This window comes from Moschus berezovskii, chromosome 7, assembly GCF_049115385.1.
Source record: "Moschus berezovskii isolate FMDL1 chromosome 7, NW_MosBer_1.0, whole genome shotgun sequence".
Lineage (NCBI taxonomy): Eukaryota > Metazoa > Chordata > Mammalia > Artiodactyla > Moschidae > Moschus > Moschus berezovskii.
Genome location: NC_142466.1, coordinates 108,559,465 through 108,631,553, shown reverse-complemented (window position 1 = coordinate 108,631,553; position 72,089 = coordinate 108,559,465). Strand labels below are relative to the sequence as shown.

At 41.6% G+C, this 72,089-nt stretch overlaps 1 protein-coding gene across 1 annotated transcript; it reads right to left on the bottom strand.

The window, feature by feature from the left end:
• Positions 1–31,334: 31,334 nt before the first annotated feature.
• Positions 31,335–69,636, bottom strand: UGCG (UDP-glucose ceramide glucosyltransferase). Its single transcript, XM_055427583.2, has 9 exons — positions 69,400–69,636; positions 50,541–50,682; positions 43,986–44,088; positions 43,171–43,272; positions 41,537–41,649; positions 38,012–38,190; positions 35,344–35,430; positions 34,670–34,859; positions 31,335–33,882 (listed from the first exon to the last, which is right to left on the bottom strand). Exons 1-9 carry the CDS (start codon positions 69,495–69,497, stop codon positions 33,712–33,714), a joined length of 1,185 nt encoding a protein of 394 aa, XP_055283558.1. The 5' UTR covers positions 69,498–69,636; the 3' UTR covers positions 31,335–33,711.
• Between the last annotated feature and the right edge of the window lie 2,453 nt (positions 69,637–72,089).

Sequence of the window (72,089 nt, the reverse complement as noted above, 5' to 3'; positions counted from 1 at the left end):
TACCTGATAAACTAGAAAGCATGATCTTTGAGTCACTCCTCCCTCACACAACTATCCGCACTGTGGACCTTGGGTGTGCACCATATGTCGCCACACGCCAGAGTCACGCCTCTCCTCTGTTGCTGGATTAGCTGGGCTGGCTGGCTCTTGAGGCCTTGGGAAGATGACTGTTGACTTAGAAGAATCAATTATCTAATGAGCCGTATCAAGACTGCCATTCCTACCTGCTAATAATTCTTCAGTGTGAGAATTTGGTTGTGGGCTGATGTTATGTTTTGTGCAATTCCTTTTAATTTCTCTAGAGCCACCCCTGTTGATATGTACTCACACCTAGGATTAAAGTTTATTATCAGAGGGAAAACACCTGTCCTCACAATGAGCACAGCTGAAGTGACACTCATCTCTCACTTCCTTTTAGACTCTCAAAGGCACAGTTTCTTTCTGGACTTGCTGTTTTTTCATCTGAATTATTTCCTTGCCATCCAGGCACTCTGTGAAAGTGAAGTTGCTCAGTCATGTCTGACTCTTTGTGACCACATGGACTATAGCCTACCAGGCTCCTCTGTCCATGGGACTTTCCAGGCAAGAGGACTGGAGTGGGTTGCCGTTGCCGTCTAGACCCCACCAATGTTTCTGTTCCATCCCTTACTCCCACCCAAATTCTTTCCGTGTAGGCAGATTTGCCACAGAACCTTAAAGATTGGCACTGCAGATAAGGGAATAAAGCAGAGGGAGGCTCATGCTACACAAAAGAGCAAGTGAAATGCTCTTGACACCCAATTATTCTGTACCCTTAAATGAAGAACTGTTGTGATGTGTGGCAGGAATGATGGGAAAGAAAAACGCCTCTTTTTAAAAAAGTATTTATTTTTATTAAAAAATATTCAAATTTTATTTATAATTGTTTATTTATTTATTTTTGGCTGCCCTGGCTCTTCACTGTTGCACGCAGGCTTTTTCTAGCTGCAGAGAGCAGGGGCTACCCTTAATTGGGAAGCATGGGCTTCTCATTGCAGTGGTTTCTCTTGTTGTGGAGAACAGGCTCTAGGTGCATGGGCTTCAGTAGTCATGGCATGTGGGCTCTAGAGTGTGCAACTGCAGTAGCTGTGGTACATGGGCTTAGTTGCCCCATAGCATGTAGAATCTTCCTGGACCAGGGATTGAACCCATGTCCCCTGCATTGGCAGGCAGACTCTTACACTGGACCACCAGGGAGGTGCCATTTAAATATCTTGATTGCTCATGCCCATGCTAGGACCTCAGGATGGACACTAGACACGGATGCAATGACTGGCCAAGAAATCCCTGCTTAGAGTGTCAGGGGAAAATGAAAAAAAAGGAACTGGCAAGCTATCTATTCACAGAGGCTTCTAAACTATGTCACTGATTATTCGGGATGAAAGAAATGACCACAGGGAATTCTGGGTTAATCAGAAGATCTCAGAGGGGATACCACTGTTGGATCAAAAATTCTAACACTAATGTATATGGTTTGTATATGTCATTGCCAGTAAAAAGGCTAGTGGATTAGACTTTTCAGGTTGTAAGGTACAAAGGGGCTTATTCAGATCATGCTGAGTGTTGATGGTTTATGAAGTTATATGTTTTAAGGAAGGGTGGTATCTTGACCTTATAGCCAGATTTCTGGTGATCCTATAAACAGCCAAATAGCTAGCCTCCCCAGAACAATGTTTGGTAATTGGGAGGTAATATAGGGTCCTACGTGAGTCTGGCAAATGAGTGTTCTCTACCCCTCCCTCTGCTGCAAGAGAACAAGCTTCTACCCTAGAGCTTCACCATCCTTCGAATCCAGCTTCTCCATCTTTTTGTCTCTTGTCCACGTCTCTACCTAAAAAATGCCCTTTACTCGACCTGACCTCACACTCTGCTCACTCACAGCTTCAGCTCAGGCCTCCTGCTGCCTGTTTCTCTGTGTCTTTTGCCCCTGCTGTCAACTGTTCAGTATCCAATGTCTCACATTCAAAAATCCTCAAAAGATAATATCTGATTGATTGGCCTACTGCCCAGTTTAGAGACCAGCTTATATAGCCTGGTTACCCGATTTTTTTCAAGAAAATTAGAGATCCCAAGGGACCATTTCATGCAAAGATGGGCTCAATAAAGGACAGAAAGGGTGTGGACCTAACAGAAGCAGAAGATATTAAGAAGAGGTGGCAAGAACACACAGAAGAACTGTACAAAAAAGATTTTCATGACCCAGATAATCATGATGGTGTAATCATTCACCTAGAGCCAGACATCTTGGAATGTGAAGTCAAGTGGGCCTTAGAAAGCATCACTACGAACAAAGCTAGTGGAGGTGATGGAATTCCAGTTGAGCTATTTCAAATCCTGAAAGATGATGCTGTGAAAGTGCTGCACCCAATATGTCAGCAAATTTGGAAAACTCAGCAGTGGCCACAGGACTGGAAAAGGTCAGTTTTCATTCCAATCCCAAAGAAAGGCAATGCCAAAGAATGCTCAAACTACCGCACAATTGCACTCATCTCACACGCTAGTAAAGTCATGCTCAAAATTCTCCAAGCCAGGCTTCAGCAATATGTGAACCGTGAACTTCCAGATGTTCAAGCTGGTTTTAGACAAGGCAGAGGAACCAGAAATCAAACTGCCAACATCTGCTGGATCATGGAAAAAGCAAGAGAGTTCCAGAAAATCATCTCTTTCTGCTTTATTGACTATGCCAAAGCTTTTGACTGTGTGGATCACAAGAAACTGTGGACAATTCTTCAAGAGATGGGAATACCAGACCACCTGACCTGCCTCTTGAGAAACCTGTATGCAGGTCAGGAAGCAACAGTTTAGAACTGGACATGGAACAACAGACTGATTCCAAATAGGAAAAGGAATACGTCAAGGCTGTATATTGTCACCTTGCTTATGTAACTTATATGCAGAGTACATCATGAGGAACGCTGGGCTGGAAGAAGCACAGGCTGGAATCAAGATTGCCAGGAGAAATATCAATAACCTCAGATATGCAGATGACACCACCCTTATGGCAGAAAGTGAAAAGGAACTTAAAGGCCTCTTGATGAAAGTGAGAGAGTGAAAAGGTTGGCTTGAAGCTCAACATTCAGAAAACAAAGATCATGGCATCTGGTCCCATCACTTTATGGGAAATAGATGGAAAAACAGTGGAAACAGTGTCAGACTTTATTTTTTGAGGCTCCAAAATCACTGCAGATGCTGAAGGCAGCCATGAAATTAAAAGATGTTTACTCCTTGGAAGGAAAGTTATGACCAACCTAGATAGCATATTGAAAAGCAGAGACATTACTTTGCCAACAAAGGTCCTTTTAGTCAAGGCTATGGTTTTTCCAGTGGTCATGTATGGATGTGAGAGTTGGACTGTGAAGAAAGCTGAGCGCTGAAGAATTGACGCTTTTGAACTGTGGTGTTGGAGAAGACTCTTGAGAGTCCCTTGGACTGCAAGGAGATCCAACCAGTCCATCCTAAAGGAGATCAGTCCTGGGTGTTCATTGGAAGGACTGATGCTGAAGCTGAAACTCCAATACGTTAGCCACTGCATGTGAAGAGCTGACTCATTGGAAAAAGACCCTGATGCTGGGAGGGATTGGGGGCAGGAGGAGAAGGGGACGACAGAAGATGAGATGGCTGGATGGCATCACCGACTCGATGGACATGAGTTTGGGTGAACTCCGGGAGTTGGTGATGGACAGGGAGGCCTGGCGTGCTGTGATTCATGGGGTTGCAAAGACTCGGACACGACTGAGTGACTGAACTGAACTGAACCCTTGCATCAAATACCCATTCAGTCAGAAGTGTCAGCATGGGACCTAAAAATGAGAAAGCCTTAGAAGGGGCTGAAGGGTATGGGGCTGAAATCATTAGACTTCTTTAGGACTACCTGCCTAAATGTCTGAGTTCACATTCCAGCTCCCATAGGACAGTAACTGCTTCCCTTATGAACTTGACAGACAGGCCTGTCAGGTGTGCAGGTATTTATTGCACATTATCTCTGAGGCTCTTTACCACCTTGACTGGTGATTCCATCAGTCCCCAAATAACAACACATTTACTCTTCCAGACGACTGGTCCTCCCTGCTATAGGACTGCCACACTTACTGACTGCTCTTGATAAGACAAAGATCACTGTCTTTCTGTCCTCACTAGAAAGTGTCGTGTTGTTGCCTCAGCGGATGGTCCATGACCAGGATGTTGCAATGTGGGAAGCACAGTGCGGAGAGGGAGGCACGTTTGCTCTCCTTTCCTTTCACTGTCTTGGAGGAGATGAGAAATTTGCGGTAATATGTTCAGTTCCTCTGTGCTCCCTGGGGGAAGGAGAGTGACTTATGGGACGAGTAAGAATGTGGAAATCCATCTTTGGAGTAGCCTTCTCTCAGCAAACTCAGGTTCTTTGCTCCTTCATGCAGCGAATTTACCAGTGTTCTAGAGAGGAAGGCTTGCAATTTTGGGAAAAATAAGAAGTCTGGGGATGTGAAACCATAGTCTCCTTTATCAGCCATAAAGCTCTTATTTTGGTTTTGGTCTGAGGAATGCCTATAACTGCATCTTTGGGAGCTGACTTAAGAGGGAGAAGTCTGAGTAATGAGTACCATCTCTTTCCCAATACGCTGCTGTCACTGGGCCCGGATGCTTGAGGAAGTGTGTCACAGCAGCTCTGAGTACAGGATACAGTGATTTGCCTTAAGAGTCCCAAAGCAAAACCTGAGAAAGGAAGGACATGCTCGCTGCAGGAATACTGGCCTCCTACCAGGGAGCCCCAGGTCCATGACTCTATCCAGAAAGATACTCCATCCATCCCCCTCACCTTCCTCTGTGGTCTAATGCATTGAAACATGCACTAGTTTTGGTGTCAGAAGATTTGAACTCAAACTTCAGCTCTGCTGATTATTAGCCGCATAACTTCGTATAGGTGAGTATACGTCTGAGTCTCAGTTTCTCCATCTTTAAAATGGGCCTTGTGATACCTACTGCAGAGATTCCTTGTGAAGATTTCACTCGATGAGAAAACAAGTGGGAACCATGTTTGTCAGCTCTACTGTTGGCAGTGGTTGCCATCAATTCTGAGGATGAGGGACTTCCCTGATGGTCAGGTGGTTAAAAATCTGCCTTCCCATGCAGGGGACACAGGTTCGATCCCTGGTTGGGGAAATAAGAGCCCGTGTGCCAGGGCACAACTAAGCCCCTGCACTCTGACTACCGAGCCCGCGTGCCACAACTAGACAGCCCGAGCACCACAGCAAGATCCCACGTGCCTCAGTTAAGACCAGATGCAGCCAAATAAACAAATGTTTAAAAAAACAAAGGAAACAAAACCACACAAAAAAGCTTGAGGATAAGCACACTCTCTTTACCCACCCACCTCCCTCTGCTTTCCTATTAGGTCCTTGTGGTCCCAGGAAGGAGACAAGAAAGACACAGTGGTTCTTTCTATGACTGTAGCATTGTTAAGTTTCCCATGAGTCCCTTGATATAGAGCAAAAGAAGAACTGGAGCCTCAGCCAGGCCAACTGCGGCTAAATTAGCCTTGCAAGTGGGAATTCTGAAAAGACTAGGGACTTTTGTGACTTTCATCATCTGTAAAGTGAATATAGTCACGCCACACTCATAAGGTTCTTGGAAGCAAGAAATAGGCTCATGGACCTGGCATGTGATTAGATCATCAAATGTTACTTTTCTTCTTTCCATTAAACACTGAGTAAGACACTCTGTCCATGAAATTCTTCTCCAGGCAAGAATACTGAAGTGGGTAGCCATTCCCTTCTCCAAGGGATCTTCCTGACTAGGGATTGAACCCAGGTCTCCTGCATTGCAGGCAGATTATTTACCATTTGAGCCACCAGGGAAGCCTGAGTAAGACACTGCTCCTCAGAAATGTTTCCTCCAGAACGAACTTGCTCTGCGTAAGTGCAACTTTTGAGGCCCTCACTACAAAGGAATTGAGGAAACGGCAAAGCCAACCTTGAATTCAGATCAAGAAGATATAGTCATGTGACATCTTAGACAGATTTGAGTTTGATCATTCTTTCAAAAGGAGACTTCCATGGTGTCGCTGTGTTTAAGACTCCACATTCCCAAAGCAGGGGTCCCAGGTTCAATCCCTGTTGAGGGAACTAGATAGCACATGTGACAACCAAAGATCCCACATGTTTTGACTAAGACTCAGCACAGCCAAATAAGTAAATATTGAGGGCTTCCCAGCAGGCACAAGTAGTAAAGAACCTGCCTGCCAATGCAGGAGATGTAAGAGATGAGGGTTCAATCCCTGGGTTGGGAAGATGCCCTGGAAAAGGAAATCGCAACCCATTCCAGTATTCTTGCCTGGAGGATTCCATGGACAGAGCAGCCTGGTGGGCTACAGTCCAGTAGGTCACACAGAATTGGACATGACTGAGCAACTTAGCACAAGCACATTCTTTCAAATACCAGAAAAAAAAATGATTAGCCGTGAATTTTCATAGATTAAAAGTAATTAGAAAGCCTTGTGAGTTCTTTGCCCACAGTCAAGCTGGGAATGAGATTGAGATCCACACCTGCTCCCCCGGATCTAGACCCCTGCTCCAGCCTAAGCCTCAGTGCCTCCACCTAAAATAGAGTGAAGGTCTCTTCACTGACCTGGTCTTAGCCTTAACAAAATTCATCTCAAGTCCTTCCTTCAAACAGCTTCCCTACTGTTGCCAGTTCAGTTCTCCCAGTGTAATTATATCCGTTCCCTGCTCAGAAACCTGAACCAGTTCCATAACCACACTTCCTAGATTTGCCTTCATTTCCTTCTTTTCGTGTGTCCTTCAGCCCTTTCAATGGAACTGGTACCTAGATGAATCAGGCAGAGTCATCAGTTGCAAGAGAAAGAAACGGAATCTGGATATTGGGCAGTTTGTAGACTAACTGACAAGACTAGAGAACAAGTCACTGCTCTGCATTTCCAGGGACCCAAAACCGTGCCTCAGCGCTCATTTTATGAGAAAATCACCCAAGTTGCTTCCCCTGAACACTAACCAAATACTGTGGTTTCTCTGCTGGCACTCCTATGTCAGAAATTCGATTTTATTGCAAACACAACAGCAGCTAGTATCTGTGGCATCTCTTCACCAAGAACTCAGTCTTGAGGGTTCTGCAAGTCAGATACTTGTTACTTTACTGAGAGAAAAAAAAAAAAAAACATGCACTACTACTTCCTTATATTGGGCACTTTGAAATCAATGTCTCCGTGAATAAGCCTACTTGGAGGAGTCTGAGTTATGCATGTCCGACTTTTTGTGACTATACAGTCCATGGAATTCTCTAGGCCAGAATACTAGAGTGAGTAGCCTTTCCCTTCTCCAGGGGATCTTCCCAGTCCAGGGATCGAACCCCGGTCTCCTGCATTGTAGGTGGATTCTTTACCAGCTGAGCTATCAAGGAAGCCCTGTTTATTCCACAGTTGCCAGAAAAGCTGTGACAGAGAGCCTTTGGGGTTTTCACCTTAGGTGTAGGGAGTGGGATTGATAAGGTGGTTTTTATTTTTGTTGATTAGTCACTCAGTCTTGTCTGACTCTTTGTGACCCCATGGACTGTAGCCCTCCAGACTCCTCTGTCCATGGGATTTTTCCAGTGGAGAACACTGGAGTGGGTTGCCATGCCTTCCTTCTGGGGATCTTCCTGACCCAAGGATCGAACCTGCATCTCCTGCATTGCAGGCGGATTCTTTTACCCCTGAGTCACCAGAGAAGCCCTGCTGCTGCTACTGCTGCTAAGTCACTTCAGTCGTGTCCAACTCTGTGTGATCCCATAGACGGCCTCCTACCAGGCTCCCCCGTCCCTGGGATTCTCCAGCAAGAACACTGGAGTGGGTTGCCATTTCCCTGTCCAATGCATGAAAGGGAAAAAGTGAAAGTGAAGTCACTCAGTCGTGTCCGACTCTTAGTGACCCCATGGACTGCAGCCTACAAGGCTCTGCCCTCCATGGGATTTTCCAAGCAGGAGTACTGGAGTGCTATAAGGTAGTAAATTTCCAAAATATACCAAGGCTGCTCAAAAATTTACTGGGCAGCTATAAAATTTGACAAAATATCTACAGCATAGTCAATCCTTTGTTTGCCCACCATCAGCATAGACAATATATTATTCTTAAACTTACCAATAACAACTTCCCTGCCAGAGATAATGCAACTACTCCTCAAATAAAAACAGGTGTATCCGCTGTCCAGAAAAGGAGACAAGTCAAGTTCTCGTTAGTTAGGGCATGCAGTTTCAAGCCCAGGATTTATGGGTGATGTGCATCCTTTTTCTAGCTCTGTGTTCTGTCTCATATCCTGTAACCTACAGACTACATTGTAAAGATAGCCACAGCACCATACCCCTCCATATAAGTTAGTTCAGTTCAGTCGCTCAGTCGTGTCTGACTCTCCGTGACCCCATGAATCACAGCACGCCAGGCCTCCCTGTCCATCACCAACTCCCGGAGTTCACTCAAACTCATGTCCACAGAGTCGGTGATGCCATCCAGCCATCTCATTCTCGGTCGTCCCCTTCTCCTTCCGCCCCCAACCTTTCCCAGCATCAGAGTCTTTTCCAGTGAGTCAACTCGTCGCATGAGGTGGCCAAAGTATTGCAGTTTCAGCTTTAGCATCAGTCCTTCCAATGAACACCCAGGATCGATCTCCTCTAGAATGGACTGGTTGGATCTCCTTGTGGTACAAGGGACTCTCAGGAGTCTTCTCCAACACCACAGTTCAAAAGCATCAATTCTTTGGCAATCAGCTTTCTTCACAGTCCAACTCTCACATCCATACATGACCACAGGAAAAACCATAGCCTTGACTAGATGGACCTTTTTGGCAAAGTAATGTCTCTGCTTTTTAATATATTATCAAGGTTGGTCATAACTTTCCTTCCAAGGAGTAAGCGTCTTTTAATTTCATGGCTGCAATCAGCATCCGCAGTGATTTTGGAGCCCAAAAAAATAAAGTCTGACACTGTTTCCACTGTTTTTCCATCTATTTCCCATGAAGTGATGGGACCAGATGCCATGATCTTTGTTTTCTGAATGTTGAGCTTCAAGCCAACCTCTTCACTCTCCTCTTTCACTTTCATCAAGAGCTTTTGAGTTCCTCTTCACTTTCTGCCATAAGGGTAGTGTCATCTGCATATCTGAGATTATTGATATTTCTCCCAGCAACCTTGATTCCAGCTTGTGCTTCTTCCAGCCCAGCGTTCCTCATGATGTACTCTGCATATAAGTTAAATAAGCAGGGTAACAATATACAACCTTGACGTACACATTTTCCTATTTGGAACCAGTCTGTTGTTCCATGTCCAGTTCTAACTGTTGCTTCCTGACCTGCCTACAGGTTTCTCAAGAGGCAGGTCAGGTGGTCTGGTATTCCCATCTCTTGAAGAATTTTCCACAGTTTATTGTGATCCACACAGTCAAAGGCTTTGGCATAGTCAATGAAGCAGAAATAGATGTTTTTCTGGAACTCTCTTGCTTTCTCCATGATCCAGCGGATGTTGGCAATTTGATCTCTGGTGCCTCTGCCTTTTCTAAAACCTGCTTGAACATCTGGGAGTTCACGGTTAGTAAGAGAAGGGAAAAGAGGGGAAAGGTTAATTAGTTATGACACAGCAAGGAAAAAACATAAGTACACTTTATAGCCTCCTCCCCACCACAGGCTTTCCAGGTGGCTCAGTTGGTAAAGAATTCTCCTCCAATGCAGGAGACTGCCTGCAGTGCAGGAGACCAGAGTTAGATCCCTGGGTGGGGAAGATCCCCTGGAGAAGGAAATGGCAACTCATCCCAGTATGCTTGCCTGGGAAATCCCATGGACAGAGGAGCCTGGCAAGCTACAGTCCATTGTAGCCCAAGAGACGGAAATGACTTTGCAACTAAACCCCGCCAGAAGTGGTCAAACGTAAGAATTGGGATTTATATGTCTTCTTTCCTCCAGTATCTGCCCCAGGCTCCTTTGCCCTCAGTTAGCATATTGACTGCTTGCTTCTATACTTGCTGCTGCTGCTGCTAAGTTGCTTCAGTCGTGTCCGACTCTGTGAGACCCCATAGATGGCAGCCCACCAGGCTCCCCCATCCCTGGGATTCTCTATACTTGCTATGGTTACCTAAATCTTTATTTGTGTGTATTTTGATTTCTGTAGTTTTGACTCAAAACTGCAGCTTAAATGAGGCTGGCTGATTATTTAAAAAAAAAAGACAAACCTTTGTATGAGATCATAGGTATGTGTCAAGGAAGAGGTGGCAGTGAGACAAACAGAGGCACACCGAGAATTTGAGTTATTTGCATCTGTAATTTGTTCGAGCCTTTGGGACATTTTGATGAGGTGTTCTTAAGTATGCTTGACTTTCTGACTTGGTGGGTCAGATAACATCCGGTCCACAAGAGAGGGTCCATATTTCATGAATTCTTGCTATCCACTGACAGGAATCCAATCACCATGCAGCAATAGCAAGCCCAGACTGCCTCTCAAAAGGAAGACAGTTACATGCCAAAGAGTACATGGCTTTTCTCCGAAACCCAAGGGACTCCATTGCACTTCTTCACTGAGGTTTGCCACAGGCGCCATATAGCATCTTGGACCTACACACTCACGTCAGACACCACTGGATCTGCAGGAATCCTAAGTGTCAAGTGTTGAAAACAGCTGGGGAGTATTTTCCTTACTCTTTGTCCTGCTCAATCCTGAAAGCCTTTTGGGTCATGCAGTAAAAGGATATAGCATGTTTAAATGTGGTGCATAGCACCTCTAAAATCTAAAGAAGTAATGTTTTTTTTGTTTGTTTGTTTTTGAACTGAAGTATAGTGGCTTAGATGGTAAAGAATCTGCCTGCAATGCAGGAGACTCAGGTTCCGTCCCTGGGTGGGGAAGATCCCCGGAGAAGAGAATGAGTACCCACTGCAGTACTTTTGCCTGGAAAACTTCACAGACAGAGAAGCTTGGCAGGTTATAGTCCATGGGATCTCGAAGTGTCGGACACGACTGAGCGTGCACATTTACCTTTAGAGCTGATTCATGGTGTTTCAGCTGTATAGCAAAGTGATTCAGTTATCTATCGGTCATCTCTTTTTTAGGTTCTTTTCCATTATAGGTTATTGCAAGATATTGAATATAGCTCCCTGTTGTGTAAGTCAGTCCTTTTTGTTTATTCTATATACAGTGTGTATCTGTTAATCCCAAGTTCCCGATTTATCCCTACACTACTACCCTCCTGCCTGTACTTCTTTCTTAATAGTAGAAGTTACAAGGTGCACTCGACTTTTCCTTTGAGAGTAACATTCCAATTTCTGAACTTCATGAGGAATTTATACTTTAATCAGGTGGTAGCCCCCTGTCTTTTCAGGGGCTACATCTCTCACTTTTGGAGAAGGAAATGGAAACCCACTCTAGCATTCTTGCTAGAATCCCATGGACGGAGGAGCCTGACAGGCTACAGTCCACGGGATTGCAAAGAATCTGACACGACTTGGTGACTAAGCAACAACAACTACAGACTCTCACTTTAGGTCCTAGTCAAAGTATCTAAAGCATCTGCTACACCCTGGCTTCCAAGTCTTGTTAGTTTGATGTCATCAACATAAGAAGCCAACATCATGTCATGTGAAATAGGGAGTAAGTCAAGCATGGACTAAATTGTGGCCCAGATGCAGAGTTGACATAATCCCAAGGCAAGACAGTGGAGATGGACAGCTCTTCCTGCCATGTGAAAACAAATGACAACTAACACTTCCTATTTGAATACACAGAATAGTTACTACATCCAAAGTTGAAAGTGAAAGTTGCTCAGTCGTGTCCAACTCTTTGCTACCCCAGGGACTGTCCATGGAATTCTCTAGGCCAGAATACTGGAGAGGGTAGCCTTTCCCTTCTCCAGAGGATCTTTCCAACCCAGGGATCAAACCCAGGTCTCCTGCATTGCAGGTGGATTCTTTACCAGCTGAACCACAAGGGAAGCCCAAGAATACTGGAGTGGGTAGCCTATCCCATCTCCAGGGGATCTTCCTGATCCAGGAATCAAACCGGGGTCTCCTGCATTGCAGGCAGATTCTTTACCAACTGAGCTATCAGGGAAATCCCAAAGCTGCATACCAGATGTTAGGAACTGTACTGGTTTACTCCAGTAAAGAGGCCACATCTGGGACAACAGATGCAATTTGAGTCACTAGCTGCTGCTGCTGCTGCTGCTAAGTCACTTCAGTTGTGTCCGACTCCGTGTGACCCCATAGACAGCAGCTGACCAGGCTCCGCCGTCCCTGGGGTTCTGCAGGCAAGAACACTGGAGTGGGTTGCCATTTCCTTCTCCAATGTGTGAAAGTGAAGTCGCTCAGTCGTGTCCGACTAGTAGCGACCCCATGGACTGTAGCCGACCAGGCTCCTCTGTCCATGGGATTTTCTAGGCAAGAGGACTGGAGTGGCGTGCCATTGCCTTCTCCGACTCACCAGCTAGTTAAGGTTTCTAACAATCCTCTGTTACCAAAGTTATTTTGTAACAGTTGTGCTGCTGGAGAAGACTTGAGTGTCCCTCGGACTGCAAGGAGATCAAACCAGTCCATTCTAAAGGAGATCAACCCTGAAGATTCACTGGAAGAACTGGGGCTGAAGCTGAAGCTCCAGTACTTTGGCTAACTGATGTGAAGAGTCAACTCATTGGAAAAGATGCTGGGAAAGGTTGAGCGCAGAAGAAGTGGGTGAAGAGGGTGAGAGGGTTGGGTGGCACCAACGACTCAGTGGACACGAGTTTGAGCAAACTCTGGGAGACAGTGAAGGGCAGGGAAGCCTGGCGTGCTGCAGTCCACGGGGTGAAGAGCTGGACACAACCAAGTGAATGAACAACAATAAGGGGAAACAGTCTGAAAAAACTACACATTCATGGATTCCCTGATGGCTCAGTCAGCAAAGGCTCCACCTGCAGTGCAGGAGACCCCGGTTCGATTCCTGGGTCAGGAAGATCCACTAGAGAAGGGATAGGCGTTCCACTCCAGTATTCTTGGGCTTCCCTTGTGGCTCAGCTGGTAAAGAATCCGCCTGCAATGTGGGAGACCTGGGTTCAGTCCCTGGGTTGGGAAGATCCCCTGGAGAAGGGAAAGGTTACCCACTCCAGTTCTCTGGCCCGGAGAATCCCATGGACTGTATAGTCTGTGGGGTCGCAAAGAGTCGGACACGACTGAGCGACTTGCACTTGCATAACTGAATCACCTTGCTGTTCACCTGAAACTCACACATTTTAAATCAACTAGACTTCAGTTTTAAACAAGTCACAATAAAAAATAACCCTCTGTATTTCTTCAAGATCTATCTGATAGTTGCATAGACAAAATGGATATGTTAAAAGGGATATGATAAAAATCATAATCCCCACAACTTTCAAGTCCTTTTTTTATTTCATTATGCATGCATTTTTGAGACTCTTCCAGGAATGAGGCACTGTTTTGGGGTTATTCTCACAGTGGGGAGGGGAACCTCTGAAGCTGTGCTAACACCATAGCTACTAGCCACATGAGCTCTTGAAATGTGGTTAGTCTGTAATGAAGTATTCTGTAAGTGTAAAAAAAAAAAGCATCACATTTTGAAGACTTGGTACAAAAACAGGTATATTAAGAAGTTTTGTATTAATTGTGTATTAAAATGATAGTATTTTTGATATATCATGTGAAATAAAATGTCCTATTAAAGTTAATGTCATGTCACTTGTTTCTTCTTGTCTTTTAAAAATATGGCCACTAGAAAAGTTAAAATTAGATTTATGTCTCACTTTATATGTCCATGTAGGAGAAGGAAATGGCAACCCCCTCCAGTGTTCTTGCCTGGAGAATCCCAGGGATGGGGGAGCCTGGTGGGCTGCCGTCTATGGGGTCACACAAAGTTGGACACGACTGAAGCGACTTAGTAGCAGCAGCAGCAGCAACTACTTGAAGGCTTCATTTGCTTTTCTTACCACAATAGCTTTCATGACAGAGGAAACTGGAAATTAGGCCAGTGATTGAATTTATCTATTCCAGCTACATGCGTAACCTCAAGATGAGTTTGGGATCTTGTAGTGTCCATGGTAAGGATGATTAAAACTAAAGCATTTATAATTCAACCACCATAGCCTGCAACTGACTTGTAAGCCATAGTGACATTCTAGTTTACCATTATTTCAAAGCCAAAGGTTGAGGTTTTTTTCCCCTAAGTGTACATTTACCCTGATAAATAGCTGTCTCTTTGGAGAAGGGGAAGAGTAAGAGGCACAGTACAAACCTGTCATGTTATCAGGGTCTTTTGTCAGGGGTATGCAACCTTCCTTTCATTTAAGGGGTTCAGAGTTTCTGAAATAAATCAGAATTGAGGGGATTGAGGAAGGAAGTGGCGTTCTGTATTGTAGCAGCCCAAGTAAGGTCTCTTTCCACCAGACTTTTTTTTTTTCCCCCCCAGGGGCTTGTGATGGTGATGGTTCATAAATCAAGTAAAACCTTGTGGTTGGCTGTCTTTGTTTCACTTCTGGATCTTCTGTTTAGGTAATTGGATACCATCCAAAAGTCAGACCATTCAGATTACCACCATAGTCCCTTTGCCAATTATGATAATTATCCATACCATGCCTCAGAGGGTTAAGTCTGACGCTCGGCCTTGCTTAAGTGTCCTGCCCTTATCTTATTACCATTGTTGGAATCAAGGAGATGATTTCAGGACAGCTAGTTCCTCTCATGTGCATTCTTGGCCTGTACGTGCTTTTCAAAGTTTCGAGCTCTTCTAAGCTGATGTATTTTTGAATGGTACTGTGATATGAGTACAGTGGGCTCCATATATGGGTTCAGCATCCAGGGATACAGAAGGCCAACTGTGTACTATGCCATTTTATATAAGAAATTTGAGCATTTGTGGATTTTGGTATCACTGGGGCCTGGGGAGTGGTGATGGGGGTGTCCTGGAACCAGTTCCCTGCAGATCCTGAGGAATGGCTATATTCTTGATCTCTATTGGGAAGAACACTGAATCACCTATGATAAATACACTCCTAAATCCCTGTCTTCCTAAGTCTTTCTATTTGTTCCTCTCTATTAAACCCTGGAATTTATGACTTCTTGGCTTATTTGATGTGGTCCATCTTTGAGTCAGTTCGCAGTCTGCCAGCTGAGAAAAACAATTAGATTCACTCCAGCTGCTGGAGCTATCTTTTCATCCAACATCTCTGGAAAGAATACCAGATCGAAAAATAGAGTTTAATCTTTATTTATGTCTTTCTTTCCTTAGCCAAGCCCTTAATCTCACATACATTTTCCAGGGTTTTGCTGATAAATTAGGAAAGACTTAAAGTCTTTTTATATCTTAACCTTATTCCTGGTTCTGGGTCCCTGGGGACATGCTAGGCTATAATTCTCATTATAAGTCTGAAGTCAATCAGAGATGATAAGGATCTGGAGAGAACCGACTCCATCTTGCAAAGTAAATATCTACAGCAAGATCACTGTGGGTTCCCAGACAGAAGAGGAGGAAAGAGAGGAGGGGGAGGAGGGTGAAGGGAGGGGAAGGTTTAGGGGAAAGGAGGAGCTGAATCTGCTGCCAAGAGAGGCTCAGTGGGGATTTGGGATACTCTGAGTCACATGAATTCCCCCAAGTCAGTTCTTGGCACCCACTTCTTTCTGGTCAATGCCATAACTTTTGCAATAGACTTGATGAAGCTCTGAATTTAACTAAGGTTTGAATTTAACATGCTGCAGAATCAAACTTTGTGTTTTCTTTAATTTTTTTAATTTTATTTTTTTAAATTTATTTATTTTAATTGGAGCCTAATTACTTTGCATTATTGTACTGGTTTTGCCATACATTGACATGAATCTGCCCCGCGTGTACATGTGAAACAAACTTTGAATGTGAAGAAGCATCAGGGAATGCAAGCTGGCCATCACGTGCAAGAGTGTGAAGATCAAGTCAGTAGTGCTGAGAGCCGCCAGTCATACAGCGGAAGCAACTGGAGAGTGATGCCCTGGATGCTCTGGTAAAGCTGGGGAGTCAGGTGAAGTGGCTGTAATCCTGACATGGACTTTTCTTGGCTGTCAGCCTTCTGGGATCTTAGGGGGTTAGACCCTCTAAAGGCAGACTTGGGGGGATGTCCCTGGTGGTCCAATGGTTAAGAATCTGCTGTGCAAAGCAGGGGACCCAGGTTCAGTCCCCGAATGGGGGACTAAGACCCCACGTGCTGTGGGTCTATGGAGCCCAAGCACCACTACAAAAGATACCACATGACACAAGGAAGAGCTCATGTGACACAACTAGGACCCAATGCAGCCAAAGAAGTAAAATAAAGAGCACCCCCCCCCCAAAAAAAAAAAAGGCAGACTGGATTTTTATGACACAAACAAGCATTCTCGTTGTAGAAAGTTAGCAGCTTATAAGTGATACATTCCCATCTGACGTGTACAAAGGAAAAAAAGAAAAGCTTCTATCCACACTTGGGTCACAGGGCTGCATAGGGTTTCTGTAAATAAAGAGATTTTCTCACTGGGATTAGAGAAGCAACTTCCCTGCTGGCTTCTCTGTCTTCAAGTTCATTCATCTCCAGACAGCAGCCAGGGATACCTTTCAAACACACGAAACCTATTACAGCTCCCCACCGCCTTCAGAATAAAGCCCAAATTCTTTAACCAGGCTCTCAAACCTCTGCATGCTCCACTCCGCCGACATCTCCAGCCTCATCTCATTGTCCCCACCTCCACGCTTATCCCTATTCTCAACCCTACAGTTTTGCACTGAAAGATGACACAAGTTCTTAACTAATTAATTTTTGTTGCTGTGTGCAGGCTTTCTCTAGCTGCAAAGAGATGGGGCTACTCTTCATTGCGGTGCACAGGCTTCTCACTGCAGTGACTTCTCTTGTTGCGGATCACAGACTCTAGGTCCATGGGTTTCGGTAGCTGTGGTGCACTGGCTTAGTTGCCCGTTGACGTGTGGAATCTTCCCTGACCAGGGATCGAACCCATGTTCCCTACAGTGGCAGGCAGATGCTTATCCACTGTACAACCAGGGAAGTCCCTGATACAACTTCTTACAGGACTCTGGAGCAGATGAGGAGAAATGTTGTTTAGAAAGGCACAGCCTTCTAATGAGGATGGATGCTGTCCAGAGGAAGATCATACTCACAAACTTTCTGCTAGGCTTTTTTATGACTAAAGGATAATTTCTTCCTTTTGTTCAGGTGAACATCCTGGTGGATTTGGGATGGGCAGAGGTGAGTGTGAAGCTAAGTGTGAAATCTATAGTTAATTTGGCCTATGCAAAGACTGGGATGAAGATGGGAAGGGACAAAAATTGATGAGGAGCTCAGAAGGTAAAGAAAGGAGGCAGCTAGATTAAAGAGAGAAAACAGAGAAAGAGAGTGAGACTACTGCCAGTAAGAAATCCTCGGTGAAAGAACAAAGGACTTTTCATGTCTCAGGAGCAAGTTCGGCTTATTTTTTGTCACTGCAGCCCCTCCTTCAAGACTCGAAAACCTCATCAAAGCTTGGAACAGCTTTTACTTCTCCAATTTCTTCTTTCACGCCCCTACTGCTAGGTTTTTGAGATAACTTAGGATTTTAGCCAAGGCTATTGAAATTTCTCCTAAAGTAGGTCTTATCTGATTAAAAAATTCTTAGTATTCCACATTATGCTAGCAATGTCCATTCAGATTATAACCAGTAAAGGTTCATTAATCATCAGCTTTTTTTTTTTTTTTTTTGGTATTCTTTGTCATCTTCCATGCAGAGATTTTTGTTTAGGATTATTTTCTTTAGAACTTTGTTAACTACTTTCCTCAGAGTACATGGGTACAGACTTTCTAAACCACTATGTGTTTCTAAAATGCCTTCTTTTTGTCCTCATAAAATAATATTTTTACTGGATATAAGATTTTCAGATCAGAATCCATTACCCCCCCAATAGCCTATTGATATCATCCTTTTGTCTCTCAAGAGCCTCTAGTATTGCTAACAGTCCAGTGACGTCCTCTCTCTCTTCTTTTGCTAATAACTTGTTCTTTCTGGTTGATAAGAGTTAAAGTAATCCTTGAACATTCACCAGGATACCCACGACACACTGGAGTGTGTCTTTTCATTAAACATTAAACAATGTTTCATTTCATTGTTAAATCTAAACAATCAAGGCTTCTTGAAAAACAAATATTGTGTATTAATGAATATATATGCAATCCAGAAAAATGGTATTGCTGTTGTTCAGTTGCTAAGTCGTGTCTGACTCTTTGTGACCCCATGGACTGCAGCACACCAGGCTTCCCTGTCCTTCACTGTCTCCCAGAGTTTGCTCACGTTCCTGTCCATTAAGTCAGTGATGCCGTCCAGCCATCTCATCCTCTCTTGCCCTCTTCTCCTTTTGCCTTCAGTCTTTCCCAGCATCAGGGTCTTTTTCCGTGAGCTGGCTCTCAATGTAGATGATCTCATGTGCAAAGCAGAAATAGAGACGCAGACACAGAGAACAAATGCATGGACATCAAGAGGGAAGAGGTGGTGGGATGAACTGGGAGACTGGGATTGACATATACACCCTATTGATACTATGCATGAAACAGATAAATATTCAATTCCCTGCAGTGGAAGGAAATCCACAAAGGAGGGAAAATATGTAAACACATAGCTGATTCATTTTTCTGTACAGCAGAAAGTAATACAAAATTGTAAAGCAACTATACTCCAATAAAAATAAATCAATAAATAAAATCAAATTTTCCTTTAATTTTCTTCTATCTTCTCCTTCTGGAACTCCTATTATTAGACTACTAAGTCTCCACCTAATTGGTCCTTTATGTCTTGTATCTGTGCATTTTTCTTAGTAGTTAGTATGCTTTATTTTCTTTTGTATTGGGTTATTGGGACAACCCCCCCACCCCCAACACCAAACACTAATTTAGTTTTCATAAGTTATCATTCTCTTTAACATCTACATTGAAGTTCTCAATTTGGCAATCATGCTGTTTAGTTGCATAATTTCATTTTTTTATGCTCTAATTCTATCTTCTTAAAAGTTCTCATTATGATTCTTCCCTCATTATGTTCTAATTGAATTTTGCTTCTGTGTTGCCCATGAATTCTGCCTCTACTTGTCCCCATCTCCTGGTCATTCAGTCTGGACTCTTTCCTAAAAACAACATGTTCCCTTTGTCTGTAATCTCTCTCACTTGATAATTTGGCAACTCAGCTGTTGGAATCTCTCAAGCAGAGTGGATTGATTGCCACTGTAACATGGGCCAGCAGTACTGGGACAGGAAGTTGGAAGTCTTCAGTTGAATAAGTTGTGGCTTGGGGTGAGATCACTGTTCTCAGACGCAAAAAGCTAGACCTGCTTTCTAGTGTCCTTGGTCTCAGTTTTCCCCAGAGATGATCACAGCAGGGAAGAGGAGGTAAGGCAGACAGATCTAGATCCTTACCCCTAGATGTTAAATAAGGAGCTCTTAACTCTTTTTGATAGCTCTGGGCTTCCCTGATAGCTCAGTTGGTAAAGAATCCACCTGCAATGCAGGAGACCCTGGTTCGATTCCTGGATCAGGAAGATCCCCTGGAGAAGGGACAGGTTACCCACTCCAGTATTCTTGGACTTCCCTTGTGGCTCAGCTGGTAAAGAATCCACCTGCAATGCAGGAGACCTGGGTTTGATCCCTGGGTTGGGAAAATCCTCTGGAGAAAGGAAAGGATACCCACTCCAGTATTCTGGCTTGGAGAATTCCGTGGACTGTTAAAGTCCATAGGGTCGAAAAGAACTGGACACGACTGAGCGACTTTCACTTTCACTTTCTTTCTAGCTTTCTCTGGAGGCTTCCCTGGTAGCTCAGCTGGTAAAGAATCTGCCTGAAATGCAGGAGACCCCAGTTCAATTCCTGGGTCAGGAAGATCCCCTGGAGAAGGGATGGGCTATCCACTTCAGAATTCTTGGGCTTCCCTGGTGGTTCAGACTGTAAAGAATCTGCCTGCAATGTGAAAGACTTAGGTTCAATCCCTGGGTTGGGAAGATTCCCCCAGGAAGAGGGCATGGCAACCCACTCCAGTATTCTTGCTTGGAGAATCCCATGGACAAAGAAGCCTGGTGGGCTACAGTCCATGAGGTTGAAAAGAGCTGGACCCCATTTAGCAACTAAACAGCAACAATGGCGCTCCCATGCCCTCTCAGAGCCTGCTGTCCCCCCTCCCCCCCTCCTGCCCAGGTCTCCACGTGATCATCAACCAGGAAGGCCTTTGGACTCTGTCCTTTTGTCTTTTTATGGAGGCTTCAATACAAAGACATGATTGATTCCATCATCATCTATTGGTAACTGATTCAACTTCCAGCCTCTCTCTCTTTCCCCGAGGTCATGGGGGTGGGGCTACAAGTGCCAGCTCTCACATCAACCCCTGACAGGCCCTGACAACCAGCCCCCAATGTAGAGGCGGTCCAAAAGTCACCTCATTCACATAACAAAGGACACTTTCATGACTCTCATCTCTTAAGGAATGCTTTAGGAGCTCTGTGCCAGGGATGGGGATGAAGACTGAATATGTGGTTTTCATTATCATATTCTTATCATAAATCACAATATCATGGCCACTCACCTAGAGATCCACAAAATGATGACCTAAAAGTGGAGTCTCAACCCTCCTGCGCCCAAGGCCACCACCTCTGTTCCAATGTCCTTGACTTCCTTAAAGTACATCCCTCGGTGATAGACCTCCACTAAAATGCTCCTCAAAGTGTCCTGGAAGGTGCCTGCGTCAGAATCTGAGGAGAGGTTATCGAGGCGGAGCATTCTCAACTTGTGGTTGGCATTTAAAATGAGTCTTACTCATATGACAGTTTGGGAACCATGGCAGCTATAAAGCCTTGCAGAAGAAAGCTCCTAGTTCTAGAAAGATCTTGGTTCCCCACACCCACTCCCACCCCATCCCACCCCCTCACCCACACACACTCATTGCTCCCAGTGCCCCAAGTCCGAGAACACCTGGGAAACTGCCTTTGAATTATACAGTATCAGTTGTCTTTTTAAAGAACGATAGCTGGGAACATTCCAGTCAGATAAAATTCCTTGAGTGCTGCCCATCTCGGGGTGCATCTTACTTCACAAAGCATGTGCAACACCCTACCATAAACACCAGGTTCTCTCAGCTTTGTGGCTTCATGGATTATTCTCACAAGAATGCAGGCCTATGACCTGAGCTCTTGTATGCCTGCCATGCCTTGCTGCTCAGTCCACTGGTGTTCATTCTGGACAGTACTATATAGGCTTACAGTAGCACTGTTTATAATAATTCTAGTTAACCTGATAGATTTTTCTCCTTGAATACCAGAATATTGACTCTGAACCATCAAGTGCTGAGGGCATATAGTATAGAGAAGGTCATGCTACCCCACTCCATTCGATTCTGAACCATTCTTTTCCTCAAGCCTTGAAGGAAAGAAGAGCTACTTTGCGGACTTGAGTAACCAAGTTTTCATTTTCACTTAGTGATCACAGCCTGGCACTGGAGATCCTTATCACAGTAACACCATGCTTTTATCGAGAATGTGGCTTTGCATATGCATTATCTCTAATTTTCAGGTCCATCTGAAAAAGAAGTAACACTGGTTTTCACTGGAGGCGCAGAGAGGGACACAGAGCAGGTGGTGATGCTGGCAGGTGAACCCAAGAAGGCTGGCTCCACAGTCTGCATTCCTAGCTACTGAGTGATTAGCTATAGGCATGAGTCATGATCAAGGCTTGCTTATCTGGATTTGTTCATTAATTCCTTCAATACCATGGACTTTGTGTCAGGTCCTAACCTAGATTCTTTTTTTTTTTTTTTTTGCAGAGAAGAAATACTTTATTAACTGATTACAGTTGAAAGTCACAAACAAAAAAGGGATATATTAAAGCAGAGTCATATATATATATATACAGGTAAGTATATATATATATATACAGGTAAGTATATATATATATATACAAATCCAAACACTGTTACCTCTTTACATTTTAACCTCTGCATTTTCCTTTTACACATTTAGGTAGTGTGCTTTCTTTTTCTTCTCAGTTAAAGAAACAAATCTTGACCAATGTTTCTAAATCATATTTTGATAACTTATAGGTTATCAAGGAGAAGGCAATGGCAAGCCACTCCAGTACTCTTGCCTAGAAAATTCCATGGATGGAGGAGCCTGGTAGGCTGCAGTCCGTGGGGTCGCTAAGGGTCGGACACGACTGAGCGACTTCACTTTCACTTTTCCCTTTCACACATTGGAGAAGGAAATGGCAACCCACTCCAGTGTTCTTGCCTGGAGAATCCCAGGGACGGGGACCCTGGTGGGCTTCTGTCTATGGGGTCACACAGAGTCGGACACGACTGAATTTACGCAGCAGCAGCATAGTTTATCAAAACCTAGGTTCTTAGGACAAAAGTTGGGTATTACTGACTCTCTCTGCCCATGACATTTCCAATTTAAGGATGAACACTCACAGCTAAACAGGCAATTAAAATAATGAATGTTAAATGAGGGGTGAAGTTATAAAGGTACAGACATGGGGGCACATAACCCATAGTTACATAAATCATGCAGGAGTTGGCTTCCGAGTAGAGTCCCAGGGTCAAGGTGGGGGTTACTTAGAGGAATTGGGGGACACAATTAGAGGAAGCAAAGCAGAACGAAGGCTCAGAGGAGGAAAGGGCACATGTCAGGGGAGCTGCAGGAAGTTTACTGCCAGGAGAGTTTCTCTGAGTGGGCTAGGGCAAGTGGCAGGGGACGAGGTTGAAGGGGTTGTTGCTGTTTAGTCACTCAGTTGTATCCAACTCTTTTGTGACCCCATGAACTATGGCCCACCAGTCTCCTCTGTCCATGGGATTTCCCAGGTAAGAATACTGGAGTGGGTTGTCATTTCCTCCTCCAAGGGATCTTCCCAACCCAGGGATCAAACCCAATTCTCCTGCATTGCAGGAGGAATTATTTATCAGTGAGCCACTAGGGAAACCCCTGGAGGGGTTGGCAGGGGCTTAAATGGCCTCTGAATGGGAAAAGTTGGGCTTTAACCCAAAGGTAATGTGAAGCCTTTCAAGTGTTATAAGGGGAAGAGGGTCAACTTTTCTGTATGTTAAGAGGATACTGGTGCCACAGGAAGGGCGGCCTCACATGCCACTAACCTCTCAGATCCCAGGGGCCCAAGTTCAATCAGCACAGGGGCAACAAAGTTCCTTGATAACAGCATATTTGACCACAGTTTGTGAAGAATTATGAAAATGCTATGTGCATCTCTATGGTGTAAATGACTAAAACTGACTTTTTTAAATAATGTAGAAAATATGAACTGATTATTATCAATGAAATAAACTCAAAATGTCACTCAAATGCCACATTCTTTAAGTTTTATGGGTAAATTGCTTTAAGCTTTCAAGGAACAGATAATTCCTAGCTAAATAAAAAAATTTTTTTCTAGAGCATAGGTTTTGTTTCCCCATCACTTCATGGAAATAGATGGGGAAACAATGGAAACAGTGACAGACTATTTTCTTGGGCTCCAAAATCACTGCAGATGGTGACTGCAGCCATGAAATTAAGATGATTGCTCCTTGGAAGAAATCTATGACCAACCTAGACAGTGTATTAAAAAGCAGAGACATTATTTTGCTGACAAAGGCCCGTCTAGCCAAAGCTATGGTTTTTCCAGTTGTCATGTATGCATGTGAGAGTTGGACCATAAAGAAAGCTAAGTATGAAGAATTGATGATTTTGAACTGTGGTGTTGGAGAAGATTCTTGAGAGCCCCTTGGACTGCAAGGAGATCAAACCAATAAATCCTAAAGGAAATCAATCCTGAATATTCACTGGAAGGACTGATGGTGAAGCTGAAGCTCCAATACTTTGACCACCTGATGTGAAAGCCGACTCATTAGAAAAGACCCTGATGCTGGGAAAGATTGAAGGCAGGAGGAGAAGGGGATGACAGAGAATGAGATGGTTGGATGGCATCACTGACTCAATGGACATGAGTTTGAGTAAGCTCCGGGAGATGGTGAAGGACAGGGAAGCCTGGTGTGCTGCAGTTCAAGGTGTTGCAAAGAGTCAGATACGACTGAGGGATTGAACGACTGAACAACAAATTGACTTTGTAGTCAGCATAACCTCACTCTATAGCTTTGATAATATTTCATAAAATGTGTGTGTATGCTCAGTCATTCAGTCGTGTCAGAGTCTTTGAGACCCCATGGACTGCAGCCCACCAGACTCCTCTGTTCATGGGATTTTCCCAGCAAGAATACTGGGAATACAAGAATACAAGCAAGAATACATTTCCTCCTCCAGGGAATCTTCCTGATGCAGGGATCAAACCCATATCTTCTGTGTCTCCTGCATTGGCAGGCAGATCCTTTGCCACTGTGCCACTTAGGAAGCCCGTTTCATAAAATACTAGCAAATAAAGTTCAGAAATGTATTGAAAAAACAGTACCCCAAAGCTCTAAGTAAACTTTATTTCAGAAATGTGAATATATATAGACTCTGAAAATAATGTTACTTCAGAGTCAAAAATAGTTTTCTTTTAAAAGAAGAAGAGAAATAATATTTGGGAAAAATCAAACTTTGATCTGGACACCTGTGTGGGTGACAAATGGATAAACAAAATTTAGTATATCCATACCATGGAATAGAATTCAGCCCCCAAAAGGAATGAAGTATTGATACATGCTACAACACAACCTTGGAAACATTATGCTACATAAAACAAGTTAGATACAAAAAGCTACACACTATATGATTCCGTCTGTGTGAAATGTCCAGAGTCAGCAAATCTGTGGGGATAGGAAGTAGATCAGTAGCTGCCAGGGGCTGGAGGATGGTAGAAAAGAGGATTAGTTACACATATGCTGATCAATTATTTCCATGCCTACCCCATCTCGCCTTGGGGAAATATTCTAAAGGCAAAGATTTTAACAGTGTGTTCTGGTTGGCCTTGCAAATTATTTTATATGGTTTAAAAGGTTAAAAAAAAAGAGGTGTGCAATAAACAATAAGAAAGCCTTAAGACTCTCATGTGAGTAAGACTAAGAAATGGAAGAAGGGCTTCCCTGGTGACTCAGTGGTAAAGAATCCACAGCTAATGCAGGAGACACAGGTTCAATCCCTGGTCCAGGAAGATCCTACATATTGTGAAGCAACTAGGCTTGTGTGCCACAACTATTGATCCTGTGCTCTAGTGCCTGGGAGCCGCAATTACTGAAGCTCACGTGTCCGAGAGCCTGTGCTCCACAACAAAAGAAACAATCACAACCAGAAGCCCTCACACCACAACTACAGGAAAGTCCGTGCAGCAGCGAAGACCCAGCACAGCCAAAAACAAATAAGGAATGGAAGGAACTTCAGTGGCTAAAAATCATACATACAAATATACTCAACCTCAATCAGTCCCTTAAAAATCTATAAGCAATGAGGTACAATATTTTCATCTGTCAAATTTAAAACAACTTCAGTTCAGTTCAGTCGCAGAAAGGCAATTCTGAGTTCTAGCAACTATGCCAAGTAATGAGCAGTTACATACCTCCTCTCTTGAAACATTTCAGCAATATGTGTCAGAAAGAAACTGGAAAGAAATTATGCATTAACATTTATTTTTTTTTCTTTATTTAAAAAATTGAGATATAATTCCCATACCATAAAGTTTGCCTTTTAAAGTGTGCCATTCAGAGGTTTTTTTTTTGTTTTTTTTTTTAAGTATATTCACGATGTTGTGCAACTGATCACCACTATCTAATTGCAAAACATTTTGATCATTTCAAAAAGAAACTGTGTATCTGTTGGAGTCACTCCTCTTTCCTACCATCCTCCAGCCCCTGGCAGCTACTGATCTACTTCCTATCCCCACAGATTTGCTGACTCTGGACATTTCACACAGATGGAATCATATACTATGTAGCCTTTTGTATCTAACTTGTTTTATGTAGCATAATGTTTCCAAGGTTGTGTTGTGGCATGTATCAATACTTCATTCCTTTTGGGGGCTGAATACTATTCCATGGCATGGCTATACTACATTTTGTTTATCCATTTGTCAGGTAATGGACATTTGGGTTTTTGTCCACTTTTTGGTCATTATGAACAATGTTGCTATGAACATTCATGTTCAAGTTTTTTGTGGGCACATAGGCTGCAGTCTGTGGGGTTGCTAAGGGTCGGACACGACTGAGCGACTTCACTTTCACTTTTCACTTTCCACTTTCACACATTGGAGAAGGAAATGGCAAAACACTCTAGTGTTCTTGCCTGGAGAATCCCAGGGACAGGGGAGCCTGGTGGGCTTCCATCTATGGGGTCACACAGAGTCGGACACGACTGAAGTGACTTAGCAGTAGCAGCAGCAGCAGACTCCCTGCTATCAATTCCCTCGGGTGTATATATCTAGGAGAGTTTTTATTTACGTACGCATCTGTTCTTCTATAGTAAATACGTACTATTTTTATGATTTGAAAAGCAATATGTTACCTTAAAAAAACTGAAACACAAGAACCAGTAGGCTTATGGGGTGTTGGTGATGTGGTCACTTCTGATTCTGTCCAATAACCACTGGCTTCTCAAATTTAAAACCAAATAAAAACAAAACAATAAAATAGAACTAGACAATTCCAGAAGAATGAAACAAAATTCTCGTGTTTTACTCACATGCAGAGGAATCCTTTTGTCAAGCAGAAGAGGGGTAAGGAAACAACAAATGCACTGCTAACACAAGCAGGTGAAAAGGTGTTAAGTGATATTTGAACTAGTATTAAGGAGTTTCTCCTCGATTATCAATAAAAACCATTGGTGAAAGTACTGGAGGGAAGGGAAGGTGAGAGAGAAATGGACACAAAAATGACTAGGAGGACATGCCACTAAAGAGCTGGAAATAACTCAAGGACACAAAATTAAATGGCTGACAAAACATAACAGACAATAACGTGAGTACACAGCACTCTGGAGAGGTCGTGGACTGAATGTGAATTGAGGGTTAAAGGGCAGAGGATCCTAACAGAGAAAATGAGGTTGGAGGCAGAGAGAGGAACTTTCAGACCACGGGAACAGCACGAGAAAAAGGAAGTACTGGCTCAATTTGAAGAACAGGGGGTGGAGGTGGGGGTGGGAGAGGGGTTGGAATGTGTTAAAGAAGGAAGGACTCTTGAGCGATGCTGAGGAGCACGGGGTCAGAAAGAGAAGCCAACGTCAACGAGAGTTTAAGCTCTAGGTTGATACAGAAACAGCAGGGAGTTAAGTAGAAAAATAAAAAGCAAAATTAGAAGGTGCAGACAGTGGGCAGACGAGCAGGGCTGGGAAGTCAAAAATGTTTGTTGGATGCTGATCACGGTATAGACAAGCATCTGTACTGTCTCAAATTAAGTGAACCACCTCAAATAAAGGCACTGGGCTGGAAGATTGGAAGGGACTCTTCATTGTCTTTGTAAGGAATTCAAGTCAGAATTCTTTTTAGCCTAGGATGGCTGGGACCTTGGATGAAAAATGCATCACTGTTGCAATTTCCAAGTATCTGTACTCAAAACTTTCATTAATTCCTGGCACGCTCCTTAGGTCCTAATAATCTGATTTCGGTTCCTTCCACTCTACTAAATGTGAGGAGCAGCCAGCCACTCGTTTTTTTTTGGGGAATTTTGGCCCTGCTGTGCAGCTTGTGGAACTTTAGTTCCCAACCCAACTAGAGATTGAACCCGGTCCCACAACAATGAAAGCACAGAGTTCTAACCACTGGACAACTAGAGAATTCCCAGAGCAGCCATTCTTAAAACTTTTTGGCACAAGAGTCAGATAGTTACTCTCAGGGTCAGGAGCCATTTCTAGCTCTATCAGAATACCTCACCATTTTCTTTTTCCCTGAAGAAAATACAATGTAAAATAAGACAGACCATCCATAAAGAAGCTAAGCTCTCATGTTGTTCTTCAGTTGCTAAGTCGTGTCTAACTCTTTGAGACCCCACTGACTGCAGCACACCAGGCTCCTGTGTCCTTCACTATCTCCTGGAGTTTGCTCAAACTCATGTCCACTGAGTTGGTGATGCCATACAACCACTGCATCCTCTGTCACCCCCTTCTCCTCCAGCCTTCAATCTTTCCCAGCATCAGGGGAAATGAGTTGACTCTTCACATCAGGTGGCCAAAGTATTGGAGTTTCAACTTCAGCATCAGTCCTTCCAATGAATATTCAGGATTGATTTCCTTTGGGATGGACTGGTTAGATCTTGCTCTTCTCACATGCTGACACTGCAGGAAGTATGTCTGCTCCTGAACTCACCAGCCTTCATTCCTTTTTGTCCATGACCCCACTATTTTCTTCTCGAAATCTAAGGCACCTGTGATATTCCTTGCACTACTTTTCTTCTTTGAAAGGAGAGAGGAACTAGCCATCACTGAATGTATATATATATATATATATATATACACACACACACACACACATATATATATAATTACCTCCCCATTTCCACATGGTTAACAAACATAGGGTCAGAAAGATTAAGTGAACTGTCTCAAACTCCATAGCTACCAAAAGGCTGTCTGGCACATTGGGAGCCTCTTTTCCTGGGTGCTTTTCTCCCACTGAATGTCTAAATAGGCGACCAGGATTCTGTCCTTAGTTCTTGTCTGTTGACACTGTCTTTGGTTATTGCTTTCAATGGTTCTCAACTATCATCTCTATGGAAATGACTCCCAAGTCTCCACTTCCAAACTCACTCCTTGCCATGCTTTGCAACCCCCTGGAATGTAGCCTGCCAGGCTCCTCTGTTCATGAAAATTTTCCCAGTAAGAATACTGGAGTGGATTGACATTTCCTACTCTAGGAGATCTTCCTGACCCAGGGATCAACCCCATGTTCCTTGCATTGACAGGCGGATTCTTTACCACTGTCACCTGGGAAGCCTCCATGTGCCACAGCAGCCCATCAGTGGTCTGTGGAATTCTCTAACCTCCTGCCTGTGTTCCTTCCACTGGCCTGGTACTGGTCAGGTGTTAGATGACGCAAGTTCCAGGGCTGATGTCAAGGGTAAGGAAACAGCAAAAACAAGGTACAAATGGTGTGGAGGCAGCAGGGGAGGGCATAACAGATACTTTCGGTCCTGGTATAAAGAAATTATATCCTTATATTGTTTAATTACAAGTCCATGGTGTTAGCACAGATGTCTTCATGACTAATAGACTAAACAACAAAGCACATGAAACCACCCAGTCTCTGCCAATCTCTCCCAGGACAGGGCAGGTGTTGTGCAAAGTGTTTAGCACATTCTCATTCTTGGGCAACTAGCTGCTTAAGAAACAAAGTTATATACGGGCTTCCCAGGTGGCACCAGTGGTAAGGAACCCACCTGCCAATGCAATAGACATGAGACATGGTTTCCATCCCTGGGTCGGGAAGATCCCCTGGAGGAGAGCATGGCAACCCATGGGATGCCTGGAGAATCCCAAGGACAGAGGAGCCTGGCGGGCTACAGTTCATAGGGTCACAAAGAGTTGGACACGACTGAAGCAATTTAGCACACAGTTACATATTTTTGTTTTTTAAAAAATGTGGAGCTAGTGATTCTAAGCTATCTCAGAGTTTCATATTTTTAAGACAAATTACTCAAATGCATTCTCTGCAATTCTGCACAGGTAACTGCTCACCATTTTGTAATGTTTGTCTCCCTTCCAACCAAGTTTACAGTCATAAACTATAACTTGAAAAGAATAAATAATCCAAACATTATACCCTAATAAACATGAGAAAGAAATGTCTGAACTACTTTCATGTACATGAACATAGTTCTGTGGTATGTAGTAATCTCATCTATCAAATGATACACATAAAGCATTTAAACTAGCTTTATAATTATATTCTTGTTTGGCAGGTTTGAGTTTGGTTCTCTAGAACAACTTAAGAGTTGGAATATGGATGGTTATTGAAGTTACAGATTTCTTTTTAAAAATTTAAGGTTTATACAATGAGTTTTAAAGCTTTGTAGGCAGAACTTTAAACAACAGCATCTAGTAAAGTGACCTGAAAAATGCAGGTGGGGGCCATTCCCAGTTCTGCCAACAACTGTATATCTACTCCTCTGTGATCATAGCTTTCACAGTGGACATCTCAGCTTTTTACTCTAAAATAAGTGCAAGGGTTCTTCAAAGTCTGCCTAGCTATAAAAACTCTAAGACCTACATACAAATTTTGTTGATCATTTCTGAAACATCAGAATTAGAAGTCTACTTTACAGACCAAGAGGAATGAGCTTGTTTACTGGGTCAAGGTGCTAGGTGTGGGGCCTCTGGCAGGTCACAGCCAAAGCCCTTCTATAGTCTTTCTCCCTTGGGATTGGCTCTCCAGTTAAAAGCATTCTTCTCTGAGGGTTGGTGGTAAAACAGGCCTGGGGATGTCTCCAAGCTTGGGAGGAGCCTGGTCGTGGATAGTGTGCGGGGTGGCACGTAGTCTATTTCTCTTTGAGGTCTCCAGCAGCAAAGCCACTCTATTCATTTGCTTGGATCTGCCTTTCCTAGCCATTGGGTGGTAAGATCTCAAAGGCTGATATCAGGTTGTAAGTGCAGGTGAGAAGAGACTAAATGACCACTGAGTATTTTCTAAATGTTTTAATGGGCCAGGGATTCTCAAATCTGTCTGCACAGAGCAAAGAGCAGTGCTCAGGCTCCACCCAGAATAATTAAACCAGACTTCAGAGGCAGGGCCCAGGCATCTGTAGTCTTTAAAAAAGATTCTTCAGGTGATTTTAACATTTAGTTCAGTTCAGTTCAGTCGCTCAGTCGTGTCCGACTCTCCGCGACCCCATGAATCACAGCACACCAGGCTTCCCTGTCCATCACCAACTCCCGGAGTTGACTCAAATTCATGTCCACAGAGTTGGTGATGCCATCCAGCCATCTCATTCTCTGTCGTCCCCTTCTCCTCCCACCCCCAATCCTTCCCAGCATCAGTCTTCCAGTGAATCAACTCGTTGCATGAGGTGGCCAAAGTATTGCAGTTTCAGCTTTAGCATCAGTCCTTCCAATGAACACCCAGGATTGATCTCCTTTAGAAGGCCAATACAAAAAAGCCTGACTGCCTGATAGCTCAGTTGGTAAAGAATCCACCTGCAATGCAGGAGACCCCAGTTCAATTCCTGGGTCAGGAAGATCCCCTGGAGAAGGGAAAGGCTACCCACTCCAGTATTCTGGCCTGGAGATTTCCATGGACTGTATAGTCCGTGGGGTCGCAAAGAGTCGGACACGACTGAGCGACTTTCACTCACTCACTCTCATCTCATCTGTAGCACAGGTAAATTTTCTTTGAATAATTCTGCTGTGAATGGTAGAACATGTTATTTATAAAAATATAAAAGACACGAAACAAAAATACATTATTGCTAATGTTTTGATTGTATTCAAATTTTTTATTTTTTGAAAAACTTAAGACAGTGATTTTAAATAATAAACATGGTATATTATAGACACTTTTTTTTTTACAGTTCATTAAATTTGGACTCCTACAGTTCTGCTGTGATGCTTTCTTCAACATATATATAATTTCTTATCATTTTATCATCACTTCAAACTTGCTAATAAACAATTGCTCTGTCTGCTTAAGTGAAGCTTCATTGGAAGGAAATACTCCACTATCACATAAAAAAACACATATACAGAACAGTCATTTTTTTTATATTTACAAACACAAGAAGTTTGTCCAGCCATTTTGGTTTTGCTGTTACACTGCCCATACTGAGATCAGCAAAAAACGAAGGAATAAGCAAGATTTCATTTCAGCAGTGCAAAAGATGGCATCAACCAAACTTCATTAAACAAAACCAACAAATGACAAACATGGTCAGCAAAACTCAGCTTGCATGACGATGACTTAAATAAACAGAGTGGGCCAAAACTAGGCTGGCTTGCCACTTTCCTCAGGGAACAGCATGACCCCCATTTCACACAGAAAGGAAGATGCGTCAAAGCCTTTGTTCATGGAGAAAATGCCCTTCAAACAAGTTCATCATAAGGCAAAAAAAAAAAAAAGAAGGAAGCAGTTTGGCCCAGAGAAAGCTTGCATACAATGTGTACAGACAGTATATACAGGTTTACCGACACACTGCAATTTAAACCATGTATATACTCATTACACAATTAAATGAAACTGGCTCAGTGAAGTGAAAAAGTATTAATATAAATACGCAGTTATTGCTAATAAGTGACACATTATGCTTGACATGGAAACTGCAGAAACTTAAAAAAAAGAGTTTGAAGCTGCCATATTGCCAGCGTCAGCCCTGCAGCAGGCATTCATACGGACAACATGCCATCCGTTCCTGAAGAAAAAGCAAAAAAATTCCACTACAATAAAAAAAAAAGAGAAAGGCTTATGCACTGTCCCTTACATTTTCGCCTTTTTTTTTAAAAAAAAAAAAACAAAAACAAGTCCAGTTCATCACAAGTTAAGCACAGCCTGACGAGCGGGTTGGGCGGCATGATGGGGAGAGAACAGTGAAACGGAGCATGCAGTTACAGCCGGAACCGTTCGAGTCTACTTTGTCATACAAACTGGAATACAAACCCCAATTTAAATAAGACTAGACTAACAGGCATTAAAAAAAAAAAAAAACACACACACACAGTAGACTCAGTTTGATACTGATTAACTTTAACAGTAAAACTCATTCTGTCCCCTCAACACTCTACTGCAATTTATTTCTTGATGGCTAGAATATTCATTTACTTAAAAAAGATATTAAATACCTGTATCATGAAATTACATTCTTTTTAACAATAAGACAGACTGTGTAAGAAAATAGCTCATGTGTGAAATGTGTCTGAAATGCATTTTTCCTCACAACTATCAAAACATCCACTCACACTAAAACAAACCCCCCTCCCCCCACCCCCTGACAAAAAGTTAAGGAAAGATGGGGCGGGTCAGGTGAGGAGCAGGGAAGGAAAGATTCACCAGCACAGTGATTAACAATGGTTCAAGACAGAACCAACAAGAGTTGGTCAAAAAGATGCCTTCGAGACATGGCTACAATTAAAAACCAAACTCAACCACTTTTGGTTCATTGCGGTGAGACCGAAAAAATATCTCTCACAGATTCATATAAATACTAGACTCCAGCTCTCTTGTTATTATTACTTTTAAAGTTTTTTCCGTTTGTTTTTGCAAGGCCTAGCTACCGTATTACAATTTATATTTGCTCTGCAACGACTACAAGAGGTAGGCATGAAGCATGAAAAAGTTTCTCAGTTAGTACCTCGTTGTGGGCGCTTCACTGCATAATACCTTTCACTTTAGACAGGAAAAGGGATTACACCTTTTAGTCTCTTCTAACCATCCCAACAAAGCTGCTGCCATCTCATACATGTTCTAAAAGAGTGTACTCACCAGTAAGAAACTTTCTCTACTGAAGGATACTGTCATAGTGTTTGTTGCAGAACATTCATTTATATATAGATTTATACACTTTTAAAAAATAAACGACAACAACAAAAACCGAACCCAGGTTCCTAGAACCAATTCTCTTGATTCTCTACTTCCACAAAATAAAATATAACCATTTGGCCAAGACTACAGATGTGTTTTTTTTTTCTTTCTTTTTTTTTTTCTTTTCACAGATGCAAGCGCCATGCAAAAATAAATTAAAGAACAGATACCAAAACATACATGTGATAAAACTACTGAAGGTAGATTTTTTAAAAGTATTTATATAAACATAATTTATAATACTTCTCTTTTTTCCTTTATGTACAGTCACAAAGCTGCAGTTATACATCTAGAATTTCCTCAGCTGTGCCTCCACAGCGCAGTCTGTAGCGACCAGTTCTCCAGCTTATCGTTGGGTCCCATAATGCCGACAAAAAAATGTATATTGTCATGGATTCACGGATGAACCAAGCTACTGCATAATCAAGTTTTGAAAAACACAGTGTGCCACCCTAGGAATTAAAAACATAAATAATTTATTGCCTGATTACAGATCCAGTTAAAAAGTGAAATACTTCCATTTAACTCCATTAAATACATTACATAAAATCAAGTTTGGGGCTTCCCTGGTAGCTCAGTGGTAAAGAATCTGCCTGCCAATGTAGGAGACGTGGGTTTGATCCCTGATCTGGGAAGATCCCACATGCTGTGGAGCAATTAAGCCCATGTGCCACAACTACTAAGCCTGTGCTCTCGAGCCCGGGAACTGCAACTACCGAAGCCTGTATACCCTGAAACCCATGTTCCACAACAAGAGAAGGTTCTGCAATGAGAAACCCAGCCACCGCAACTAGAGAGTAGCCCATGCTTGCCACAACTACAGGAAACCCCAGGCAACAAGACCCAGTACAGCCAAATATAAAATAAATAAATAAAAACTATCTAAAAAATATCAAGTTTGTTTCTTTAGATAATGTAACAGTCATGTTATACTGGTTAAGAAAAATGTTCCTTAGGAATAGAAGCAGTATTAAAATAAACTTAAGTTTGAAGACTTCTCAATTTGCTTTAACATTATTTTTTTTGGAGTCTTAATAAAAGTGACTGTGTAACCAGCTAAAAGTTGAAAATCAAGTTCCGTTTTGTGTCCATTCCACTAAGGAAACGAATGCTTAATTTGATTTTAATCTTTACTGGGAGGCTAAAAAAATGGCTCAGATAGATTTTCAACTTTTTCTAAATCAAAACTATTTTAGTTCTACCAAATGACCTCCAACCTTTGCACACCTATCCACATACCTGGACACCCCTGAGTTGAATGTAGTCAAATATAAACCATGCCAGGCAATGACACATGAAAAATACCATAATATCCCATCTGAATACATGGTGGGCTGCCCATCCAATAATTAAACTGGCAACAAAGCATTCTGAAATTGGCTCGCAAATTATTGTAGCAGGAAGCATGTTAATTCGCAATTTGGTCCACCTTGAAAAAAAAAAGGATTTTCTTTAAACAACAGCCTGATCACAAGACTAATCAATTTTTCTCAAAATGATCAACATTATACCCCATTATTTAAAGTCCTTTTACATAAGCTTTAAAGAGTATATAATGGATCTCTTTTCTATTTTTATTTAGTGTCTCAAAGAAAAATGTCTATCAATTTATTTGCATGGCTCATACTCTGATGAGTAAAGATCATAAAATTCCAGGGGTAAAAAAGTTAGAAAATAGAGGTCAGCATAAAAAAACTCCAAAGTCTCAACATCTGTTTTTGGAAAGCTTACAATGGAAAGAAAATACACTGAGACATTAACTTATTTTAATGAAGAAGCTAACTTCTCTTTTCTGGAACAAAACAAAATCTGACTTTTTGTTTTTTTTAAACCAAGTTAAGACCATGTAAAAATAGTCCCCATTCCCTTTTTCTTTTAATAAAGTATAAAAAGAAGAAAGCCAGCTGACTTACCTGATCATTCTGGACTGAAATTGAGAAATTGAATATGAGCCAGAGTTTTGCATTGCAACTTGAGTGGACATTGCAAACCTCCAACCTCTGAAAATTAAGACAGTTATAAAATGAGCTATGATCATGAACACATACACGCAAGGATGACAGGTTATGTATTTATTCATTACTGTAAAGAGTAAGCAGCTTTATTTACATTGGCCAAGGTATGGAAGCAACCTGTCAGTCAACAGATGAATGGATAAAGATGTAGTCCATACATACAATGGAATATCGCTTAGCCATGAAGAAGAATGAAATCCTGCCATTTACAACAATGTGGATGGACATAGAGGGTATTATGCTTAGTGAAATAAGTGAGACACAGAAAGATAAATATTCTGTTATCACTTACGTGTGGAATTTAAAAAACAAAAGCGTGACTAAACAAAAAAGAGACTCACAGAGTTAGAGAACTACTGGTTACCAGTGGTTACTACTGGTTACCAGTGGGGAGAGGGAAGGAGGGGGCAAAATAGAGGAAAAGGATGAAGAGATACAGACTGCTACATACAAAATAAATGGGGAACAAGGGTATACTGTATAGAACAGGGAAATACAGTCATAATTTTGCTATAACTGGAAATGGAGTATAATATATAAAAATACTGAATCACTAGGTTACACACCTAAAACTTTATAATACTGTAAATCAGCTATTTTTTTTAAAGTGAGCAACTGCCAGTGTTTAGGGTAAGCCTCGTCCCAGGATAGCACCCTATATAGGGTGTATCATACTACTTAAACACATTTCAGTCATTACAGAAGCCCATGACAGTACCACCTAAGAACTGGAAGGAACTACAACCCCTCAGTTCACAGTTTAATAAACTTAAAATACAGACATTCTGAAAGTACTAAATGGAGTGGGGCCTGTATTTAACAGTCTCTGAACACTATTAACCAAAAAAAGGAGTAGTGGGGGATACGTATGTGAATATTCAAGAAGAAATATAAACCAAAAGTGGCATTCCATATCTCATGAGAAACAATATGAAACCATGGACCATACTAACACCACCAGAAGAGAAGTTTGAAAACATACTTCAACTTTTAAGATCACACCTTCAGTAAATTATCACACAAGGAAACGATCCCCTTTAAAAAAGCAAATGAGTGTCATTTTGTGATAGAAAAGTGTGATTAAGTCAATTGTGAATCATTAGGTAGCTTCTTAGCAAAGTATCAGATAATCTACTGAGAAATTTCAAAATTTGCTATCTCATTCTTTAAATTTTCACCTACTAGCTTTATGACTGTACTGATACTTTTAATTCTTCTAAGACACATAAAAATTTACATTCATAATAACAAAAATTGACAGTCACAGAGAGGCTTCAATTTAACCACTTCAAATCACATGGATTTTTCAAGAGTTTAAATGCATTTATTTTATTTTTTTAATTGAAGTACAGTTAATTTACAATTGTAGTTTTCACGTGTACAGCAAAGTGATTCAGTATTTACTGGGTTGGCCAAAAAGTTCGTTTGGGGTTTTCCCATAATATCTTACTATTCATATGTGCTCTATAGTAGGCCTTATTTACTTGTTTTATAAATGATGGTGGTGGTTTAGTCACCAGGTCTTGTTCAATTCTTGTGGCTTCATGGACTGTAGCCCACCAGTGTTCTCTGTCCAAGGGATTTCCCAAGCAAGAATATTGGAATGGGTTGCCATTTCTTTCTCCAGTGGATCTTTCCTACCAGGGATCCTACCTACATTGCAAGCAGATTCTTTACCACTGAGCTACCAGGGAAGCCCCCTATTTTACATACAGTAGTGCATATATGTTAACCCCAAACTCCTAATTTATCTCCTCCTCCTGTCCTCCACTAACCCCTTTGGTAAACATTAAGTTTGTTTTCTGTCTGTGAGTTTGATATTTGTCTTTCTCTGTCTGACTTCACTCAATATGATAACCTTTAGGTCCGTCCATGATGCTGCAAAAGACAGTATTTCATTCTTTTTTATGACATGTGAAGAGGTGACTCACTGGAAAAGACTCTGATGCTGGGAAGGATTGGGGGCAGGAGGAGAAGGGGACGACAGAGAATGAGATGGCTGGATGGCATCACCGACTCGATGGACATGAGTTTGGGTGAACTCCGGGAGCTGGTGATGGACGAGGAGGCTTGGCGTGCTGTGATTCATGGGGTCACAGAGTCGGACACGACTGAGCGACTGAACTGAACTGAATATTCCATTATATATTCAGATCACATCTTCATCCATTCATCTGTTAATAGGCATTTGAGTGCTTCCATGTCTTGACTATTGCAAATAGTGCTGCTATGAACACTGGGTGAATGTATCTTCAGATTAAGACTTTTCTTCAGAAATATGCCCAGGAGTGAGACTGCAGGATCATATAATAACTCTATTTTTAGTTTTTAAAGTAAATTCCATACTGTTTTTGAAACTACATTAATTTGAAGAATGTAGAGAAATTAGAACATTTATTTGCTTCATTAGTGAATAATTAGTAGGAATTACATTCTAAAAGTATTAAATGATTCTGTACTTACTAGAAAAAATAAAATAGCGCTTAACCCATGGGTTTAACAAACAGAAAAAGCCAACGTAAGTTCAGAAAAAATACAACAACCTAATTTAATTTAGTTTTCTTACCGGTCAGCTATTGCTTTGGCCATAAAGTAATCTTCAGCAATATATTGAGCAAAAGCGATAAGCCCTCCCGCTTGATCTAACACATCCTTTCTCATTAAACAAGACATTCCTGTCACACATTTGAAACCAGTGACATTGGCAGAGATATAGGACCTTGGATGAGAGGTTCCAAAATACACCTGCGAAGACAAAACCGAAAACATTATGTATACAATTAGAAGTTTACGTTAGAAGTATGATGTTTATAAATTCCTCTTCCTAATGAACTTAAGAATGATTGGGTGAACAGTCTATTATTCTTACATAAACTACCTGAACAAACAGTGGTACAAAATAATGTTTACATATAGCAAGCAGTCAGTAATTTCTATTTTGATTGACTACTCTTGTTATTAGCACTTTTACAAAGTCATAGTATGTACTTCTGGGAGGGAAAAGTATACTTTATTCTCAAATAACTACTGTCTTTCCTAAAACTCCAAGATTTAAAGATTTATTGAAGTAAAACAATTTGGATTCAAATAAGAGAGGTGACAATATCACTTACTGATATATGATATTAATATTTAATGTGCCCTCTTTTCATACTGTTCACATAAATATGCACACATCTACATTCAAAGGTATATGTACATATGTGTATGTGTATATGTAAGCACGTGGCCATACACATATACACACACAACACTCACAGGTACATCAACCAAAAGAACAGTTGATGGAATTTCTTAATTCCTTTTCCTGTATATTTTTGTAGTTAGCTGTTTCCTGCCCAAGTCACTAAGCTCAAATTCCCCATTTTTCAGTGTATTTTTCATAAACAGGGTGGACACTAATATTCTGTCTCCCATTTTACTGCCCCTTTCCTAATGTGCTTTGGAGTCATCAAAAATGCAAACTGCTAAACTAATGGTAGAATAAAACGGTCATCCAAACGTATCCAACTTATCAGATATAAAACCTATTTATTATTTATATCTTAGATATGTTGCCTTTTCTAATTAGTCATCTCTGTATTCTACGGGGATTGGTTCTAGAAGCCCTGGACCAAAAATCCACCAATACTTTTTGTGTATTATCTACACCTGTCAGATTACTTACCATACGAATACAATGTAAATGCTATGTAAACAGTTGCTGGCTTAAGGCAAATTTACATTTTGCTTTTGTAACTTTTTTTTCAAATACTTTGAGTCTATAGTTTGTTGAAGCCACAGATGTAGAACTCACAGATATGGAGGGCAATAGCAGCTCAAAATGGAGAGAAGTGATCTTTCTTAATGGCAGAAGTCACATACATGGCATGCTGCTGCTGCTAAGTCACTTCAGTCGTGTCCGACTCTATGCGACCCCATAGACAGAAGCCCACCAGGCTCCCCCGTCCCTGGGATTCTCCAGGCAAGAACACTGGAGTGGGTTGCCATTTCCTTCTCCAAGGCATGAAAGTGAAAAGTGAAAGTGAAGTCGCTAAGTCGTGTCCGACTCTTAGCTACCCTATGAATTGCAGCCTACCAGGCTCCTCCATCCATGGGATTTTCCAGGCAAGAGTACTGGAGTGGGGTGCCATTGCCTTCTCCACATACATGGCATAGAATAAGCTAATAATCACAGATGATTAAGAATGACAGTCTTCTTAACTAACCTATGCCCAGACTGGAATGAAGCCCTAGTATTAGTGGGACAGAACTGAACCAAACTTCTAAAAGCACCTATCTTAATTCCTTAAGTAGTTATTAAGTGAGGTTTTAGGAATGAGGTAGGACTGGGCACTGTGATGAAGGTTCCCATGATTTCTTTACAGACTGGAATAATTCCTCGGGCCTATCTCCATTCACTTTAACTAATGGTGACTTTCAGGGATTAAACTTAAAACTAAGGGAGTGAGTATATGTGGGAGATATCTACTATTGACATACACATCAAGTTGGATATTTCCAAAACAAAAACATAACATGGAGCATAAAAATAAAAAGCATTTAATTTTAAAGTAACTACCTAGAATTTCTTTACTAAACAAAAATTGTGGTATCTGGGCTTCCCCAGTGGTTCAGTGGTAAGCTCTGCTTGCAGTGCAGGAAATGCAGGAGACTCGGGTAGGATCCCTGGGTCAGGAAGATCCTGGGAGGGCATGGTAACCCACTCCAGGATTCTTGCCGGGAAAATCCATGGACAGAGGAGCCTGGCAGGCTATAGTGCATGGGGTCACAAAAGAATGGAACAGAATGGAAGCAACTGAGCATGCCTACATGCATGATTCACACTGCCAAAGGCTGAATGCAAGTTTCTACACTGTACTCTTTACCCTCAGATGATGGCAATTCAAAAGAATATAAATACAGATATGCTTCAAGTTGGTATATTTGGAGTTTGAAACTGTATACCCTTCTGTTATAACATTAAGACAAGTCTTTTCTCCTAATGTTTAACAGTACAGGAATGGTGAAGTAAGGGATACACTTATATAACAGACTATGATCGAGCCAATAAAAATTACTTTTTTAAAATAATATTAATGATATGGGGAACAGTTTATGAAGTAACAAAAATAAGATACAAATTACTTTTAGTATAATCTCAACTTTGCTTTTTAGAAAGTACACAGAGAAAAACAGTCTTAATGCTAAAATAAACTAATTTTTAAAAATAGAAACTTCCTCTAACTGGTAGGGTTCTGGGAGTGGTTTGTGTTTTGATTTATTCTGATTATACTTCCTCCTAACTTACAGTGTCCTACACGTAAGTCTGTATATTGTTAAAAGGTGTGGAGTAAAAATGGAAAACATGAGTTGTTCAGATAATTTTTAGAAATCTGTTGTAGAAGGAAATCAAGTGGATTTTACAATGATTCATAGGAGCAATTTCCTTTTTTTGTATATATTAAAATACTTCATGATACTTAAGATGCATTCTTTGCAGACTGGATCTTTGAAAGAACTATATAACACATACTTTCATGTAAGTCAGTAATCCAGAACTGAACTCAAAGAATTGAAAGTAAGGACCATGAGGAAAAAGTGCTAAGCTGGTGATAAGACCACGAGGTGTTTCCTGGGCACATCTGTTCCTTGCCAGGGCACAGGAAGTTCAGCTGGGAGGGATTCCGGGGCCCCAAGCATTTCTTCACTAATGAAAACAGCTACTCTCAACTTGAGGCTGCCAGTACTCAGCAGGTTGTGTGTGTGCTAAGTCACTTCCGTCGTGTCCAGCTCTTTGCGACCCTATAGACTGTAACGCGCCAGGCTCCTCTGTTCATGGGATTTCCTACCAAGAATGCAGAAGCGGGTGGTCATGCCCTTCTCCAGGGGATCTTTCTGACCCAGGGATTGAACCTGCACCTCTTGTGTCCCCTGCATTGGCAGGTGGGTTCTTTACCACTAGTGTCACCTGGGACGCTCACTCAGCAGGTTAAAGCAGACTTAATATAGTCAACTTCAGGCACCTCAGCCCAACTCTCAGCAAAGCCTCAAGCTTCTGAGAGATCAGGGATCTGATAACACGCGTATCATCTATAAGCATCGTACTTACCTGTTCTAATGTAGCAGCAAAGCCCTGTCTGTCTGCTACATATGGCAGCCCGTGAACCAGCCCTACTTTCTCTGTCATTTGGTTAACCATGTCCGTGAGTGTGTCTGGAATCACTATGATGCAAAAGAAAAGGTGCAGAGGGAGAGGGGAAAAAATTTCCTTTTAGTAAAATGCCCACGAACGTGATACATTCTGTGAGTTACTAAATTCTTAATAAATGTTTTCTTTGAATAGGGTCTAATAAAATGAATCTCAATCACTTTTCTGAGTAGAATAGAAAATTTCAAAAAGGGTAATATATGGTAGGGAATTTATTCTGGACCTTTGCAGGCTGTTAAATACCTAATATGTACCAGAGGTGGGATGTATCTTGAAAATGTTAGCAGTCCCTGTTTCTGAACCTTCAGACTGGAATAATGGACAATGTGTCCTAGTGGGAAAGGCGCAGGAGCAAAAGTCAAAGGACCTCAGTGTTCATTCTGGCTCCTGCATCGCAATCATAGGAAATGAGCCTCCTCTTTCTGAGAGTAGGAGATGTTCCTTCTCTTAAAACTGCTAATTAGAAATGAATGAGAAAATACCTGACGGAGGTTGTACACTGAAAACATAACAAATACATGACAGTAAACCATGTAAGACAGCAACTGTGAAAAATGAACCTAATCTCTGACCAAGAACTGTTAGTCCTGTAATGATCTAATTAAGTCGAAATGCCACATCTACTACTAATTTTCAAATTTTAAGCTGATAAAATTTAAATCATTGTCCCATTTTTAAAGAGCAAAAATCTCATATGATTTTACGTGACTTCATTTTTATTTCCTTCAAGTATTTAAGAACTCAATCTACTGTATAAAAGTGCATTTGGGCCTGATTTATACATGTAGTCTGGGAAGTGCTTCTCAACTGCTGCCCTGCAGGTGGCATGTGGCATGTCCAGAGACACCTCTGACTGTCACACCCAACAGAGGTGCTACTGGTAGGGGCCAAGGACACTGCTAAACATCTGCAGGGCAGCCCTGCCTACAAAGAAGTACCCAGCCCCAAGGTGCTGAGGTTGAAAAACGGGATATTAGAATATAATGGAATAACACGGAACACTGAAAGTATAAATGTTTTAAAAATGAAAAAATACAAATTATAATTTCAATATATAAAAGGTGTCCTGCTAAAATCTGCTAAGTAAAAAGCCATGAATGTGTTCTAAAAAGAGCATGTAATTCCAGTAAAATATGTATCAATTAACTTCTGTCCCTTTGAACGAGACAGTATATTGCACATGTCACAAACCGATTAAAGTAAAAGATAAATATCACTTGAATAAGGGAAAACTTAGACCGTGAAAAAGCTCATTATACCACAGTTGTGTATAATGTACCACAACTGTTTTTTTTTGTAACGGTTGGAATTTTCTCTTCAAAATGAAAGCATTTTCATATGTATAACATTCTACTTTAGGATAAAAAAACTTCAAACTTTTAGTAAGTATAACTTGACATACTACCATGAAATAATGATAAAATAACTTACTTCATTAGGTAAACAAATATGATTGATAAATGTATTTTCAGGTTGCTCTTGGCATTTTATTATTGAATGAATAATTTTATAAAATAAGTAAGAAAAAACCTTACCTCTTATTCCACTATCACAAATCCATATAAGATCATACTTCGCAACTTCATATCCTGGCATTAAATTATTAATCTTAGGATTAATGCCAACCTTTTTGCCACCTAAAATTTTAAAAGTATAGCAGTGAACAATTCATGCCATATTGAAAATATTTTCTATTATACATATACTCAGTAGAGAGAAGTGAAAAGTACTTGCATATTTAATAATTAAAACAAATATTACTTTAACATCATGCTTCTTATTATTCATAATAACATATTTAGAAAAAAGTTATTCATTCTCAAAATGAAAAGAACATCATTTATCTTTGAAAATTAATTAGTTTCAGTTTTCTAATTAAGAGCTTGTGTTAATGGTAAACATTAATAAACATTTAATAGCAAGTATATCTCTAACGAGTGATATACTTGCTAGAATAAGTCTGTAGGTTTTGGGGAAAATATTCTTTTCATAATATTACAAAAGTGAATTCTACCACTCAATCTCAATTATAATCAATGAAATATAGAAAAGGACATATATTGAAATTATTAATGAAACAAAAATAACAGACTCTCATGTGTGGCTGATGAGTAAAACATAATCTGGGATAATTTTGTTAATCCCTAATATGAAAAACAAAATTTGTATTTATAACCTGTCTTCTCTAAAGGACAGAAACACCTTTCACTATATCGAACAAATATGCATAAAGCAAACATTTTAATAACTTCAACGGTGTCTAGGACCCTAATCTATAGTTTAAGGCAAAGAAGATTACTGATACTTAATATATTAAAGCAAAAAGGTTATTGTAAAATTTGTTACTTACCTATAAACAATCTAGCATCAACATTTGGATATTTCCCAAGAAGCTTCTTACACACATCAATGGCTGGATCATCATGGTCTTGGACACAGAGGAGTACTTCATACTAGTCAAAGAACATATTTTATGTAAATTAAGCTCTTACAAAGATAACCACTTATTATTAGCATTTACTGGTGAATCAAAAAGCATTAAGAAAAACAAGCAATTGTACACACAAAGTTTAGAAGTTAAGAGAGTATTCTTAATGGACGCAAACACTTAAGGGATTATCAAGTGTTGCTTTAACTGAGAGCAACTTCCCCAGAAGGGGACTGTTTGCCAGCCATAGAGAGAATGAAGAGATTGGCACGGCCCACAGCTGAAGTGTGGCTGGATTCCCAGCTTCTCCATGCCATCATCACTGAAAATTTACCAAATGCTCACAGGGTGGCCAGCAGTGTAAAAGCAACACAAAAAGCCAGAGAACTGAACACACCCTTTGTTGTCTAGAAGCTTTGTCTCTGAACTTACTATTATTTCATCAAGATGCTAAAAATTACATATCAAAGACCATTACGATACATTCAAAGGGCTTTCCCAAACTCTCTCAAGACAAAGTGAGATTAGATTTTCTGTTGAATAATAATTTTCTGAAGTAAAATAGAATCTGACTTGATTAAAAATGCAGGGATTCCCAGGTGGCTCAGTGGTAAAGAATCTACCTGCCAAAGCAAGAGACACAGGGGACACGGGTTCCATCCCTGAGTCAGGAAGATCCTCTGGAGGAGGAAATGGTGACCCACTCCAGTGTTCTTCCCTGGGAAATCCACAAATAAGAGGAGTCTGGGGGGGTTGCAGAGTTGGAAGCGACTGAAAGTGTGCACATGTGTGCACACACACACAAGTATGCACATATCCTCCTAAAGAGCATGCTTAGCCTTTTAACTATGAAAACACTCAGGATTTGATTTTGCTCAGAGCTATGTTTACTCTGACAGTAAATTACGGAAGTCATTCCTTAGCACTTGGCTGGCTGTGTCAAAATCATCCTGGGACAGTTTTTTCCAAAAAGAGAATACTGGGTCCCATCCTTAAACTTTTGAATCAGAATCTCTGAGGTGATTCTGACACATAACCAGGTTTATAAAATCCTGAGCTCTAAGCTATGATTTTGTAAACTACTAAATTTTTTCAAAAGTGTTTGCTTTCACACATAAAGATGTTCCTGTATTAGTTTGTGGGCTATGTATTCTAAGCAGTAACTTTTTTCAAAAGTGGTAAATTCGCGCTGACTCTAAAGCAAATTTCCTACCAAACTCTCTTTCTAAGATAGACTGAACATTTTTAAGCAGAGGAGGAAAGTTAATTATGTCCACAAAAAAAGATAACAAAGTTATATGATCTAAAAAATACAAAGGTGGCTCAGCGGTAAAGAATCTATTTGCAATGCAGGAGATGCAGGTTCAACCCCTGGGTGGGTAAGATCCCCTGGAGAAGGAAATAGTAACCCACTCCAGTATTCTTGCCTGGGAAATCCCAAGGACAGGGGAGCCTGGTAGGCTACAGTCCATGGGGTCGCAAAGAGTCAGACATGACTGAATGACTAAACAAACAACAACATAACAAAGAAGGTGGTAATGGGAAGGCTTGTTTGCTTTAGTTCCATTGATAAGCATACACAAGTAAAAAGTGTGGAAAAAATGCATACAGTGCTTTGCATGCAATAATTAACTACTGTTTGCCTAATATACATTATCTCAGCAAAAAGTGGCAGCATAGAATTTAATAGTTGAGCACTTAAGGACCAGGACTAAGGTAAATGAAAGTTTAGCTAACAAGGTAAGATTTTTTCTTTCAAGTGAAGAAAAAAAAGTTTTCTTAATAATTTAAGTAGAGGGGAAAGCAATGTACACTTTCCTCATACTTTCTGTCTACAGTTATTACACATTCCATCCAATATCTACCTTCGTGATGTTTGACCAAAATTACCATCTGAGAGGTACTGAAATAACTAAGCAATTTTACAGCCACTGGTCTCCAGAAATCAGATAAAAATCTGAGAACAGGATGAGCACCATTCCTGCCACACCCTAAAATTTCTTCAAAGGTTGACCCTAAGTCCCATAATACATCAGCCATCTTCCCAACCAAAATTTTTGCTTGAACCACCAAGAGGCAGTGACCTTAATGATGAAGATTAGAAAGGTTAAGTGGCTTTCCTGATGGCTCAGAAGGTAAAGAATCCACCTGCAATGCAGGAGCCAAAGGAGATGCGAGTTTGATCTCTGGGTCAGGAAGATCCCTCAGAGGAGAAAATGGCAACCTACTCCAGTATTCTTGCCTGGGAAATCCCACGGACAGGGGAGCCTAGTGGGTTACAGTCCAAAAGGTCACAAAGAGTTGGACACGACTGAACACACACGCACACATGCAAGTGACTTTTCAAAGGGTGTAAATAACAATTCGCTTTCCTACTACAGTGAGCCTCTCAGTCACGCTTGCTCTAAAGAGTTCACTGTTGTTTCAAACACTGCATAGTTTTATGCTTTTAGAGTTTATGCTGTTTTACAGGTGTAAGTGACTATAGTGAAAGAAAATGTTTACAAGTAATACAATTCCATAAAATATTATTAAAAATCTACTTTCAGCTCTTTCCCCAGCAAAAGAAAACCCTGTAATATAGCACTAGATGTCTATTTGATGGAAAGATAAGGGCTATACTAGGTTGCAGCAAAAATTTTTCACAAGTATATAGTGTTAGTATAAGTAAGGGAGGTGTGTGTGTCTATCAGTCATTCAGTCAGGTCCAACTCTTCGCTACCCTATGGACTGCAGCACACTAGGCTCCTCTGTCCCTGGAATTCTCCAGGCAAGAATACTGGAGTGAGTAGCTATTTCCTTCTCCAGGGGATCTTCCTGAATTCAAACGCAAGATTTAGAATTTTTGTTTTTATTGATTATACATCTTAAACTTAACTTCAAATGAAAAACAAATACCTCCGAAACACAAATGAAATTAAATTTACATCATCTAAAAAATGTTCAGACTCTTATTAAATAACTTTTGCTTTGTTGTTTTTGATATCGAAACTTAAACCAAATTGGAGGTAGTATTCCAGGTGTTCTCTGAAGTGTTAGATTTTAACCAGGAACCTTCATTTTCAGCTCCATGTTTGAGCTCTGGGTTTGACAGAGCCCAAACATGTAATTTGCTAGGAATCTCTGTATTTGAACAGTTAAATCATGCCAACTACACTGCAACTGGTAAACACAAGATAGTAAAAGTTGGTTAAAAGTTTTCTTAGCTGACACAAGAATAATTTTTCAGATATGCTTATACTATCAAAAGAACTAAACATAAACGCATGGTCAAAAATAAAACATTTATTAAAAATATTTTAAGGAAACATTTACTTTATAAATCTGAAAGAAATACAAGGTATAGTAAATTCCACTATAAATGGGCACAATAATAAATATATAAAATCTAGAAATAATCCCAGAATATTGTAGATGAGGTTAGCCTCATCTTAGTAAGCTTTCTATGCAAATAGCTAAACCAAATTTCCCTTTTTCTTTTCAAACAGTGAAATGACTGAAAGGCTAAGTCCAAGAGAGGTATAGACAATCTGTAAACTGCAATTTGGTCCTTTGATATTTAAGAATGAAATATCTGAGACTGCAATAATCATAAATGTTACTCCCATGAATAAATTTAGATGCATAAATGATACTCAATTTAGATACATAAATTAGTATTAGAAAAGTCTCCTCACTGATTCAGTCCTGTAGATATTAGGACTAAAAACTCTGTACTATAGTAAACCACATAAAATATTCTCTTAAAGTAGAAAAATACTTTAACACACATTAATCAATTATATTGCATATCAAGTAGGAATATCTTGAACCATTTATAAATAACTACACATGCTTAAAGAAAAATGTTATGATGATATTTAGATTACAGCAGAATATAATAAATTCTGTAACAGGATGGACTTAGACCCCAAATGTCTAGAACAGTCTCTGCCACTGAGTAAATAATGAACTATTTGTTAATACATTTGTCCTAGGGTAACTTTTGAGTGAAAGATAGATGCTTCCTTTGAGTGAAGGGAAGATACCTTGTAAGAAAATTGCTCTGAATTCAAAGTTTTGACAAGTTATTATTACAACTTACTTTCAAGAACTATATAGTTTATACAATTTTTCAAATTTATCTGGCAAAATTCTAGGCTTTCAGACTAAATAGTTTTATTACATGTACCATGCTGATCTTTCAATAATTGAACCTATTCTCAATCTTTTAAAATTCTTTACTGTCAATGATGACAATATTGCCAAATATGGCACCGACTTTCAACACTGTAAACCCATCTCCTATTTGCAAAAAAGAAAAGAAAATCACAATTACCATAACCTCAATCTGTTAATAACTCGGATCATTAATATTAAAAATCTTCATATGGCCAGCATTTACTAAAGCAAAGCCATCAGGCCACCTGAGATGCAAATTACTGCATGATATGGCTGAACTTTTCTCTAAATGCTTTCTTTTATACTGATGCCAAATAAGTACTTGATTCTGTGAAAAATGAGTTTATTTATTATTATATTTTTCTAAGAAAAATTTCCCCAAGGAGTAAATATCAATATAAGGTAGATTTATAAGATATTTAAAGCACAGATATCTTTTAGGGTACTTAGTATAATAACAGTCTCACCAAATTTTAAACCTAGAAATTCAGAACAAGTACCAGTAATAAACCTCTTTGTACATGTCTAAAATTAAACAAAATTTTAGAATTTCATGTTTTATATATATGTATATGTGTGTGTGTGTGCACGTGTGTGTGTGTGTGCTTGTGTGCTCAGTGGCTTCAGTCATGTCCGAATCTTTGTGACCCCATGGACTGTAGTCGCTCAGGCTCTTCTGTCCATGGGATTCTCCAGGTAAGAACACTAGAGTGTGTCGCCACGCCCTCCTCCAGGGGATCTGCCCCACTCAGGAATCGAACCTGCATCTCTTGCCTCTCCCGCATTGTCAGGTGGGTTTTTTATCACTAGCGCCACCTGGGAAGCCATATATATATTTCCAAATGGCCTATAACGTTCCACATCAAATTAACAGAGAAAAAGAGTTATATCTAGAACAAAAACGTTTCTGTACTTTTGGAAAATAACGTTTACATTTGACAAATAGAGAATATTAAAGTCTGCTGGGCCTGGCAGTTACAAATGGCAAATGGAACCTGGTAAATGTTCATTTCATGACTACATGCCTCCTTGATGACACAAACAACTCATGCTTCACACTCAGATTTGTGCAATTTCAGTGGTTTCATTTGTCTCTTGGAGAATATTTGCCACTGTGCTTGGTCTTTTAAAAGCAAATAAAATTCTGTGAGATCAACATTTTCCTTTAGAGTGCAGGTACTCTTCACTTTTGCTCTGTTTTCTAAATGTTCTATTTATACAACTAACAATTCTCTTACAATTAGAAAATAAAATTGTGAACTAAAAAAGCATAAAAACAATCTCTTGCATATAACATTATGCATTTTTGTAATGTGTCCAAGCAACTTTCTCCGTAACCAAATAAATGCCTTAATGACACAACTTAAGTGGAAAAGAACTAAGTGACAAAAATCTAAGTGAAAAACTAGAACTCTGGAGATAACTTCAAATTGTATTTAAAAAACACTTCATTCATTAAGAAGAAATTGATTATTGATTCATCCCACATGTTCATAATTAATGGATACATATGTTCCTGGGGTTATTTTAAGAAACTCTTTAAACCCACAGCTAACTTTGGAAACTATTTAAATTTCATGACTATTATCTTACAAGAGTGGCAACATAAAAATTTAGTAACTAAGTTTCAAGAGTTGAATACAGCAAGGGGAAAGGGTTGGATGATGGTTAAAAAATTGAAAAGTGAGATTAAGTTCCACAAGGATAAATGCATATATCCTTTTACATTTTCACTGCGTCTCTCATGAAGTAAGATTTTTATACTCAAACGACCAGGCACTTAACAATGCCTGAGTTCCAGGAGCTTTACACAGGGATTTCTAATTCATTCAGATCAGGGGGATTTCCTGTGGCTCAGATGGCAAAGAATCTGCCTGCAATGCAGGAGACCCAGGTTTAATCCTTGGGTTGGGAAGGTCTCCTGGAGAAGGGAATGGCAACCCACCCCAGCATTCTTGCCCGGAGAATTCCATGAATAGAGAAGCCTGGCGGGCTACAGCCCATGGGGTCTCAAAGAGTCGGACAAGATTGAGCAACTAACACTTTCACTTTCAATTCAGATCAACATATGGGTAGTTAGAAAAGGAATTAATACCCCTTCCTCAATCCCATTTCTGTCCTGTGACAACTACTATTATTATTACTATTACCACAACTATTAATACTGATAAAGCATAAATTTGATGAAGCCAACACCATTATGAATTTTTAATAACTTTACCTGATACCGTGTCAAAATTCCTGTGTTTACTATAAGTTAAAAAAAAGAAAAAGGTATGGCTCAGTCCATTCCTATGAGTACAACACTGCACTTACCTTGGGATAATCTAATTCAAAGAATGTTTCCAAGTTGTTGATTAGGTTAGGATCTACTCCTTTCAGCGGTTTCAGAAGAGATACCCCTGGCAGCTTGCTATATGGCTGTTTGTCTGTTGCCTTCTTGTTGAGGTGTAATCGGCTAAAAAGCAAATGATACATATATTAACATACATTTCTGGAGAATATCTTAGTGCAAAATCTATATAAAGTATGTATCAAGCTACCAATAAATTACTGAATTCTAAATAAAAAAAAAATTAATTGGCATCTTTTTAAAGGGGTCTCTGGAAATGAAGGAAAGTATCAATAGAACAAGGTAAGGTTCCAGTGAGGAAAACCTGAAGGAAGCAGAGTGAATGTCCCAGTGAAGGCTGGAGCGTAAGACTGTTGCTTTTTGCTGTATTCTCAGAAGCCAGAACTATGCCAGCCCTGGAGCAAGCATTCAATAAATACTTGGTGAAGGAATGAATGACAGTGTTATTAGCCCACACATTAACTGCCTTTCCTCCCAAATCACCATCAAGGTGGCCAAAGAACTATAAAAAGAGCAGAAGGAAAAATCCCTATCTTCACCAGAAAAATATGGAAGTGTAACCAGAAAAATTTGAGAAATTTCTATAACAGTCCACACAACAACTAATTGAAAGAACTACCAAGCCAGCCTGCATGGCAAACAAGGAAATGGGATACCCAGCAGAACTCCCAATGTCCACAAGCCCAGAATGGCAGTGATGGAACGGAGGGAAGCTGAAGGTAAGGGGGAAAAAACAAAACAAAACTCAGTGATGAGAGAAATGTCTATTAAGACACTGAAAGATAAACCTGTGCCACTGATTCCCAGACAAGCTGGCCAAGGTTCTCGGAGCTGCTCCAGCCCAAAGGGTGGTGCAGCACAGCACTCCTAAGAGGGAAGCTTTGTCAATTAGGGAAGAGAGAATGTGTCCCAGTTCAGGTCAGGCGTGTCACAATAAACAGTGTTTCAGCAGAGTGCTGAAGTTTCTAAAGGAAGTCACCGAAGGCGTCTTCCCTCCTTCTCCTACACAGATCTCCAAGCACTCAGCAGTAATTAGACGCTGGAACAATCACAGGGCCATCTGCAGGGTATTTTAAGACACATTCTTCCACATTTTAACATCTCTGAAATCAACGGCATCTTACGATCGCTGGCAGCCAGATGGCAGCCCAGACTTCGCAGCATGGAAACCATCCCTTCTAGAAGATCAAGAAGATGCCCATATCAATGCATCTCAGGTTAGATGAAATATACTATTCATCTATGGGTGACTTCTGGACGTTCACTAGTACCAATAGTCTATACCAGCGAGTCACAGGCTCATTCCCCCAATTAAGGCAGAGGTGTGCTGCAGCAAATATCTCACGTTTCAGATAAGACCATAATGTATCTTTGTGGAAAGAAAAGCAGGCTACTACCTACAATGGAAAAAAATAAAGCAACACGAAAAATTTTAAAGAGCGGCGTGGTCCTGGTTTCTGACCCACAACACTGAACGCCAGAAAGTAATGAGCACCATCTTCAGCAGCGCTGCTCTGCGCGGCAGCAGTCCACAAGTTGCTTTATACTGGCTGGCGATGAAATGGACAGAAAGTATTTAGAAACTTTTCCAGCAGTTTGACATTGCCATGCCATCCAAGCATATGATCAGTCATTTAGTTTTACTGGAGTTTACCAAAGTGTCAGTCCATGACAGACTGGAAAACTGGAAAGGAACTGATCCTCTGCCGCAGACCAGTCTGGCAAATATTGATATCTATAGAGTTCATCCAGAGGGCTGGATGATCTAAAATTTATATAACCACAAATATGATCACTATTCCGTTGCTAACAAAATCGTAGACTAGATGTCTGGAGAAACCCACCCTGTAGAGAATATCTAGATGGCCAGGGGGGAAAGTTTACATTTAATTGGTTGAAACAGTAATATATCCACATGGCTCAAATCACTAAAAATATTGAGATGTTCATATAAAGAAGTCTCCCTGTCACCTCTGTTCCCAAGCAATCTTGTTCTCATCACTACCTCCCCAGCATAATTAGTTTCCTACTTATCTTTTCAGAGATTTTTCAAAAATGCATACTAAGCCAAAACATATACACATGAAATTCTTATATAATATTTATAACTTTCTCTACTCTTTCTTAAAACAAGCACCCTAAAAGCATGTTTTAGGGGCTTCCCAGGTGGCGCTAGTGATAAAGAAGCCCCCTGCCAATGCAGGAGATGCCAGTTAGATCCCTGGGTCAGGAAGATCCCCTAGAGGAGGGCATGGCAACCCACTCTGGTATTCTTGCCTGGAAAACCCCATGTCAGGCTACGTATGGTCCACAGCGTCACAAAGAGTCAGGCACAACTGAAGCAACTTGGCATGATTTAGCACACATGCAACAGCATGCTTTTAGATGCGTGACCAAACTGTGATGATAAAAAGGAAAACGTCCCAGGTCAGAAATGAAGAGAAACCTCTGAGTAAATGAGTGTGCTGGATACAATACTTACACTGGGACCATCTGCTGCTCTCTAGTGACCGAGAGATGACGACAAGCCTGAAACAGGAATGATTGAAATCTGTTCCGAGAATCTTGTAGAAATATGGAATCTTTGAAAGGCAAAGTAGAAATCTCCCGGCCCACAGAGGAAAGATGGGGATGCTGCCTTAACTGGATTCAGTCCAAAATAAAATGGAACAAAAGCAAAAAGTCTTCCTGGAAAACACCTGACTACGTGGGTTTTGGGACCCAGAACCCAGAACACCAACTGCAGGTGTTGCTTGAACAAAACCCAAGAGATGGAATGAGAGACCATCATATGTGACCATGAAAACATGCAAAGAACCACATAACATCTAGAAATGAAAATGGTGGTCACTGACATCAAAAACTCAACAGATAGGTCATAGAGAAGTTGCATATACACAGTTCAAAAAAAAAAAACTGGAGAACTGGAATCAGATCTGAAGAAATTATCCAGATTACCGCACAGAAAGAATAAGAGGCCAAGAAACTGAAATCATGAAAGGGTTTAAGACATGGATGATACAGTAAGTCTAAAATCCCAGTTCAGTTCGGTTCAGTAGCTCAGTCGTGTCCGACTCTTTGCGACTCCAGTAGTTGTTATCTATTAGTTCTACTGTCTGATCATTGAAAGTGAAAGTGAAGTCGCTCAGTCGTGCTGACTGTTTGCAATCCCATGGACTGTAGCCTACCACGCTCCTCTGTCCATGGGATTTTCCAGGCAAGAGTACTGGAGTGGGTTGCCATTTCCTTCTCCAGAGGATCTTCCCAACCCAGGGATTGAACCTGGGTCTCCCGCATTGTAGGTAGACGCTTTACCATCTGGGCCACCAGGGAAGTATGATCATTAAGTGCTATTAAACTAACAAAACATCCATATAAGGTGATGGCCAATTACAGAGAAACCTAGCCCACTAATACACTGCATTTGGGGAGGCTTTAGATTAAAAACAACAATTTAAACTGATAAACAGTCTAGTGTTGACTCTATTTTTCCCTTTTTCCTCTTTGTCTTCTTTAAGACATCTTACTAATGCTAATATATTTAGATAATGCTAATATAGATATAACTCCTATCCTTTCATATCAAGAATGCTGCATTTTGTCAAAGATCGACTGACCTGCCAAACCACCATGAAGCTTTCTCTAGGTTTACGGTGAAGTGAACTGCTGATAAGTACCATGTCTGAAATTTTTACTCAAGATTATTATAAGTCCAACTATATTACAGGGCCTTTAAAAAATTCTAATTTGTGCCTCCTCCCAATATGTATGTATGTATCTAGCCCTCTCCCTCCCTTCTCCCCTCCTCGCAGTTTTCTTTCCACACCCCAAGGGATCATCTTGCAGTATGCCAGAGAGGATACCAGAATACTACTCTGGAGAGCATTGTTTTGACTTAGTACAACACACACACACAATCACACAGCACTATGCTGTGCACACAGTGCTCTGTGACTACTAAGCATTCCCTCACTGAATAAATTTCTTTTGACTCCAAATGTGTATCAGGCATTATCCTATGCACTGGTGATAACATGATGAGAAAAAAGTGTTAGTCGCTCAGTCGTGTCTGACTCTTTGTGACCCCATGGACTGTAGCCCACCAGGCTCCTCTGTCCATGGAATTCTCCAGGCAAGAACACTGGAGTGGGTAGCCATTCCCTTATCCGGAGGATCTTCCTGACCCAGGGATGAATGCAGGTATCCTGCATTGCAGGCAGATTCTTAACCCTCTGATCCACCAGGGAAGCCCAAGGCACACTCCATACTGTCAAGGAACTGGGGTTTAATAGGGGTGGTGCCCACACACAGAAGCCTCTTCTACTCACAGAAATGATGCCGATGGGTACACCTTGGCCTTGGCAATGGCTGGTGTGTTGGAAGCCAATCTGTGCTTTTCAAATCATAAACAACAGCCCATTTACCTGGAGTCTCAAAAGTGGCCTGAATGGTGGAATCCCCCAAGGAGGCCAGTTTCACGAGTGGCTTTGACAGAGCCCTGCTAGGTTTCCTGGTTTCAAAGCAGTTTTTAAGGATGTCAGGTCAGGATTTCTGACGGCAGGTTTAGATGGCATGAACGTGAGCTTACAGCTCCCACATCTTGCACAAGATTTCCTGTGGGTTCCTGTTTCCACCCTTAGCCTAATCAAGTGATTTCCTTCCTTCCAGGATCTTGGGATCGTTTTTCAGTTTCAGCCGCCATTCTGGGAAGCCACTTCTACCTTCCCCTCATGCATTTGGCTTGCTGCTGCTGCTAAGTCACTTCAGTCGTGTCCGACTCTGTGTGACCCCATAGACGGCAGCCCACCAGGCTCCCCCGTCCCTGGGATTCTCCAGGCAAGAACACTGGAGTGGGTTGCCATTTCCTTCTCCAATGTGTGAAAGTGAAAAGTGAAAGTGAAGTCGCTCAGTCGTGTCTGACCCTTAGCGACCAAACGGACTGCAGCCTTCCAGGATCCTCCATCCATGGGATTTTCTAGGCAAGAGTACTGGAGTGGCTTGCCATTGCCTTCTCCGATTTGGCTTGCAACCTTGATGTTTTTGTAGGGGAGTCAGGGAGTACTTTTTTTCTTTTTTTGCTACATAACACATAAAGTCACATGAAAGTACACAGCTCACTGAATTTTCTCAAAGTGAAACACCCATGGAAACAGTAGCCAGATCAAGAAACAGAGTCTTACCAGAACCAAAGAAGCCTGTGCGTGTCCCCTTCTACTAACTACCCTCTCCTCAAGGTAACCACTATGCTGACTTCAAGTACCAGAGACTAATTTTGCTGGCTTCAGAATCTATCTAAATGGAGTCCCGCAGGATGCACTCTTCTGCACCCGGCACCTGAAGACACACTACATACAGTAGGCTGTTAAGTCTCCAGGGTCCAACAAAACAAGGATACATCGTGTGTTCTCAAAGGTTTTAAATTTTATTTTTTAATTGAAGTATAGTTGATTTACAATGTTGAACCAATCTCTGCTTTACGGCAAAGTGACTCAGTTATAGACAAACTGACATTCTATGCATTTTTTTTTTTACAGTTAAATAAATGAAGAGTAAAAAGTGGTTGGCTAAATACAGTTGTATTGCAAGGAGATCCAACCAGTCCATTCTAAAGGAGATCAGTCCTGGGTATTCATTGGAAGGACTGATGCTAAAGCTGAAACTGCAATACTTTGGCCACCTCATGCGACGAGTTGACTCACTGGAAAAGACTCTGATGCTGGGAAAGGTTGGGGGCAGAAGGAGAAGGGGTCGACAGAGAATGAGATGGCTGGATGGCATCACCGACTCTGTGGACATGAGTTTGACTGAACTCCGGGAGTTGGTGATGGACAGGGAGGCCTGGCGTGCTGTGATTCATGGGGTTGCAGAGAGTCGGACACGACTGAGCGACTGAACTGAACTGAAATACAGTTGGAAGAAATGGTTAGTCTAGAAAGAAAAACATGCGAGCCACCCACAGTTTAGTAAATACATAGGCTCTCCTAGGTGAAGCATGCCAGTAGCAGTTGGTTACAAATCAATATAACTAATATTTACATAACTGGTAATGCATGAAGACCAACCAGGAAGAAAGTGAAGCCACAGAAGGGTTTGTTAGGCTGGGCTGTTTTCTTTCGAAAAGGTTCAAGAAAGAATAGCATTGAGTGCTGCCAAGAGGACAAGGTAAGAACTGAAATGTCCACTGGACTGAAATGTCCACTAGAATGTGTGAACACCAGTGACCTCAGAGTCCTCTGGGCAAGGGGCAGATCAATAAAAACGGTTGAGAAGCAAATGAAGAGAGGTGAGTGGTGATAACAGTGAATAAACACTAGTTGCTCCTGAAATCTGACAGCGAAAAAAGGCAAAGTTAGTAACCAGGTGGGGGAGAGTTTTTCAGTTTAATTTTTATTTAGTTTTAGTTTTTTAAACTTGAGTATAAATGGTTAGTGGAAAGAGCTAGTCAAAAGGTAAATAGAGAGGAAATAAAAACTAAGAAATGGCCTGAGAAGATTCGCAGTGTGAAGTACGAGTCAAGGTAATGTGGCAAGGATCGGGGGGTAAGATGGTGAAGATTTAGAAAAGGTGCTGCCAGTCACGGGTGTTAGAGCTAAAAATGGAAACAAAGTATTGTCAGATGCCAGCAGTGGCTCAGGGGTGAGATCTGAGCCCATGAATGTGTAAGTAGTTCAATCCATGTGACTGCATGATTATCTCCATTTTCAGAATTCTGAAAATGGAGAAGATATAAATCATGAGCTAGACTCAGGATAACTGGGCAGACTGATCCAAGGGAAGGCAAGGGCAAGATGAGGAAGTGAATTGTAGTGGAGAATTCAGCGCAGCCAAGTAGCACAAGGGTAAACAGCCGAGGGCAACTGTTCTCAGCCTTGACTGCAGAAGAAAGTCAGCTGGGTGGGTGGCTGGGTGGGTGGGTGGGTGTGGGTCTGTGTGTGTAAATTCCTTACTGAATCTCTTGAGTTGAGGCCCAGGCAGCAGCATGTTTTGTTTCGTTTTTTTAAATCTTTCCCAGTGACTCCAATGTGCAAAGTTGAAACCCATGGGTCTAGGAAGTCTGATTACTGTAAGAACAGAAGATGGCAGAGATGGAAACTCTCAGAAAGATCAGTTGTTATAGGACGGATGGAAAACAAGAAGCCTCCAAGGAGCCGTACAAGTTGGGGAAGGGTCGGAGAAGACAGAAAGAATGGGGCTGTCTCCATAGTGACCTAAATGTTGCCAGTGATCAAAAACTTAAGATTCAGAGCAACTGGAGAAATTTCCACACAGACTTTCTATCCCTGTGGATTACTTCCAGGGATACTTTTTCGGTTGCCACCCGCAGTATATATAGCATATTGGTTTAAGTAGTGAGTGCACGTGTGCTTAGTCATGTCTGACTCTCTGCGACCCCATGGACTGTAGCCCACCAGGCTCCTCCCTCCATGGAATTTTCCAGGCAAGAATACTGGAGTGGTGGCCATTCCCTTCTCCAGGGGATCTTCCCCTGACCCACAGATCAAACCCGCATTTCCTGCATTGGCAGATTCTTTACCACTGGGTCCACTAGGAAGGTCACAATGAAGTTTAAGAGCCATGGCTGGAGGGAGACTGTCTAGATTTCTGTATCCCTGGGCAAGGTATTTCTTTATCTCAAGTTGCTCTTGTTTTTTAAAGAGTGAGTAAGAGTACTTACTTACTTCATAAAGTGGTTGTGAGAAATAGATGAGATTAAGCCACAAAGTAAACATTCAGTGATAGCTATTACTAGCAATTTTTCAAAAAGAACATTTTCCATGAAATGTAACTCCTCTGAAATATCATAGTTCTGATTAGAGATTTAGAGAGAGCAAACACTGATGCAATGTATATAACCAAAAAGGAAGGACTGGAAATTCATATACTTAAAAGTTATTTCATATATATTTAAAGAGTAATCCATTATGTTGGTTTTTCTTTTTAAAGGTAAAGTCAACTCTTAGGTATTGAGAAAAATTAAAAGGTGTGGGGGGGGGAGGGGCTTCCCTGGTGGCTCAGTGGTAAAAAATCCACCTGCCAATGTAGGAGACCTGGGCTTGATCCCTGATCTGGGAACATCCCATATGCTGTGGAGCAACTAACTTCATGCGTGCACCACGACTATTGAGCCTTTGCTCGAGAGCCTGGGAGCTGCAACTACGGAGTCCTTAGGCCACAACTACTGAAGCCGGAGCACTCCAGAGCCCCTGCTCTGCAGCAAGAGACGCCACCACAATGAGAAGCCCAGACTCAACCAGAGGGCGGCCCCCACCGCGACAACTAGAGAAAACCCTGTGTAGGAAGGAGGAGCTAGCACAGCTAAAAATAAATTAATCATCTTTTTAAAGTGAAAAATATTTTTAAATGCAAAATAGATAAATAAATAAATAAAGACTAAAGGGGGAAAGTGAAGTTGCTCAGTCGTGTCCAACTCTCTGTGACCCCATGGACTGTAGCCCACCAGGTTCCTCAGTCCACGGAATTTTCCAGGCAGGAGTACTGGAGTGGGTTGCCATTTCCTTCTCCAGGGGATCTTCCCAACCCAGAGATCGAACCCGGGTCTCCCGCACTGCAGGCAGACGCTTTACCATCTGAGCCACCAGGGAATCACTAAAGGTGGGAAAGGGAATCATTAAAAGTCTCAAATCATGGTTAAAACAGAATAAATCAAAAGATGGGATAAAACATTAAGTGCAAAGTATTAATATATACTGTATTTATATTCAAGGTTAAAATTATACTCAAAATTTAGGAACTAATTTAAAGTTCCATAGCTATAATCAAAAAGCGTAGAAACAATGCAAGTGTGAGATTGAGAGACTTTAAACGACACAAATTATTACTGCCTAAAAATGACCTGCTACTGTTTTCTTAGGTGAGCTCCCCTTTAAGACTATTAAAAGGGTTCTCTGCTGGGCAGAAGTGATGGCTTCTCAAAATTTCTCCACGCTCAGAGCCTGGCTCAGAATGTTGGATTCTGCAGTCACAAGAATCCCCCTTCCCTTGGCTCTGCTGGATGAAGAGACTGTCACCCTCAGAACTGAGAGGCAGAGGCATGGTAATTTCCACAATGCAGCAGGTACAAGGCACAAAGTGACTGCTGGTTACTACATAATCCAATCAATATCGCCTTCTATCATGGAGATATTTTGAGGCATTCCAAAGGAGTCTATTCTGTTTGGTTGGCCAATCACTACACCTAACACAGTCCCCAAAACAAAGACGACAATGCAGCCTTCCTCCTGGGGAGAAAACACCCCTCCCCACAGCTTCTGCTGCTGCTGCTGTCACTTCAGTCATGTCCGACTCTGTGCGACCCCATAGACGGCAGCCGACCAGGCTCCCCTGTCCCTGGGATGCTCCAGGCAAGAACACTGGAGTGGGTTGCCATTTCCTTCTCCACTGTGTGAAAGTGAAAAGTGAAAGTGAAGTCGCTCAGTTGTGTCCGACCCTTAGCGACCCCACGGACTGCAGCCCCCCACCTGGAAAGTTGTCATCAGTGGCAGCAAATCCTAGGCACCATGACCACCAGATCCAGAGTCTGGGATTTGAGAAACTCTCTCCTAACACCTGTCCATTTAATTGTCAGACATCTGATTTTACATTTTCAGGAACACATTAAGTAAGGAAGAGAAAGGGATAGACCATGTATATGCTAGTCAATGGTTTGATTGGCTTTGTTTTTGAAGAACAAAATAATCTTGAAACTGAGGGAGCAACTGGGGAAGACAGGAAAGTATGGTAAATTTGCAATACGTGTCATGTTCCCAAGGCATTATTTCTAAGTGACGTTTAAATTGAGAGCTGGAGTCACTCCTCCATCAAAAAGAAAAAAAAAAAAGAAAATCGAATTCATGTAATCAAGGCCTGTCACTGTCAAGGACAGGGAGTGGGGTACTCACAGCAAGCTGCTGCAAGGCCAAGGAACAGAGGGCAGGTACCACCTGGGGTGCCTCTCAGTGTACCGGTCACTTCGGTCTAAAAGGCCAGGGTAGATGAATCACAGGCAGAGGCCCACAGGGTCCTGCTTTCTATTGTGAGCTAAAAGGACGTCTCTTCAGAGAACACTTCAAAGAACTCCAATGGATGGTAAGGAGTATTCGGGAATATTCTTCTGGACTTTATGGATGCTTTGGCTTGATGGATCTTAACTGCCTCTCTGCACAAGGGTTTTCTGACTTGTGAACTGATGGGATGGCCGTGTTTTTCCTCGTTGATTTTCATTTCCTAACATCTCAGTCTCTAAAATTGTTACTGTCCTTTCCATCATTTTAGCGTACTGTTTTATCCTTTGAATCTTTTAGTCCCCTTTCGGCCCCTCCTCAACAGTTTGTTCAATGGTTGGTATCATTTAAAAATAATTTATATTACGGTTTTGTACTCAAATTGAGTTTTGAGCAGGAGGGGGGCCTGGAATGAAGGGAGACTTCTGGGAGAGAGGGTGGGCTGTGCTCATCCTCTTTTATCAGCCCCCGGCTGCTGCTGCCCATGGGATTTCCCAGGCAAGAATACTGGAGCGGGCTGCCATTTCCTCCTCCAGGGGCTCTTCCCCACCCAGGGATAGAACCCGCGTCTCCTGTGTGGCAACCATAAGACAGCGCTACATCTACCAGAAGTGAGGCACAAGAATTTCCCTCGAAGCTTCTAAGGGGAAGATAAGATTCCTTGAGGGCAAAGTTCACCTTGCTTAACAGCCCCAGACTGTGCTGTTTTTATAGCTCTGCTGTGCAAATCAGTTGAAGCGATTTATCTGACACTGGTAATTTTCTCCCTTGCTCCATGCCATCAAGCTTATTAATATATCATGTAAAATTAAGTTGACTTCTTGATCAGCAGATCCCATACTTCATATAGTCCATCCCAGCAATTCCAAATGATAAAAGGCTTCTTTTGTTGTTGTTTTTAGCTATGAATGTGCTCGAGAAGGTTGTTGCCGTGTCTATGATCAGTGTCATGATTAATGTTACCTCCATACAGCATTTATCTTCAAAAATGATACTGCAGCAAAATGGGCTTCATTAGCAAAGCACACCACATCACAAAACACACCTTCTGCAGCAACATTAATTCTGTAGACACAAGATCCCCCAAAGAACACAGAACAACCCATCAGTGAGTTACCTTTATAGGAAAACACAAATTATTTCCATTGGACAACAGACTTGTACACTGCTGCTGCTGCTGCTAAGTCATTTCAGTTGTGTCCGACTCTGTGCAACCCCACAGACGGCAGACCACCAGGCTCCCCCGTCCCTGGGATTCTCCAGGCAAGAACACTGGAGTGGGTTGCCATTTCCTTCTCCAATGTGTGAAAGTGAAGTCGCTCAGTCGTGTCCTACCCTTAGCGACCCCACGGACTGCAGCCTACCAGGCTCCTCCATCCATGGGATTTTCTAGGCAAGAGTACTGGAGTGGCTTGCCATTGCCTTCTCTGGACTTGTACACTACAGAACACAAAAGATTCTGTCACAGGAAAAAAACGACGAGACCTTTGTTCATTTTGTTCCACTTCCCTCCCCCCCCAAACAACTCACTAACCCTTCAGTAACAAAAGAGCTAGCCAGAGTGTGTGGGAAACAGAGCAACGTAATTTGCTAACAGCAACAAGAAGCTTTGCATTTCCCGGAGGGTAGATCCAAGTGTACAGATTACTGAAGGCATGACAGGTATTCCCTTTGGAAAACCCTGGGGGGATACTCAGATCTAACAAGTAACTTGCAGGTGAACATGTGATTGGGCTTCCCTGGTGACTCAGATGGTAAAGAATCAACCTGCAATGCAGGAGACCTGGGTTTGATACCTGGGTTGAGAAGATCTCCTGGAGAAGGGAATGGCCACCCACTCCATTCTTGCCTGGAGAATCCCATGGACAGAGGAGCCTGGTGCGCCACAGTCCACGGGGTCCCAAAGAGTTGGACACGACTGAGCGACTGAGCACAATCTGGATCACGTGACTGATATGGCCCTGCTTCTATTTTAACCCACAATCGGAAACAGGGAGACAAAGATTCCATGTGGTCCAATTCATCTCATGAAAAGCCACGGCCACTGAATTTATCCCAAGTTCTGTCCATCTACCTGAAATCACAATGGCCAAATAACACTAAGTTAATGAGTGAACAAAAATCCCACCATTACTACTGGGAAAAAAAATCAAAGATTATTCATTCGACATGCAATGATCAGCTCCCGAGTAGCCCTAAAGATACGATAGTAAAGAAGACACCTCCTCACTCCCCAAAGTTTATAATCTGAAGTGGGGAAAGAGACAACAGAACACACAGCTTTTTAGATGGGTAAATTCAAGATACTGTGGAAGGACATAAGAGGGGATGCCTAACCCAGTAGGGAGCTCAAGCTGAATGAGGAGGAGCTAGTAAAACAAAAAGGGAGGGAGGGAAGGAAGAGGGGAGAGAAAGGGGAAAAAGGAAAGAAAGAATTCTAAAAAAAAATTACATTGCACATTCAGAGGAATGCCAGTAATTCAATGTGGCTGCAGAAACAGGCACAGGAGATGGCTCACCTCCTCAAGAATTACGTCCTGTTAAGACTCTTGAGAGTCCCTTGGACTGCAAGGAGATCCAACCAGTCCATTCTAAAGGAGATCAATCCTGGGTGTTCACTGGAAGGACTGATGCTGAAGCTGAAGCTGCAATACTTTGGCCACCTCATGCGATGAGTTGACTCACTGGAAAAGACTCTGATGCTGGGAAAGGTTGGGGGCAGGAGGAGAAGGGGACGACCGAGAATGAGATGGCTGGATGGCATCACTGACTCTGTGGACATGAGTTTGAGTGAACTCCGGGAGTTGGTGATGGACAGGGAGGCCTGGCGTGCTGTGATTCATGGGGTCGCGGAGAGTCAGACACGACTGAGCGACAGAACTGAACTGAACTGAAGGAGTTTGAATTTTAACCTGAAGGCAGTGGGGAACCTTGGTAAGATTTTAAGCACATGATCCAAGATTACTGCTTCAGAAAGATTAGGCTACAATAAGAAAAACAAAGTAGATAAGAGCAGAGCTGCAGGTAAAAATACCAGCAAGAGTAGAGATAGTTCAATAATCTATGGTATAGATAATATATACTGAACTAATGATGTAGGTAGGAAAAGAAAGGAATGATGAATTAAGAGAAGTGGTAAATTTCCATTTTGCTTTTTTTTAAATGTCCATTTTGCTTTTTAAAGCTATCACAATAACATCCAATTCCATATCTCCCCAAGGCTCAGGTTCAAGGGGCTGAACTACTTGATTCATGCACCCAAAAGTGGTTTGGGCTGCAATTGCCCTGACTGAGCAACATCTGTTCAAAGTCCAACTGCAGCCTCAGGACGAAACCCAGAAAATAAGCGGTCCTCGGTTTACACTCTATTAAGGCTCAGAACACCACACATTTAAGGCCAAATTAAAAAAAAAAATCATATTATCTAAAAATAATATCTGAAATGCTAAAATTCACATTAAAAACATAATTACTTTCTGATAGGCAGTTTATCACAGTTATCCTGATACAGTGAGTATTTAAACTCTACTCAAAAATTGTGCAGCAGGTTTAAAAGTTGTTATACTAGAAAAATTAGGAAAGGCAGAATTAACTTGAGGAAAAAAAATCTTCAAGAAAAGAACGTTTGGTAGAGGGCAGTTAATATTGGATGGATACAAGAAGTACTGCCACCGTACCATGGCACCTCCGGTCAATTGATAGAAAACAAAAAGGCTATCACTAAACATTAGGATACCACGCATAAAGGGGAAAAAATGATTAAGTCCAAGGAGGGAGAAGGATGGGGAGCTGAGAGGAGAGAAAAGCAAGGTATCTTGCTTAGAAACTCTTATCTAGCAAAATGGTTTCTAATAGCTAAAGAGGGAAGAAAAAAAATTGGTTCCAGACTTTCGTATGAATTCGCCAGTCCCCCAGTTATCAAACCACACGAGCTCTCAATAAAAGAAAAAAAATTCCATAAAAAATAACTAACTCTGCCTATAGAGGATATAATCATTAGTTTCTTTTTTTTTTTTTAAGGAAACAATCTTCAAAATAAGAGTCTTGAATTTCAAATGCTCTAATTTAAAAGTTATCTTTAACCTAATAAAGGGAATTCCTGGTGGTCCAGCGCCTTTATTGTCATGGGCCTGGGGTTCAATTCCTAGTCAGGAAACTAAGATCCCACAAGTGTGTGTGTGCTGGGGGGGTCGGGCGGGAAGAGTGGGAGAGAGTGCAGAGACATTTTAGGCAAAATTCCACAAATGTCTGCCATCTAAAATATGAAATGATGAGGCATCAGTCAATATTAATTCTGGAAAACAGCAAAGCAGTAGGTAAAGATACCAGTGAGCAGAGAAAGTTCCAAAATATGGAAAATAATGGTTCTCTAGCTATGCTGCTGCTGCTGCTAAGTCACTTCAGTCGTGTCTGACTCTGTGCGACCCCATAGACGGCAGCCCACCAGGCGCCCCCGTCCCTGGGATTCTCCAGGCAAGAACACTGGAGTGGGTTGCCATTTCCTTCTCTAGTTATAAACCACCTCAATTTTTAAAACTGTAAGCTTATTCAATTTATAAGATATTTATGAAATCAGAGCAAAAAATGTCATTGAACAATTGTTCACTGTACTACTTACATTCTACTCTATTTAAAAAATACAGGCCAATACTTAGCTTTTTAATCTCATTTTAAGAAGTTACAATACAATAGAACATTGGATCCAAATTAATTAGATAACATGACATACTGTATTTAATTGTAAAAACAGAACCATAGGTTTTTAAAAAATGTTCTATTGTATTGGTTTTTAGCAACTTCACTGCAATGTTTGTATTACTTAAATATTTTTAAACATTAGTAGCTCACAGATTACGCGCCTTAATCTGACAACCAGATATGGAACCATATAAGGTTTGATAATAGGCTCCATTTCCACCAGTTTCAGGTACAAGGTTTTAGGAGGGTCATTGATTAAATCTGGCTATTCCCTGGTGGCTCAGAGGTGAAAGCGTCTGCCTCCAATGCAGGAGACCCGAGTTCGATCCCTGGGTCGGGAAGATCCCCTGGAGAAGGAAATGGTAATCCACTCCAGTATTCTTGCCTGGAGAATCCCATGGACGGAGAATCCCATGGACGGAGAAGCCTGGTAGGCTACAGTCCACGGGGTCGTAAAGAGTCGGACACGACTGAGCGACGGAACAGAACAGAACAGAACACACTTTACCATATTCAAAACGATTTGAGAGGATACAGACACATGTTCAGGAAATATATTCTTCAATAAAATACAGAATGCTTAGCATAAAATTTTAACCAAAATATCACTACCAATATTCTTTAGCCTTGTTTGTCAAAATGTTAAGAATATCAAAATGTTGAGATTATCAAACCTGCAAATTTACTAAATACAGTAGAAAGAGGAGAGGACAGACCCTTAGTGCTCCGCTCGAAAACAACTCAAACTGGGAAGCATCTTCACTTCAGTAAGAAAGGAATCAAATCAAACAGTAAATAATTTTGAAAGCGGGATGAGATGAAAGGAACTTAATTTTTAAAAAGGCAGCATATAATTTATACATAAATTAAGCTGTTGATTATTTACTTCATGTTATTTTGCCTATTTCAGAAAAATATTCTGAAGATTCCTACTAATCTGTTATAAACTAATTGCATTTTCTTTGTTCTGTTTTCATTTAACTTTTCTGGATCCTGTTACTGGCAATATAAAAGGTAACTCTGTGGAGCACTAAAAAAGAAATACAAAGACTCTACTGTATCTTAACTAAAGTTTGTGCTATTCTCAAAAACTGAAAGTATTTTAAACAAAAAGGTATTTAAAATTTTTTTCCAGTTTATTGTTAAATACAAAATAACTTAAAATAATTCTGGAGTTGTCACAGTCTAAGAGTATAAACATTCTCAGATGGTTACTTGAAGTATTAGGCTACTTTTCTAGTGTTAGGTAAGTGTGACTTTTAGGTGGTGCAGTGGTAGAGAATCCGCCTGTCAATGCAGGAGATGTAAGAGACAGGGGTTCGATCCCTGGGTCAGGAAGTTCCCCTCGAGTAGGAACTGGCAACCCACTCCAGTATCCTTGTCTGGAAAATTCCATGGACAGAGGAGCCTGGTGGGCTACAGTCCACAACGGTCACCAACAGTCGGCAGGACTGAGCATGCACAAATACGCACACATCATAGAGGGAAGGCGTCACATCATAGTCCTACGTTGAAAGAAGGCAACTGTCTGCAAACTGGGCTGTGAATTTAACAATTCCAATTTAAATACAAGATTACTTAGAGTCTGGAGGGAAGAAAGTTCTAAAGTTCAAGTAAAGATGTATAAAAAGTCATAAAAATTTACAAAAGAATAAGGAGGGGCCGGCCTCACCAAGTAACACTGTAATAAAGGTAATAATACTTCACTAAAACAGTGGATACTGGTACACTTTATAAGGGGTAAAGTGTTAAAAAAAAAAAAAGGAAAACTCAAAATACTAAAAGAGATATTATATAATAGTTAGGGGAAATGGAAAAGAAAAAATTTTACCAGTTGGGGTAGGGGGTCAGGGCGGGGGGAAAGACAAGACTACCTGAAACACACAGGCACACACACTGTTCTGCATGTGAAATGTATGTACAAAGTTGAAAGACAAAAAGCAAGTTGGGAAGAAACTGCAGCATATCACAGAACAATCTTCCTATGAAAAAGATTAGCACAGCAATAGACTGGAGTAAAAGATTTATGCATATGAAATTTACAACTAGCTGTAACTGACATTAAATAGATGAAAAACATTTGATGAAACCAGTAATTAAAGGAATGAAAATAAAAAACAGAGAACAGCAAACCCCCTAATACTTAGTAAGGGGAAATGGGGACCATCATACAATGTTACCAAGACTATGTACAGATACAACATTTCTGTAGGGTTTAAAATGTATCCAAGTTTAAAATGTGCACCACTTCTGGTCCAATAATTCCTCTTTCAAAATGTAAACTAAGGAGATCACCTCTTAAAGATGGAAGCCATTCATCACAGTGTTGTTTGTAATCGTGACAAACTGAAAATAGCCTAAATGCCTACCAATAATAATAATGAACACATATTAGTGTCTCATAAACAAAAATGTCATGCATGTATTAAAAACGATGGAGAGATCACACATTTACTGACATGAAAAAATTACTCATGACATTTTACATGGAAGCTCCATGAGAGCAGGGACCTTGGATATATTGTTCTTCAATCTTATTTCCAGCACCTAGAACAGTGCCTTGTAGAAAAGAGCTTCCTAGAAAGTATTTATTAACTAGATGAATTTTAGAGCTGGTTACATAACAATCATGGTATGGTCCCTTCCCTGTTCCTTCCTGACCTCCCTTCTCTTCCTTTCCCTCCCCCTACAGAAATATAATTGGAAAGATAGTACAAAACGTTGACAGGCAATGGAGTTTTGGTGTGTGTGTTTAACGTTCTTCTTCTCTGTAGTCTAGATTCCCTATACAGTAAGCCTGTTTTATTTCTATGATCAGATAAAGTAACAAAATTGCTTTTTAAGAACTCATATATTTAAAATGAACTCCAGAATGTTCACTGCCTACAGCTCACAAACTCCAAAACCTAAAATCAACAGTATCCAAGTAGCATTTTTCGTTCATCTTCAAAGAAATACCAGCATGCCTTTACAATGTATCAGTAACATCTTTCTCCACTACCAGGAAACGTCACACTACACTAATAAAATACAGCATTTCTAAAAGGAAGACGTACACTTTTTCTGCAATGAAAAGGGAAAGAAAAACTGTAAGTAATTTATTTCTTAAAGTCCTCCCGTCTCTACTAACATATACCCTATTCTAAATGGTGGTAAAGATCACTATGCACAATCTTTTCTTTTTTTTTCTTCCAGCTAAAAGTCTAGTGAATCCAAGAGTAATGGGCTGTGTAAACTCTTTCATTTCCTTACAAAGACTTTTTCCATTTTAAAGACATTCAAACAATTGAAATATCAAAAGTAGCTACACAGCCTATGTCATATTCATCCCATTACCCGATTTTATTTTATTTCACAGTTTTTATCACTATGAAATAATCTTATTCGGATTTTAATTAGGTCTCTCCCTTCTGGAATGTAAGCTCTATGAGGACAGGAATTCTGTCGAGCTTGCTGCTGTGTCTTCAGTGAATGGTATCTAATGAAAAGGTATGTGGGTGGGGGCGGGGGACCCAATCAAAACAAGACAAAACATAAGGAACTGGGGGGTGCGGGGGAACCTACACTGAAATGTACAAGCTGACATGACTTAAGATTACAACACCAGTTCAGAGATTTGGTGGACGTTTTTCAAGATGGACAGGTGCCTCACATTTATCTAAGGGCAGAGAGCTCATCCAAGAAGAAAATCCACAGGGAGGTCTCCAGGTGGCTGCATGCAGCTCCCGGAAGAGTGGAAACGATCATCATCATAATAGAAATGTGGCCCAGGTCGAGAGAGGAAAAAAAAAAAAAACCCACAATACACCATACATCTTGGCCCAGATGAAAAACCACACGAATCCATGGCACAATCAAACCGAGCAAGCAACCTTCCGCCCTACACATAAGAATACAGTCTCTTTCGCCAGGCTGTGAAGTCGCCTGCCGCCCAGCCACCCCCTCACTGGCCACTTCTCTCTTCCAATGAACCCCCCGGCCCAGCTGATCCAAGGCTAGAGAGACTGGAAGAGTCTCCACCCCCATCCGAGCCCAATCTCCTCCAAAGCGAAATTCCTCCTACCCTCGCCTTTCCCCGAGGCCTGGACCCCGCCACGGGCTCCTCCAGCTGCCCCTCACTCACGTGTAGATGATGGCCATGAAATGCATCAGCCACAGCACCAAGAAGAGGACGAACCCGAAGACGGCCATTCCCTCCAGGGCCAGGTCCAGCAGCGCCATCCCCCGGCCCGGGCCGCTCCGGCCGCCGCAGCGGACAGCGCTCCCGCAGGAGGAGGACAGGGTGGGCGCCCGCCGCGGGGGCGCAGAAGAGGAGAGAAAGGTGGGGAGAGGAAGGGGCGGAGGGGCTGGGGGCGGAAGGGGCGGGCAGGGCCTGCGCGCCCGCGCCCGCGCGCACTCGCTCGCGCGCTGCCCGGGCGCGCTCGCGGATGCAGGCGCTGCGGTGGCCGGACTCAGTGGTCAGGTCGGCCGTGGCCCCGCGCTCCCGCGCGCCTCTCCACCCGCTCGCGGCCGCCGGCCGGACCCCGCGCGCCTGCGCCGCCGCCCCGCCGCCTTCCCGCAGCCTCGGCGCCGGGCTCCGGGCAGCGCAGCTCCGCGCCCTGCTCTGCCGCCGCAGCTCCGCGGACTAATCGAAACCGCCGGCTGGCGCCCCGACTCTCGACGCACCCCGCCCCGCCCCGGCCCTCCGAAACCGCGGTCCCGCCCTCCGAGGGGCGGTGCGCGCCGCTCCTCTCCGCCCACCTTGCCGCCCTCGCGCTGGTGGCGTCACTGTCGTGAGCGCGCCCCTGGGAGGGTTCGTCTGGGTGTTCCTCTCGAGGCTCCGGCCGCCGCCCACCTCTCAGTGACCGGCGAATGCGACCCGGGCACCCAGCTCTGCACCCCTGGGCACGCCTCTGTCGGAGGAGCGCGACCCTGTGTCCAGCTCGGAGGACACTTTCCCTTTGTCCGGCTCTGGTGTGCCAGGGCGTCCTAGGAAAATGCCCGGGGTTCCAGGCAGCCCCGAGTTGTCTCGCAGTGCAACTTCCAAAGCTGTGTCTGCAGCCTCTGCGCCGCGCATTGCCCGGAGCGGCCCAGACCTTCCAAGGCACGTTCCTGGGCGTCCGGATGTGTCCCATGGCCTTCCTCCCTTGCTACTTTCAATGCTGTTGAGCCTTGGATCACAACGTACCGAGAGTGAAATCTTCTGCTTCACAGATCTCTAAGCACCTTAGAAACAGCATGTAACATACAAGAAATTCTCAAACTCAGGATGTAAAGGATGTAAATGATTCTGAAGTCCTTTAAGACTCCTGCCCAATCTGACAGCCATAGGGGGCTGTTGCGCGCTTGAAATGTGGATATAGTAGGTACTGAGTGAGTTGTGTTACGAATGTAAGTCATATACCTGATATGAAGTGATGCAGTTGGTATCATTCATTTTATATTGATTACAAATTTTAAGAATATTTTTGATACATTGAGTTAATTTATTAAAATTGTTTCACTGACTTTGCTGTTGTTTTTAAAATTCTGCTAGCTACTAGAAGATTTTAAGTTACCCAGGAGGATAGCACTCTAAAATGGAAAGATGTGGCATTTTGGATAGTAAGGTAACCTAGTGTTTATCTTAATTTTAAATCAGTCCAGGGAGATGTTTTAATCTAGTACTAAACGTTTCTGTTTGTTTCTTTAGCCTAGATGAGTTTATATAGTTTCTTCACTGTTTTATGTTTAGACAGTGTTTATTATTTCAAATGATTTCCTTTTACATAATCCATGACTCCCTTGAGAGATTTCAGAATAGAATTCAATTTTGCAAAGAACTTGTTTATCATTGTTATTTATATAGTTAATATTGATTGAATGAACTACCTCAATCTACAATTAAATGATAAACTACAATCAGAAAGGGGCTTCCCACATGGCTCAGTTATAAAGAATACACCTGCATGCAGATCACGGGGCTTACCCTGTGTTGGAAAGATCCCCTGGAGAAGGAAATGGCAACCTACTCCAGTATTCTTACCTGGAAAACCTCATGGACAGAGGATTTTGGAAGGCTACAATCCATGGGATAGAAAAGACTGGTATACGACTTAGTGACTGAGTGTACGCACACCTTCAGAAAAGAGTTTGAATTAACATCTATATTGAGAACCAATCCTGGACTTTCTGTATCCTTTGTTTTAACTGGGTAAAGTCGGTAGGAAAGAACAAGGCTTAGAAACCAGACTTCATTGTTGAGAGTTACTGGTTGATAAAGTTATAGCCCAATAGTGTACTAGCATGGAAATAACACTGTAAGTGAAAATTTTTAAATGTCACTATTTTAGTTAATCAATTCTGACTTAAAAAGTAACATTTGAATACATTTTAACATTTCTGAAATAGAAATGGATCTCACAGTCAATGGCATCTTACAATTAATTGGTGTTTTTTTTCTTAGTTGTATGTAAAATAATGCTGCATCTTACCATTAATGTACTGTTAAGATATGATGAACTACATCAGTTGGTCAGTTTAACCATCTTGTGTTATTCTGCCTTTATACGAATTGTTTTTGGAACCTTACAACAAAGGATTTTATAGAGTATAATCAATGACATGGAAAATGAAGCCAAAGAAAAGTGAAAGAATCAAATATTCTTAAGAGTTAACAGAACTCCTCTAATTGGGTTTAACTAGCAGATAGACGGCGGAGAAGGCAATGGCAGGCCACTCCAGTACTCTTGCCTAGAAAATCCCATGGATGGAGGAGCCTGGTGGGCTGCAGTCCATGGGGTCCTTAAGGGTCGGACACGACTGAGCGACTTCACTTTCAGTTTTCACTTTCAC

Bases quoted from the DNA above. Each gene is read 5' to 3' on its own strand.
- UGCG (XM_055427583.2), bottom strand. From the start codon at position 69,497: ATGGCGCTGCTGGACCTGGCCCTGGAGGGAATGGCCGTCTTCGGGTTC. The intron at 41,650-43,170 runs GTAAGGTTTTTT...TTTGCATCATAG, and splicing joins TTGTGATAGTGGAATAAGAG to TGATTCCAGACACACTCACG. The intron at 35,431-38,011 runs GTAAGAAAACTA...CTTAATTTTCAG, and splicing joins GCCAAAGCAATAGCTGACCG to AGGTTGGAGGTTTGCAATGT.